At 39.6% G+C, this 72,089-nt stretch overlaps 2 protein-coding genes and 1 long non-coding RNA gene across 5 annotated transcripts; all 3 read left to right on the top strand.

The window, feature by feature from the left end:
- Window positions 1-21,276: 21,276 nt before the first annotated feature.
- fgf17 (fibroblast growth factor 17) lies at window positions 21,277-26,181 on the top strand. Of its 2 annotated transcripts, none has more exons than XM_075469073.1 (5): window positions 21,277-21,682; window positions 21,775-21,811; window positions 22,075-22,219; window positions 23,318-23,424; window positions 25,566-26,181. In XM_075469073.1, exons 1-5 carry the CDS (start codon window positions 21,651-21,653, stop codon window positions 25,854-25,856), a joined length of 612 nt encoding a protein of 203 aa, XP_075325188.1. In that variant the 5' UTR covers window positions 21,277-21,650; the 3' UTR covers window positions 25,857-26,181. The 2 variants fall into 2 exon arrangements, with proteins under 2 accessions (XP_075325188.1, XP_075325187.1); XM_075469072.1 differs by having other exon boundaries at window positions 22,042-22,219.
- A 184-nt stretch (window positions 26,182-26,365) lies between these two features.
- Window positions 26,366-62,381, top strand: fkbp15b (FKBP prolyl isomerase family member 15b). Of its 2 annotated transcripts, XM_075468196.1 has the most exons (30): window positions 26,366-26,530; window positions 28,645-28,748; window positions 28,839-28,917; window positions 29,056-29,125; window positions 29,213-29,287; window positions 29,442-29,540; window positions 30,372-30,521; window positions 30,634-30,702; window positions 31,500-31,643; window positions 31,808-31,950; window positions 32,042-32,090; window positions 32,192-32,308; window positions 36,595-36,676; window positions 36,757-36,863; window positions 36,962-37,031; window positions 37,267-37,376; window positions 37,464-37,562; window positions 44,697-44,791; window positions 47,006-47,108; window positions 51,203-51,235; window positions 51,929-52,100; window positions 54,911-55,047; window positions 55,254-55,409; window positions 56,594-56,746; window positions 56,862-56,954; window positions 57,095-57,208; window positions 57,997-58,104; window positions 59,769-60,418; window positions 61,316-61,424; window positions 61,632-62,381. In XM_075468196.1, the coding sequence occupies exons 1-30, from the start codon at window positions 26,481-26,483 to the stop codon at window positions 61,707-61,709; spliced, it is 3,618 nt and encodes a 1,205-aa protein (XP_075324311.1). In that variant the 5' UTR covers window positions 26,366-26,480; the 3' UTR covers window positions 61,710-62,381. The 2 variants fall into 2 exon arrangements, with proteins under 2 accessions (XP_075324311.1, XP_075324312.1); XM_075468197.1 differs by lacking the exon at window positions 51,203-51,235.
- A 597-nt stretch (window positions 62,382-62,978) lies between these two features.
- Window positions 62,979-65,528, top strand: LOC142382946 (uncharacterized). The gene is made up of 3 exons (XR_012769974.1): window positions 62,979-63,036; window positions 63,933-64,141; window positions 65,083-65,528. It is a non-coding gene; the product is annotated as an uncharacterized LOC142382946 (long non-coding RNA).
- Window positions 65,529-72,089: the final 6,561 nt, after the last annotated feature.

Genomic DNA, 72,089 nt, shown 5'->3' with positions numbered 1-72,089 from the left:
TCTTTGGCCAGCTCATTGCGTTGTACATAGATGTAAAAAATCTGTTTAGAGGTCCTGCATCAGAACCTCTAAAGAGCCAGTGGACAGATTTAGTTTTTTCTGGGAAAGTGACGACAGAACCGAAGAGATTTGTGTATGTGTGCGCCAAACATTTCACCGACGAATGTTTCCAGAACTTGGGCCAATACCGAGCCCAAGGGAGAGCCCAGACACCCTGCGGAGGAAACTCATTTGGCCACTTGTATTCGCGATCTCATTCTTTCGGTCACTACTCACAGCTCGTGACCATAGGTGAGGGTAGGAACATAGACTGACCGGTAAATCGAGAGCTTCGCCTTCTGGCTCAGCTCCTTTTTCACCACGACGGGCCGGTGCAGAGCCCGCATCACTGCAGACGCCGCACCGCTCTGCCTGTCAATGTCCTGCTCCATTCATCTCTCACTTGGGGAAGGATCTCATTCCCGAGAGTAAGTAATTTAACGCTCTATAATTGTGTTGCTTTCCTGTATGTACAGTATAGTTACATAGCTTGTTACCTAAACAAAGGGTTTGTATCGTTAGCTATGCACCTAATAGCATCTGCAAGCTCTTATCTCTGCCAACTGGACTGTTGGAGGTGTTTGCATGCCCATGAGATGGTTAGCTCGCTCATTTTAGACCAAAACCCCCTACTTCAAGCGTCCTGAAGAAGAATGAATCCGCAAATTCAGTGCATTTCATCAGGATAATGCAGCATCATGGTTGCAGCGTTAGCACTACGTGCATCTTTGCAAACCAGAGCAATCAGATGAGAATGTCAAAATCCTCACTCCTGCTTTCCCCTTCACGCACGCCTTTTTTGCTGTGTCTTGTGTAGCACTTGCTTGATGTTTGACTGTGTTAGGAGAGTTGTTCAGTAACTAGTTTGTCATATTGTCAAAGTAAGCTCATTTCAACAGGTTTCGCTAGTTTTACGGCATAGGGCTGCTGTGCCATCTACGTGCCATAGCGATTCACAAAACATTTGCGTATGGTACCACGGGCGTAAGTAAGGTCACACCCCCACCCTCCACTTTGGATTTAAAGCTGCAGTTCCTAAACAGCTCATTCTGAGGATCCTAAGGTAAGCTCGTTTTTGGGACTGGCTGTAATTCTGCACCAAGGCAGAATTTTGGGGAAAAAAACTCAGATACAGTATTAGGGGACCACTAAAGCCTATAAAAATATATAAAAGCCTCCATTTATTTTCATGCCATAGGACCTTTAAAGTAAATAATGTATATATAAGTCCCAAACCAGTTTCCTACTTTATATGACACTGGGCTTAGCTTTACCAGTCAACATTAGCTAATGCTTATCTTATATATTATCTCTAACAATATGCGACTTAGCATAAAACTGTGGGATGAAGACAGAGACTAATGTAACATACAAATATTTATTTGAACACTGTACATGCACAGCTATACGCATGAATTTATCGCAATGCTTTAGTGGCTGATAAAAACAAAAATAAGACAAAAAACACCTCCACAAGCTACCAAATATGTAGAGACAAGGCAGGGTAATCAAAGTGTATCTGTTAAACAATTAGCTTTTTCTGAAATACATTTTTTAAAGACTTCAATGTGATGTGTGAGTGAAATCAATGCATGTGAAACCCAATGGGCTTCGCATATGCTGTATTACAGTGCCCCATATTGCAAGATAGCAGGGAACATGTTTAAAGGCTACAAACTTGACAACTTGAGAAACTGGTGAAATTTGCCAAAACTGACCAAACATTTTACATGAGAAGATCTTATTTCAGTATTCAGTCTGAAACACAGCTGAGATGGCTTAGTCAGGCTTCATCTGTGATGATAACGACAAAGTTCTAACTTATGTTTCAATTTCTGATTAATCACGTAACATAGATGAGCATGCTGCTGTTGTGATGTTGTGTATTTCCAATTAGTCATGGTATTAAGTAAATATCTGAAGCATACAAATATGTCTTATTTGTTTTATTATAGGAATCAACCAAGGCTGCAGTACCTTCTGATTTACAGCCGACACATAACAGAGAAAGAAATGATCATTATCAAATTCTTTTCAGGAATTTAAATCTGCATGTTGGCAACTTTACTGATAGGGCCAAGCAAAGCAAATGTGACAGAACAAGAGAGCTAATCAGTTATTAATTATCAATAGCAACTAAATAGTTAACTCTGATCTTTCTTTTTTCTTTTGTTTTGTATATTTTTTTTGTAACTTCTTTTCACAAGGCGAAAGTGTGTTTTTATTTAGTAGCTGGTATGTTATGTGGTACCGTAAAGCAGAACGGTGTTAACCAAACGGTGAAAACCAAACGAAGTGCGGGGTTTAAGCCTCTGGTTGCTCCAGGGCAGTTTCAGGCTAAGGGAATGTACATAACAAAGGTTGGTGTGCTTCAAAACGAATCAAAAGCACATAGTTTTAAGGTTCAAAACTTCTCTGGTACTGCTTTAACTTTCTGCTGGCTCAACAGCAGGCCATTCACTGAGTTCACAAGTGTTCTGAATAAATAGGTGACCATTTGACATACCGCAGAAAAGCTAAAATACTTGCGATTCTGTAGATCCAAAGCATTATTCAATACAGTGACCACAACGGGCACAATTGACACCTACACAATGGTAAAAAAAATTACATAATAGATGCAACTAACATAGAAAGCTACCTGATGATTAACTGATCAATATTTTTTTGACCATTTTTTTTACCTTTTTTCTGAAGCTGTAAATTTGTTTCTTTAGAACTGACTTATCAAATAGATATTCTATTGCATATGAAACTTTAAATGTCCAGCAAAAAAAGCTGTGCATAAAGGAGCAACTCAATGCACAGTGTGTGTTCATGTGAAACAATAGCAAAATGTGTATGCATAGCTTTTAAGTCTTTCTGGGGCTATAACCTGCCAAAATAGACAGAAAAACTCAATCTACACTTGAAGATGCAATGGAGATGTGCAGTCATCATGACAGTTAAGAGTCTGGTGTGGAAATATTAGACAAAGAGTGAGATTTCCATGTGTGGACTCTGTGGAGCCATTTTTGGATAGTGCCTGAACTTTAAAATAAAAATAAAAATCTTGTGCTCTTTTTGCTAAATTTAGGACAGGACCGACCATCAGGTTGTGGTCTGATTCTGTTTTCCTGCTAACACCTCACAGCTGTCATCTACAAACATATATTTACAACAAACAGAAGTCTGCCCATTTAAGAATGATATACTGTATTTTTCTGTACCTGGACAACATGAACAAAGAAAAATGTGGTTGATGATAATCCATTGGAATTTATGGTGTGTCTATTAAAACAAAACAAACTGACTTATGTATGCCTAAGGCAAGGAAGAAAGCATGAGGAGCTGGAAAATGTTTTGGTGCAGCAGGTCTTGCATGACTCCATCTACTAGGAGATTCCAGGCTGTCTTTCACTTCCTCCACTCAGTTCAGCATAACATGGCTTGGAATTCAAAGATTGCTTTGAAAGGTTTTGCAATGTTCTGATAATTTCACATGCGTAAACTCCAAAAAAATCTTTACAAATGGAAAATGACTTTCTCCTCCCACCACTTAATCCAGCAACCACAACCATGTCAAGGTCAAAATTACGCAATTTTATTTCTGGTAGCATGTGATGCAGAAATTACCCTGTGGAAAATGTTTTCTTTACAACATGTTGAGAATAGCTGATATCTGGCTCCTTATTCAATTCAATTTTTTTTAAATTCATTTTTATTTATATAGCGCCAAATACAACAAATGTCATCTCAAGGCACTTAGATAGTAAGTCCAATTCAAGCCAATTGGAATTCAATTAATTAATAATAATCATAATTCATAAAATAATCCAATTCGTTCATATAGAGCCAATTCAAAAACAATTTCCTAGCTAAGAAAACCAACAGATTGCACTGAAAACTTTTTGTTTTTCGGTCCAATCTCCCGGCCTGAGCGTGCCTGAGGCGACTGTGGAGAGAAACGACTCCCTTTTAACAGGAAGAAACCTCTGGCAGAACCAGACTCAGGAAGGGTGGCCATCCGCCTCGACCAGCTGGGGTTTGAGAAGACAGAAAGGGGGGGAGGGGGGAGGGGGGAGGGCGGCGGCGGCGGCGGCGGCGGCGGCGGCGGCGGCGGCACTGTAACACCATTCAAAGGATATCTGTTGGAACAGGGAAACGCGAGTTAATGACCACAATAATATCACATATACATAAAGAGAGTAAAGTGAGGAAAGGTGTGACAGATGAGACCCCCCAGCAGTCTAGGCCTATAGCAGCTTAACTATGGGATGTTTCAGGATTACCTGAGCCATCCCTATTCAAGGTAAACACAAGAAACTTGTGCTAACGAAAAAATAAATAATAAAATAAAGGACCAGACTCAGTGAGTAATTCCCTATACTCCCTATATAGATCTGCTCCTCACAACGCAACAACCATCTTTTTACAGCCACAAGCTACCTCAGCCTCTCACCAACTGCACACCAGTCACAGCGGGGTGGGGATGCAAACCCTGGTTCGGGTAGGGGGAGAAATAAAAGAGGTAAGATAAGCGGGAATGGGATTCAAACCCTGGTTCGGGTAGGGGGTAATGAAAGTATAGAGGGTGCCAGAGGTGGAGGCAGGACAAGACACACTAGCAGACACACTATCAGATTCAACAGACCTAACTATAAGCTTTATAAAAAAGGAAAGTTTTAAGCCTGGTCTTAAAAGTGGAAAGGGTGTCTGCTTCCCGGACATTTACTGGCAGCTTATTCCACAATAGAGGGGCCTGATAACTGAAGGCTCTGCCTCCCATTCTACTCTGGGAACCTCAAGTAAACCTGCAGTTTGGGAACGAAGTGCTCTGTTAGGAAAATATCTTACAATGAGATCTTTAAGATATGATGGAGCTCGGTCATTAAGAGCTTTATATGTAAGGAGAAGAATCTTAAATTCTATTCTGAATTTAACAGGGAGCCAATGAAGAGAAGCTAAAACTGGAGAAATATGATCTCTCCTGTTAGTTCTCATCAAAACTCTGGCTGCAGCATTTTGGATCAACTGAAGGCTTTTCAGAGAATATGTGGGACAGCCCAATAATAAAGAATTACAGTAGTCCAATCTTGAAGTAACAAATGCATGAATTAGTTTTTCTGCATCACTCTGAGACAAGATGTTCCTGATTTTAACAATATTACGAAGGTGAAAGAAGGCAGTCCGAGAAACCTGTTTTATATGCGAGTCAAATGATAAGTTCTGGTCAAAAATAACTCCAAGGTTCCTCACTGTAGAACTAGAAGCCAAGGAAATACCATCTAGAGTAACTATATAGCTAGACAATTTCTCCCTGAAACGCTCAGGTTCAAAGATAACGACTTCAGTTTTGTCTGAATTTAGAAGCAGACAGTTCTGAGTCATCCAGGTCTTTATGTCTTTAAGACATGCTTGTAGTCTGACCAACCTATTGGGTTCATCTGGTTTTATAGATAAGTACAGCTGAGTATCATCAGCAAAGCAATGGAAATTTATGCCATGCTGTCTAATAATGTTACCTAATGGAAGCATGTATAAAGTGAAAAGAATCGGTCCAAGCACAGAACCCTGGGGAACTCCATGACTTACTCTGGTGTGTGAGGAAGATTCTTCATTTACAAGAACAAACTGAAATCTATCAGATAAATATGACTTAAACCACCCTAATGCAGTTCCTTTAATCCCAATAACATGTTCAAGTCTCTGTAATAAGATACTGTGATTGACCGTATCAAATGCAGCACTGAGATCCAACAGGACAAGCACAGACACAAGTCCGCTATCAGAGGCTAAGAGGAGATCATTGGTAACTTTCAGCAGTGCAGTTTCTGTGCTATGATGCACTCTGAATCCTGACTGAAACTCTTCAAACAGATTATTTCTGTGTAAGTGATCACAAAGCTGAGCTGCAACTATTTTTTCAAGAACTTTAGACATAAAAGGGAGATTGGATATAGGTCTATAATGAGCCAACACTTCTGAATCAAGAGTAGGTTTTTTAAGTAAAGGTTTAATTACAGCAACCTTAAAAGTCTGAGGTACATATCCTGTCAACAAAGACAGATTGATCAAATCCAATATGGAAGTGTCAATTAATGGGAAAACCTCCTTGAACAGTCTGGTTGGGATTGGGTCTAAAACACAAGTTGATGGTTTAGAAGAGACTATTGCTGTTGTTAGTTCAGAGAGATCAACTGGGCAGAAGCCGTCTAAATATAAATCAGATTCTAAAGATACTTCTAAAGCTGCTGTACTTGATGATACATCACTGATAATAGTGGGAAGGACTCCATCAATCTTCTCTCTGATAGAAACAATTTTATTAATTGTGTTCATATAAGTTCTGCATGTATCCATATATATCCACAATAGCCAGGAGAGAGCAGAAAGCAGCATACAGAACAGCAGAAATGACAAACTCTCACCAGTGCACACATGCGCCCATCACCCTCTGCACAACACCTTCATCATGCAGAGGAGTGTGTTCAGTGGCAGACTGCTGTCTCAATCCTGCTCCACCAACAGACTCAAAAACTCTTTTGTTCCTCTGGCCATCAGGCTGTACAACAGCTCTAAGTGATGGCACTTCTGTATTTTCACTGGTCACTTTATATTTTTAAACTGTTTTTTCAAATTGTTTTTTAATTTTTTTGATTGTTTTTAAATTGTTTATAATTGTATAAACATTTTTATTGCTTTATTATGTCTTGCGACTGGATGCTTGAATTTCCTTCGGGATCAATAAAGTATCTATCTATCTATCCATCTATCTATCTATCTATTTATGCACAGTGCCAGCAAATGCTCAAGAATAATTGCTGGCATGTTCATACATCATTTCATACGTTAATGTTCTGGAGATTTTATTAACAGGCTAAGTAGAAGTATGTGCTAGTAGTCTGGAGTAAATATTGTTGGTATTTGTTCACCTCTGCTCTGGGACATGTCCAGAACTTTTCAGGACTCAAGTGCATGTGTGAAAGCGGTTTTCATGTAAGAAATCTGCTAAAGTGAGTAACAAATTCTCCAGGTCAGAGTTTCTTGTTATCTGTTTTCCTCCCTTAATGCATGTCAAATATTTCTTTTAGAGAAGCAAAAATTACCAAGTGTGAATTTGTGTTGTTTTAAGTACCAGAATCTTTTGTTGTGCAACTCCATAATGTCCATCAAAGAACACTGATGAAAACGCAACTTTTGTGTATGGGTGTGTTACATCATAGCTTGAGTCACCCACTATACTGAGAAGTACTTCAAACGTGGCTTAGAGTACTTTTGCTTATATTACAGTAGAACTTGACCATGTTATCTGACAGTATGTAGGTATCAGTATGTACATCGATTGATTAGGATTATGGTTTGGTGTATTCTCATGCAGCAAAATAAACAAAAACCAAAGAAAAAAAGCATGTATATTTTATCAATCCTGAATATTGTAAACATTCACTGAAAGTGTTTCATTGTTTGTAATTTCCCCTTGGGGATTAATAAAGTATAATTGAATTGAATTGAATTGAATATTGTTTGTGTTGAAAAAAAAGATGCTAACAGTTTTACATATAGTCATTACTGTAAAATCACATCAAAAAATTATAATGCAAGGATCCAAAGTCTGACCCCACTTATAGAGCTTTCCCATTTTTGCATTTGTTTTCAACTGGATTATTCTAGTTAGTAAGTCAGGTTAACCATTTTTTTTTTTGAGAAAAGTTGAATCTCAGAAAAATTTAATGATGTCTCAGTTTTTGGCTACAGTATTTGTCACAAAGATCCAAGTTGAGGGTTGGGTATTGGGAAAATAGCTACAAATTACAAAGAGGATTTTAAACTCAGGAGACTTTGAATTTGTTGAAAATGAGAAGAGCATTCACGCAATTTGTTTATATGGATACAGCAGTAGAATACTTGATACTTCATCAAATGACATACTGAAATAAATCAAATTCATTTAAAAACAAGAACAAAAATTGCAAAATTACCAATGTCACGATGAGTTGACTATTGAATTTAAACTAGATATCTGAAACTCCAGTCCCAAAGTTAACAGAGGCCAAGAGGTAGAGTAAAAATAGTGCTAATAAAAGAAAGTGTCTACATTTGTCATTCTTTACACTTTTATGTTTCACTCTATATAATACAAACAGGATTATCATTCATGTTTGGTTGTTGATTGCTTCTGCTAGGGAAAGAAAAAGCCCTGCCTGGTTTCAGACATTACACTTCTCTTAATTTGAAGTCATTCCCCTGAAGAAAACCTCAGTGGTCGGAGATCTGTTTTTACTGTGAGGCCCATTACATCAGGGACATATGTCTGTAGTCTTACCATTAAGTGATGACAGAATAAATCTTAAAAATGGCTATCAAAAGTCCTTGAAATCCCAAACCAGTCAAATATAATAGTTTAATGTGTCCTCTGGGAGGCAAAGGTCACATATTTTTCCATCCATAACTAATTTCTAATAAATGGCCACTTTTCTAATGCTGGTGTTCAGAGGTCAAATTACTTGCATGTTTTCCCCCCTCTTGCCTTCTCTTTGTTATGTTTTGTTTAATTTTATTGAGGTTATTTAACCCCTTTAGAAAGGGGCTTTCTTTTAAAACGTTCATCTGAAAAACATCCATAAGTTCCATCTTTTCCATCTTAACCAAAGACACAGGCAGACCCAGTATGGAGTCCTACAGGGTGGAACAGACAAAGTTAATTTTTAAGAGAGCTCTTTTAAGAGAGTCCTGTCACGCTCTCAGCTGCCCTATCTGCTCCTCGATTCATTGAAGATGACTTAATAATAGCTTTACCATTGATATTATTATTGTTTTGAGTTCCAAAAAAAGTGAAATCTCATTTTAGGGTTGTTGATCAAGATTAATTCACAAACCTTGATTATGACTTAATCATTAAGTAGTTATCAGTTGACTATCAGTTCCTCAATCATTCCGCATTTGTTTCCTGGTAACCAAGTAACATTTTGTGTACTTTATGGTTAAATGTTACCATCACAATATACATATATGCCTACAATGTCACAAGAACCATATTTTGTATTGAGCATTTTACCTTTTAAAACATAAAGTACTTTTTTTTCATTGTACAAATGTTTATTTGCGTGAGCCTCAGTAGCTGTGCACAATTGCAAATATATTTCTTTAATGTGTCACTATACTTGGGAAGTAGATGTGGATTTCTCTTTATGTGATATTACACGTTCATTGCAACAAGAGAGAAGTACTAGTATCAGAATAGTCATCTGTGTCTCTGAGTAATATGATTGGTCAACTTTGTACATCACAAATTGGCTTTGGCATCATGTGTTCAAATCTAATTACTGTACCTTCAAACAACACAACTGTTAGTTCATACTTTAACCAAAAATTGTACAATATAAGTATCCATCCATCCATTTTCTATATCTGCTTAATCCAACTCAGGGTTGCTGTCATTGGGCGAGAGGCGGGGTACACCCTGGACAGGTCGCCAGTCGATCACAGGGCCACACAGAGACAAACGAGACAAACAACCATCCACGCTCAGGCTCACTTTAAGGGACAATTTAAAGACACCGAGTAACCTAACATGCGTGTTTTTCAGCGGTGGGAGGAAGCTGGAGTACCCACACATACATGGAGAGAATATGCAAACTCCATACGGAAAGGCCCCAGCTGAGTCTCAAACTCGGAACACCTCTTGCAGTGAGGTGATGGCACTAACCACCACACCACCGTGCAGCCCCCAAATAGTTATATAAAATAATGATAAAAGTTAATCAAATTTACATTTACTTTACACCAGCTGTTTTCCTTACAAACAGCTGGTGTAAAGGATTTTACGTTATGTTGGAAAACTTTTGAAATTGTGCTCCTTGTTGCTCGAACTGTATCACATGATTTAACCAGATTTTAGAGCTACACTTTCCTATTCATATACAAAATATGCTGTTGTTAAATGAATGTTTAATTTAAAATGTTTCCAAAAAATGTGGCACAGGTGCAGTTAACCGGAAATCCCTTTAATTTAGTTATTTTGTAACAAATTGTAGTACAAAGCAAATCCATCCATCCATTTTCTATACCACTGAATCCGTCGGTCGGGTCGCAGGGGGGCTGGAGTCTATCCCAGCGGTCAATGGGCGAGAGGTGGGGTACACCCTGGACAGGCCGCCAGTCCATCTCAGGGCCACACAGAGACAAACAAAAACAGACATGCTCACACTCACTCCTAAGGACAAGTTTTTAGAGACACCAATTAACCTAACATGCATGTTTTTGGACAGTGGGAGGAAGCTGGAGTACCCGGAGAGAACCCACGCATACACAGGGAGAACATGCAAACTCCACACAGAAAGGCCCCAGCTGAGAGTTGAACCTGGAACCTTCTTGCTGTGAGGTGACAGTGCTAACCACCACACCACCGTGGAGCCACCAAAGCAAATCCGTGTTAGAAAAAAAACAGAAGCATTAATATAAATTGTAAGCTGACTAACATATTTCAGTAAAATTGATTATTAGTTAGAAATAAATGTCTTTGGAGTTTTGACCAAAACTCCAAAGTGGTAGCTTGTTAATCACCATTTACAACAGTCTCTGTCTTCAGAGAGCAAGCTGACTGCTGCGTCACCTTCCAACTAACCCTGTTAGATATGCACCTTGAGCGTGTTCATTGCTCACTGACATTTTGCTCCTAACCATGTAGCCTTGGTGTACGTGGACAGTGACCAGCTATTTTCATCACCAATCCCCTGCCCCTCACCATCCTCCCATCTCCCATCTCTGACATAAATCACCCAAACACATCAATGTCTGTTGCTATGAGAATCAAAGTTGTGTGTGTCACTTGATAAGTTTTGAAGTCCGACATGTTCTCAGCTTCTTGACCTGCAGACAAAGTGGTTAAGTTAATCATGGATGTTAATCATGTATTAATTAATGTTAATCATGGATTAGCAGCTTGAGTTTCACCTGTCGGAACACACAGTGCTAAGGGTATTAGGGGGATTGACACAGTCTGGTCACCCTGACAATGTTGTCTACCACACATTAGCTCTTAATCTGTGGATATTATATCTTAAACTTAATTACACATTCAATACCTTACACATTTTTCTTGTCCACCATGAAACATATTTATGGTATGATTATCACATTAGGATTGCTGGTACGTGATCATGATTGTGTGTTGGTGTGTGTGTGTTAAAAAGCTTGTCAGGACAGTACTCAATATGGATAAAGGGGGTGGGGAAACTAGTTCAAATTTATTGCCTGCGTCAGCTGTGTCAAATTTGGCAAGCTCAAATGGTCAGCTTGCAAATGGCATCGCAATACCTAAGGGTCATCAGCCTTTGTAAGAGTTGTTCATTGCAATTAAAAATATCCAGAGTCCAGCAACATGGTATGTAAATGTATGTGCACACTTTAAGTTTGACATTCTCCAGTTGCTGAAAACAAGGAGCAGTGAAGATGGACCTGGTTGTGGGCTTGGATGTCTTGAAGGTCAGAAGGAGCCCTTCTCCTGCTGCTGAAGAGATGAGTTCTTGTTCAAGTCAATCATTCACTTTCATTCACCTTTATAAAGCCTATTCTTTCAATCATTCATAAAGGAGACCACCCAGTTTCTGAACCTTTGCCTTTATTTTTGCAGGGTCAGAGTGAGTGACCAGTTGCTCTTTATGGCAGAGATTTTTACGATGTGGTTAAAGCTGTTTGGAGACCACCAGTTCTCCTTTCACTTCTAACAGGGGCTACAGTAGCCCCAAGGAGAGCTGTGTAGGAAGCAAATTATATTGCTTAAAGCCATCCCAAAAGTCTGTAAAGCCCAATTGTGTTAGAATTTGTTCATTTGTAAAAAAAAAAAATAATAAAATAAAATAACATTTACTACATTTACTATTGTAAATGTGCATGTTTACAATTGCTTGTTGTCATATTGAGCCTATAGGCAATTCTTGCCCACTGTCTTTCTTTGAAATCATTCTGTTATAAATACCTATATGACAGGACCCAGATGAAAAAAAGATTCTGATGACAATTTTTAATTAAAAAAATGTTTTTACCAAAACGGAATTGTGCTGAATAATGTCCCAAAAGGTAAGCAAACAAGGTCCAAACTATTGCTGGGAAGGGAGAGTACAGTCTGCAGAGAGGAGAACAGGTGAGTTTCCAAATGGTAATAATATCCAAAAAGTGGTAGAGGGTGATTTACTGACTGGGTTGGGTTTACTTTGCAGGCTTAGAACAGTTATGCTCCTGAGACTGACATGGTGGCGGTACAGAGTGGCTTTCAAACAAGTAAGTGGCTTGTTAACGCTCAAGGCACCTCATGCAAATTCTGGGTGCTGACTTCCAGTCTGTCCGGACACAAAACTCAAAAGAAGGTAATTCCAAAATTTCTCTTTTCTGAAAACAAGGGAAAATCAGATTACTTGAAGTTTTCATAGACCACTAGACAAAGTTTGGCCAAGCATTACAAACCAGCACTGACTGGAGTGCAGACCCAGACTTATAAGTAGGAAGCTATCAGGCAGTCACAGGTGCGTTGAATCCCCAATCAGCCACACTGAGCATAGCCTGAAGAAAAAACAGGAGCAGCCACCAAAAACACAGAAAACCCACAGATTCCAACACATTTGATTGCATTTATCTAGTCCAAATGACATGCCAATGTCATTACTGTATATCCTAGTGAGGTGTGTCAGTGAGTTGAAGTCTCATGTCACAGTCCTGGCATACAGCTTGATGTTGTCAATATAGAGGCTCGTCGAAAAACTTCTTGGAAAAACTGAACTATCTTGCTTCACTCTAACTAGAAGTAAACTAGGACAGAACGTATGTGATATCACAGTGCAGTCTAACGGCAAAACTTGGAATAGTCACATAAATTTAATCTATTCTTTAATCTATCCGTGTCCACAGACACAATTTCAGCTGTTTTTTCATACTGATGAACAGAAAAAAAACTTCCTAGAGTAACACAGTGTTACAGCTTTTAGTTAGATATTCACATTTTGACTGCTGTGTAAAATCATTCAGCGACAAGGCCTGCATTTGGAGGTTGGAGGGAATGGATGATGCTGCTACACAACCAACTCCCGAGTGGAAGACTGGAGATCGCATTCTGTCCTGACCACTAGTGTTTTCAAGTAACTTTACTGTTTAATGTTGTTTTTTAATTCAGTTGCTACTTCCCTGTGACTTCAATTGCTTTTTCATCACTGCTTTACACGGAACAAACTACTTGGTTAAGATTTGGTATGAAAATCGATATGGTTAAGGTGACACGCACTCTAACAAACCTTGTAATAATCAAAATATCCTTTTCTGGTTTACTGGCTGCTGCTTCCCACACCCTCAGCTGAACACACAAAACATGCTGTACACACAAATGAGGCTTCTTATTACCATGAAAGTAATGCTGGATTGCACGATAAACAATAGAAATTGTGTCTTTATCGGCCCGATTACATAGTTACTAATATATGACTATATCAATGCTTTTTCCATAAGATTGAACTTGTTATCATGGCTACACATAATATGATTACTTAAAGTCATGTCAAATTCAGGCATATTCATTGATCTAAAGTGATTGGTTTGGGAAAAAAAACCTTAGAGTATGGTGATGCCAAATTCAAGCTAGAAATTACAATGAGCTGAGAGAACTGGGCCTATGCTCAGCTCATTATCTCTGTGTAGCATGAATAGCCTAGCAGGCATGACAATCACAGATCCAATTGATTTTGATTGTCTCTATATTCAGTGGTGATGCTCGACTCAGTGGGGACCCGGCCAAATAAGTTCACTGAGGTTATAAATCTGTCTGAAGCATTTGATCAGAATGTTCCATGGATAACTTAATTTGGAGTTATTCCTGGTATCGTATAATGTAAAAAAGACCTTGAAGAGAACTAACAAACACTGAGGTCTTAAAAAGTGTACTTTATCTCGTGTGGCACATCTAGTCAACCTTGTTAAAGGCCCAATTATCTTATCCTCATTAATTTACAGTTGTCCATGTAGTTTCACATTTTTTCAGGTGCCGGTGTCCATGACGACTGTCCACTTAGCAAGAATGCCAACATGTACCACAAGAGTATTTGCCGAATTTTACAGGGTTTGCACTGTACCCACATCCTTGTCCCTGTTCTTTCTCATCATTGTCTTCATTAAGATTAAGCATGTACAAAGTACTGAACAATTGATCATTTCCCTTCAATTACTGTCAGGGACCAAGCAAGCAAGACCCAGAGCACTCAGTTTGAAATGAAAACGTATAATTTCACGTACCAGTAAATAAGAATTTATCTACCAAATATGATTATTGATATTTCCGAAGCACCAATCTGAGTTCACGAAATTACATAATATATTGCTTGGCCAAACCAACACATATACGTGGAACAAAATACACTAACTTTTTTAACAATTCATAATTGGTTCGTAGCTTAATATTACCAGTGGAGGAACAATATTAGTTAACCTTTTAAACTTTAGAATATAATAAGTAAAAAACATGTTATTAATGCATGTATTTTGTTTTGGTACAGTAGGAGACGGGTGAAAGTTTTTACCACTGTTCCTGGCAATCTGATCATTTTCAGAATTCAAAAGAAGAGATTGTGCTTCAACCACAATCTCTTCAGTGAAGTGTTATACCCAAAATCCAACTAATTGTCCAGATAGAGTAAAAAAAGATGTAACACATGTCAACATCTAATTTACTCACATTTCAGTTTATTTATATTCATTCAGCTCACATTACAATAAAAATAGATTTATGTGTTTTGGCACAAAGAGAACACTGACATTTTTTGTAATATCTGATCATTTTGTTTATCATACTAAATCAGTTGTTGGTGTTATCCCCTCTGTTGGGTCAGTTCTCCAAAATATATTTGATCAAAATCAAAGATCAAGTGGTTAATTGATAGACATAAACTGCATAAGTTTTTCATGAAACACCAATATAAAAGGTATTTATGTGTGGGAAGTTGCTGATATTAGACAGCTAGGTGCTTCATTTCATAACCCCCCAAATCCTCTTTTTCTTCTTTCTGTATCATGTTACCTAAGCATCCTGGTGACAACACAGCATAGCTAGAGATCAGTAAGTTCCACAGTGATGACAGCGGGTTATGCAAAAGTTCTCCCACAGTAAACCACACCATCGAGTTAAAAGAATCCTGCAACTGCTTCATTGCCATGCTTCTATAGTCAGCCGAATGTGAAGTATTCAGTAAATCACATAGTTTTAGGATACTTTGTATTGTATTGTCTCTTGTTTAAAGCGAAACATCACTTTGTTCCAGCAATCAGAATCTTTGTTTAGATGCATTTATAATGTTTGAACCAATCTGGTAAGAAATCAAATACTACTTATTCTGGTAGAATGTGGCCAAGCTCATATAAGTTGACAATAATCTTTGAATAAATTGTATAAAAGATAATTTGCTTCAGAAGAAAGACTTTCTGTCTTGTATGCGCTGATGTACAATGCCAAAATGGAAAGCAGTGAAAAGACCACAGAAAATGAAGGTGAACGTATGAGAGCTAGCACATCTGCATCTAAATAAGTTACTGCGAACCCCTTCAAACGTTGACTTATTATTGTTTATCTGATAGCAGTTACAGTTTTTCTCTATTGGTTTGGCTCATTTCTTGAAACAGAAATTACATTCTCAAAACTCTAAGATCATTTGGCATAACACTCTTATAGTTCAGCACAACACCATAGCTAACCTGCAAAAGCACATATCTCTCCCAAAACTGTTCACCCATGCTTCAGACCTGATTTATTTCCCATGTAAAGAGTCAGTGCCACCCAAATTGCAAAGATCTTTCTCAATTGGCACTCATTTCTTGAAACAGACCGGACGTTTTCAACACTCTTTGGTACTTTTTGCAAAACTAAACTGAATGGTTCAGCAAAACACCATGATTCACCAGCAAAAGCTCATATCTCCCCCTAAACAGTTCACCCATGTGTCAAAATGAAGTTTCTTTCTCATTCAAATAGTCAGTGCCCCCAAAATGCATTGTCCTTTTGGCATTGTGTGAGCACTACAAGTCAAAATGTTTAGATGTTTTGTCACTATGGCATAGGACTACCTAACTGTATACAATAGTATATAAAACTGAAGGAAAAAAGTTTCACAGTAAGAGTAGCCTCAAAGCACACACAATACACTCATACCAACCATTTTTATTCACACAAATACTGTGAAGTACGTAACTTCCATTCAGTATAGTTTTGTAGAAGAAGAAAAATATACATAGCACAAATATACTGTAATATAAACACAAACAAAAACCAAGCAAAATTATGTGGCCTACAGTACTGTAAATAAATCTGCATCTTACAGAAAACACTATAGCAACACTTTACTGGTCGCTGTCATCCCCCTCCCGCTCACCCTCACCCTCACCCTCCTCCGCCCCTCCCTCATGACCATTGTCCTCCCCCTCCTGGCCGTCCAGACGTTGCTGTCTGTCTGGCCACAGATTCTCATCAACATCGCAACGTATATTTTCCCTTGCAATGCAACGCGGGAAGAAACGCCATGCATGCCGCAACCATCCCCTACACTGATCTCCTGTAATGTCTAAACATGCAGCGTCCATTGCATTGGAGCAGGGATCTTTGGTCTTGAGCATGATGCTCACACACTCTCCACCTCCAAGCAGAGCAAAACTCCTCAATAGGATTAAGGAAAGGGGAATAAGGTGGGAGCAACTCCATCATCATTCTTGGATGCATAGTGAACCAAGCCCTGATGAGTGGACCATGATGGAAGTTGACATTGTCCCACACAATCACGTAGCGTGGTAGGTGAGACTCAAGAAGACCTCGCTCATATTCAGGGACCAAATTAGTATAAAGGTGGTCCAAGAAGAAGAGGAGCTTCTGTGTGTCGTATGGGCCAAGAGTGGGGATGTGAGTGGCCACACCATTCTCAGAAATGGCAGCACACATAGTTATATTGCCCCCTCGCTGGCCTGGAACATCCACCGTGGCCCGGTGGCCAATAATGTTGCGGCCACGTCTTCGCCCCTTGGCTAGGTTGAAGCCGGCTTCATCTACAAACGCGAGGATGTGAGGGGTCTCATTTGCTTCCAATCCCATTATTCTCTGCAATAGTTAGAGTAAAAAAATTACATGTACCCATCATGTGCTTTTTAGCTGTTTTCACACACTGTTTTTATTTACTTCTTTTACTCTGTAAAGCACACTGAACTGCTTCTAAGCATGAAATGTGCTATATACTGTAAATAAATTTTGCCTTGCCTTGACTATCCTATATGTATCTAGGGATAGACCTACACAGAGGTACTGCAGGGGGTATTTGAAAGAAAGGAGAGGGAAATACTGAAGATTTACTGTACTGAAATGTTGTATGTATTACAGTAGGCTACTGTACTTGGGAGACATTACAGTAATTGCAGCTCCTTGACCCCTTTCAATATAAGGATTATAATGATAATTGTATCATACAGTAAACTGTAGTTTTCTGCTGCAGTTTTTAGCCAAAATGTTGATGTCAGATACAGTAAAGCAAATACTTGGAAATCTGAAATCAGGTAAAGGGGGAACAGAAGCCCAAAAAGTTTAGGAACCACTACTTACTGTTAAGGTTATGATGATAGAAAAGCACTAACTGACTTACTTCTACATACTGGTACCGTAGCTCTTTCACTCTATCAGAGTTCCTCTCAAAGGGTACCCTGTAAATTTGTTTCATGGTCATGTGATGCTTCTTCAATGTCCGGTCTATTGTGGAGATGCTTATGGAGTTGATATTGTGGAATATGGCATTGTCTTCAATAATGGCAGTGCGGATCCGTCTCAATGTGATGGCATTATTTGCCAACACCATGTTGCAGATCTCTTGTTCTTGTTGATCACTGAGAAGTTTTCCTCTGCCACCCATGCGAGGTTGTCATGCAATCCTAGATATAGAATCCAAAGGACAACTCTGTATTACTGTACTGTACAGTACAATTCGTATTTGTATGCCTTGTGTTTTTCTTGCAGAATGAGTTACCAATGTAATTGTATTGTTGTTTTACATGTACTGTAGTGCTTACAGTAACCACAACTATAATGCATCACTGCACAGTGACTGGAATATTACTCTAAACAGTGTGCTGTACATCATACAATTCCGTAATTGAGCAAGTACATACCTGTTCCTGCGAAAGGTTTGTATGATGGAGGAGACTGTAGAGCGAGGCACATTAGGCTGCACTCTGCGACCTGCCTCCGCCATTGTGAGGCGATGGTTGATGACATGATCTATAATTGTGGCCCGAATTTCATCTGGGACACCACGGTGTCTTCGTGCTACTCGGCCTCTTCCCCCTATTCCACCACCACGCATCCTCACTCCTCCTCTTCTTCTTCTTCTTCTTCAGGAACTTGCCCTTGTTCATTTGCTTGGCCTGGTGCCTCCATGTTCAGAAATTGGTCCTGGTCAAGCTCTTTATATAGGCCTACATGTTTGGCAGCACTCACAATCATGGACAGCATCTGTCAGGTAACTAATTATGCCTACCATTTGATTGGTCACCTGAGGTGCTTGAAACTCCTTCTTCGTTAGTAAAGTTCTAGTTTCACCTGATTGTCAATTACTGTCATGAATTTATCAAATGTTACATGAGATTCTATATTGATGGTATCATGTTCTTGGCCCATTTTGACAATTGAACAGATTATTGTGCATGTGATGACTTATACAATGAAATCATGCTGACATATTTTGGATAGAAGAACCATTAGACCAAGAATCAACTAATCAGTTCAGATCACCAAAATCTATTCACTTGGAAAATGTGCTAAATGTAGGCAAACTGTGCAAACTGTAGGCTACTTGTACTCAATCTTTTGCAGAGATGCACTGAAACAATTGACACATGTATTAAGACAATTGCAATTTGATGAAAGCAATGAGAAATGCCATTCTGTTGTGAACAATTGCGAGGTGGTTTGGAGATTTGTCCATGTTATTTTGATAATGTAATTTCTGTTTCAAGAAATGAGCCAAACCAATAGAGGAAAACTGTAACATATTGGCAACATGTCTGAACCAAAGACTGTATACACATGTCACATTAATGTTAATACTCATATTCCTTCGTAGTTCACTTTTCAAAACTCAAGCTCAAGTGTATTCCACCACAGGGCAACAAGGGCCAGGATCACATGATAAATAAGAAGTTATATTGATTGATTATTAAAATCGTTAAAGGCATCAGCCAGCCTGGTGACCTCAGGTAAGACAGTTCCAGTCTTTAGGATCTCTGACAAACACAGGTCTCCAGAACAGATTACAGACCTAACCTGCTCTGAAACTTCTCTCAGACTCAAATGGTACAGTATGATCAGTAGGGTAATCAGGAGGTCTTGAAAACCCCTAATGATAACCAATATTATCTTGAAATCTTTTGTTAAACATAGGAGTCAGGGTAAAGCAGCTAGAATGGGGCTGATGTGGTCATGCCCCTCTTGATTGTGATGGAAAACCTGGCAGCTTTTATAGCAAATATTACAGGAACAGGAGAGATACGTGAGACAGTTATTGATATGGTGCAGACAAAAATATACATTCAGGATAAGAGGCGTGTGAAAGTAACATGTAAAATAAGATTTTATTCTCAATTTTTTTTTCAATGTTTATCACACATACAAACCTTTTTAACCAGAATTTAACCAGAGCTGCATTAGTTCAAATAAGGTTACCTCACAGTATGATATGTATGTCTGCCTGCATGAAAACAGTAAGTTGGTATGTTTAGTATGTATGCAAACCCTTAAACACTACACTTAAAAGCCTAACTCTAACACCTACACAAACCTAAATATAACCGTACCCTTAACTTGAAATAGTTAACTTAACTGAACTTAAAAAGGACATTGTGGTGCCTCCATGAAATCATTTCGACATAAAATTCAATTTACCTCTCAGGACAACTTGTCTTGGTGCTTGGCAGCCAAGTTGTTCAAGTTCACAGTTCTTTTGCGGGTTTAGTTTGACCCATTTTGTTCTCTCTCTGTATGTAATCTTTGATGTTGAGATCTGTGCTCATTGGGTTAATGCTATTTGTTTCTGGACTCCATCTTGTTTCATATTGTATCTGGCTCCATCCATTGCCATAGTATGAATTTGAGACCAATCAAACGCCTCATTAATGGAATTGGTTCCTAATGTTTCTATTCGTACATTTGTGTAGTTTTTATTTACTTGCCTGGTAGTCAATGCAAGTTTTCTAAATGTAAATGGCATCATATATTGTCATAGTCTTTTGATAACCAGCTGTATATCTATTGCAAACAAACACACTTGATGGTCCCTGTATCTTAGTGTAAAATAAACACACAAATAACTGTCTCTTTAGGGTTCTAATTAAAACAGTACTGATTGTTGTGACTCAAGAGGAATACTGATTGATGGACTGACAGTGACTAACTGTAAGAGATGACATCAACAAGTTGAATTAGTAGCTGCTGGCTCCTGCTAGGCAGTTGAAAGCAGATCAACATGTCAGAGCTGCCTAACTACTACAATCAACAATTTTATTGCACTTGACAGGGGTGACAGCAGTGGTAAGGTCAAGAGAACGTGAGAAGGGCAAGATGGAAGCACTTGAAGCTTCATGTTACGCTGTTTTCACAAACTATGCCTCATCTGAACCCAGCAGCTATGTAAATACACACCCATTATTGATACATCAGCCTCTTCTCTTCTCTTCCCTTCTCTTTTCTTCTCCTGTGTAAACTTATTCCTCTCAAAAGCATAGGAAAGACAATGTCCAGCTCATCATGGGAAGTTGACTGCATATTAAATTAAGTTAAGACACAAAACTTTTGTCTTTTTAATGTATCTTGGGCTCATTTAACATGAGTTGGAAGTGGGACCTTACAAAAGATAAAAGAAGTGTGGAGGGGGTTGCAACAGTTTCTTTAACACCTAATTGCCACACCCATGAGGTGCTATTAGGCTACTCACTTTTAATACAATGCTACAATAATGATCCACATCAAATCAATCAGATTGATGAGTTATATAGGTTTCTGCTCGGAGGTTAGGAGATTTTGCTTTTTATATTTGTAATCCTAGAAAATTCGGGTATTTTTTTTCTTTCTGCGTGTGTGTTGCACGTGTGTGTCTCCCTATTAAATCATCATTAGGGGTTCTGTGCTATGCCCACCCTCGACAAAAAAGATTTCAGGGAGGGACTTTTGCCTTTTAACATTAAGCCAGTGAGCAACCCTGGATCCCAGTGAGACAGAGGGCTTTTTAAAAACCTGGAATTAACCCAAGCAGACGTGCACCGAGCTGGAATCTCCCACCTTTTCAACGCCAGTGATGTAAATACAAACTTAACAGGCTTTCTGTTATGGATGTATTTGATTTCCATGCGCTGCGCGGATCTGTTAAAGAGCTCCTCAGTACCCATTCGGCTGGATCAGGTTTTTGATATATGTGAGAGGAGTTAACTCCTCCGGGAGAAATCACAGGCTTTTTTGGTTTGGATGGACAGACCAAAAGTGCAACAATTTGAACTGTTGGATTTATTTATAGCATCCTCGTGGCATTTGTCTGCCTCAAGAATCCATCTTTTTATCGAATGAAATAACGAGGAGAATGTATGGAATAAACCAGCGCTGTATTTACTTGTAAGTCGACTGACAGGGCTCAACACTGCTTGTATCATTGCCACTAAATGGTTTCTTTATAATAACTCATTTATTTATTCTTGCTTTTGCAGATCTTTTAATTTTTTTGTCCTGTGGTGTCACACTCAGGTAAGAAAACGTATTCAACCTTGTAAATCATACAACGCAAGTAAAGATCGTTGAAGAAACAGAGGAAGTTGTAATAAGATAGCTATATCAGATATTAGTGTGATGTGCCGAGTTAAAAGATTTGTAAGCTTTAACCTGTTTTTGGTGGTTGTAACAGTAGCAGTACGTTTATTTATCCCAGACTAGAGAGACAAAATTATGTATTTTATTTTTCCCTTTGCATAAAAAAGGGGGAGAATCACCCGTCTCCTAATTTTAACCAGTATGTGAGGACGCAGGGCGCAGTGACGGACCAGCTCAGTCGCCGGCAGGTCAGAGTTTACCAGCTCTACAGCCGCACCAGCGGGAAACATGTCCAGATTCAGGGCAAAAGAGTCACCGCCACTGCCGAGGATGGAAATCTGTACGGTAAGAGCTGACCTCAGGCTGCTGTTTTATGTCGCCCTCTTATCTGTTGCTACTGTGTTTAAAAAGTACATGATGTGATGATTGAAATAAACTTGCATCCTCCATAAGCTGCTCGTAAGGCCTGTCAAATGTAGCTTGCATTAAAGTAACTTGAGCCACTTCAGGTAGTTTAAAGGCATAAGTCTACTAAAAAAAAAGTGGTACATTGTTTATTTTGAAACAGGCTTATTAGTATTGACACATCAATATGTAACTTTAGTAGCATTAGCAGTAACTTGTTGAACTATTTCAGAATATTTGGAATGTTTTGTGTTCAGAGTAGCCTATTTCAGAGTACTTTGTTATACGTGGGCTGGCAATAAATGGTAGGTACAAATTGGGGCTTGTTTGGACTCATATTTACATTGTTTTGTTTCATTTAATGTTTATATTTAAGTTGGCCTTTCAGCATATATGACATAGCAATTAGATTTATTCAGAGCCAAATGGTATGGCTATCGGTACATTTTTAAACAAATGCTTTCACAACTTGGTAGAGTTTGGTAGATTGACCTACAATGAAGGACAAGGATAAGTAAAGAGTTTTCTCAGAGGAATTAAGTGAAAAGCTTCCATTTTGCAGTCACCGACAGCACAGCCACAAAATCCCTGCTGTGAACTGATGTCCTCAGGCACAACCAGCAGTTTCACCTCCAGCCTGCCTGTCCCTCCCTTTGTGAGCTGTTTTCAGGACTGTATGCTAATTTAGCCACCCTGCTGTATCCATGAAGCCATCGTCTGGCAAATTAGCGGCTGATTAGGACAAGCCCTTTGTCTTTATAGCCCCAATACACAAGGTTGTTTTAATGCCCAATGACCATAATCAACTGCTGGATAAAATCAATTAAGAGTGTATATTCTACTTCCAACACAGTACTTTAATGTTCAGAGAAATCAATTGTGTTAATCAGTTGGTGCTTTGACTTTAAGTCCAGACTTTTAACTCAAACGAGAGGATATCCACTTGATAAAATGAGGGACTAACTGGAGGAGTATAAAAGCAAATTCTTTGCAGCAAAGATTTTTCAGAGTTTTTCAGCTCTCTTGTCTTTATTGCAGCTCGCCTGTTTGTTGAGACAGACACCTTTGGCAGTCGAGTGAGAATAAGAGGTGCAGAAAGTGGGCGCTACCTCTGCATGAACCAGAAGGGGAAACTTGTTGGGAAGGTAAATACATTTCTGAATTTCCATTGTTGGGGTACACGGTGGATTTTGCATATATATATATATCTAAGTATTCAAACTTGACATTTGTTTTTAAAATGTTTAATAAAGTTTTGAATTAATGTTGTAACAACAAAGAGATAAAAAGAAAACTTGACTTACATTATGATAATGTCTGCCATTATCCAGCCATGTCTGTTGTAGCAAGCATAAACAAATATACTCTAAATAAAGGTGAACAGTATCTCAAAATTAGAACCCCAATTAAATGTTCTCTGAACACCCCTCAGTGCTGCCAGTGTTCCCAATGTGAGGTTTTTCACCTCAGAGGCTTTGTGAGTGAACAGAAAGTTCTGTAGTCATCACCTCAATAGAGAACAGTAAGCACAAATGAATCACTTTTGGAATACAATCTTCTTCAGTGAGCTTACTGTGCAGTCCACACCTCATCAAAATAAACCAAATATACAGTGTGACTCTGAGCTACAACTTTAAACTGTCATAAATCTGCAGTCACTGTGGTCATATAACTTTTTAGTTAATCCAGAACATGATGTTCTAGCTTTCTGGAAAAATAGAATCCTCACAGGGTTGAGTGATAGTAACTCAGTCTTATTGGCCAAGTCTGACAGCAATGAGGGGAAAGTACCCTCCCATTGTCCTCCGACTGTGTATGTTTTGACATAAGTCAACTGTCCACTTCCTTCATGGAAATGGAAAAGATGGGCTTTCATATCTGGCTGACATGACAAGTCATAAATCTATTTCATATCATTGGTTTAAAATGTTTAGACTGCTGCTTATATGATATCTGTTTAGAGATAAGAAATTGACAGACCAGATTCATAAGACAGCGTATTACTGTATTAAGTTAGTCTATCATGGAAAAGTCTTTTTATGTGTTTCCATATGATAAGTAAGGATGGACTTGAAACTACTTAGCTATGTAGCTCTTACACTCTTTCTGTGGCAGTTTGTTGATTAGGTGAGATTTGCTGCTGTTGTTTCTACACGTAAATCACAACCTGTAAAACACTAAACTATACTGTGTGTGTCATATGTTTATAAATCTATATTTCATTGCTTAATTGACAGTTTTACATTTTTTAAATACATTTTTTCACCAAGGGTCAGATGAGGAAACCAGTGCAACTCTTAATCATTGTGTACAACAGATATGAAGCCAGCTTAATTTAGTATAAATTGCTGAGAGGACATTTAACTAAGACAAGCCATTTAGATGCAATTATATAGCACTTCGATTTTAAATGTAATATAAGGGAGAAAACTGAACTAATTACAGCCAATATTATTCAGCCTAAACAGTCTGAATCCAAATCTTTATCAGCTAGCTGTCCACTTTTTGATGAGCTTTTCCAGTCTACAGTAGTCAGGAGTCCAAGCTCAGTGAACTGGAAACACTAAATGAATTGCCTGATCTTTGGGACATTTTTTACACTTTTTCTTACATGGGTTGATAGATACCACTCTTAAAACCTGTTCGCTTACTCTGAAACTCAGCTGGTAAATGGCTAGCTTTACTATCACAGTGTCTTAAAACAGTTAGTGTGTCTGTATTAGAAGTTAATAAAATGTGCTTAGGTTTAATGCATGAAAACATTGTACTGACAAAGAGACTTTGTTCTCAAATATTGTTACAAGCTCTAGAGGCACAACCGTGGAAGTTTGTTATGGCCTTAGACAAAACCGCAAGGGCAAGCCACAGCTTTATATCTAATGGAAAGATACAGTTTATGAAATATCAAAACCAATTAAAAAGGAGTTATTTGACATCTGCTTCATATGAAATAAAGTTATGGCAGATACATTTAAATTCAAAATTTATACTTGAGATCTGAATGGTTTCTTGTACAACTTTAGTGTCACAAACATGATGTTTGCAAATATTATTACTGAATGCAATAACTGAATGCATTAAGAAAACGATTTTTTTTTTTTAAAGATTTTTTTTTTGCATACAGAATAAATTATTCCTTTACCCTGAGTGCTATGATCTCATTTTAAGTAGATTATAAAAAGATCAAGTTATCCTGTTCTTTGGTGTGTATTTAAATAAATCAGAACACATTAAACCCATTTCTGTCCGGCTTTAACAGAAGAAACCTTTCTGTCTCCTCATGCAGCCCAACGGCCGGAGCAGGGACTGTATTTTCACAGAGATAGTTCTGGAGAACAATTATACAGCCCTGCAGAATGCTAGGTATGAGGGCTGGTATGTGGCTTTCACCAGGAAAGGGAGGCCCATCAAAGCCTCCAGGACGAGGGAGAACCAGAGAGAGGTCCATTTCATCAAGAGACTTCACACAGGCCCACCTCCCTTCCCCAACACGGACCAAAGCAAACACTTTGAGTTCATTCGATTTCCATCCGCACGTCGAGCAAAGCGGAACAGGAAATCACATACCTCTTCCTAACATGCAGCAAAAGCAATGGACATTTGTGTTGTTGGAAGAAGTAGATGCTATTTTATTTTTGTATATTTTTGATAAGTAAATGATAACTCAAATTTCATAAGAAATATAGTAATATTGCTGTAAAGTGATTACATGTAAATAGTGAAAAGAGTAAAGCAGATGGATTTTATGTAAACTGTTCTGTGTTGTATGCATTGGCTTGCGTCATTCTTTTTCTCATTTCCAAATATGCTGAATTCAGTCTTCATTGGTTTGTCAGAGAAATTGGAAAGTTTGAAAATGGCTTTGAATAAATTAATCTAAACAAGTGTTTTCAAAGCTAAAGAGACCCTTTTGTGCATATTTGCTGACTTTACTTTAAATGGCACATGAAATAAAAAGAAAGAGTTACTAAAGTCATATCTCATTTGAGCTTGAAGCAACAATGACCAGCAATGACCTAAAATCCTGTAGTAGTCTTTAGCGCCTCCAGTGGTTGATGTTGGTACATGTGTGGGGATCAGGTGGAAAGTCAGCTGATTCCACCTCAAACAGGAAAAGGAAGTCACAAACTGGTCATGTAAAACAGCTATCTCATTTAGTGTGTTTGTTTTATTTGATAAGAGAAAGTTGCAAACTTTAAAGATGTTCGGCGGGGATGATGAAGACGGGGACTTCTTGTCACCTACGGGAGGGTGAGTTTGTTTTTATCCACCAAGCTAATGCCCTTTATCCTGCGAGCTAACTAGCTTTCCAGTATTTAGCCCATGTTAGCTGCTCTCGTTTATGGTCCAAATTTAAATTGAACTAGAAAATGGAAGTAAAAATAAACCGTGTGCTTTAATTATTATTATTTTTTTTAAATTGCTTTAAATCAACGGTTATCCGTTTTAAATGTGCTAATTTTGTTTGGCTCTCGTCAAATATTAGAAAAGGTTTCGATTTATCTAGTTTTTAAAAATAATTTTACAATGATACCAAGTGAAGAACAGCAATTGTGAGATTTGAGTTGGTTGAAATTATGAGTGAATTAAAAAGTGACCCCCCCTTGATATTAATTTAAGTTTAACCTGCTATTAAGAGTTGGGCCTTAGATAAATAGTTGAGGAGTTCCTAATAACAAGTTGGAAAGCACAACACACAGATGTTCAGAAGTCGATGTAGTAACGGATCTGCAAACGTCAGCTGCCAAGAATCAGCGCATAATGTAATATGATAAATGGGTTGTTCACGGAGAATTGTCGGAGGTTATATTGGATACAATTCCTCTGCTTTCATATTAACTGCATCTCTGCTCTGGTCTGATCGGTTGTCACATGCCTCCACTGACTGTCATCTTCCAAGTAGTATTCATGAATGAGGCTTTTCAGCCTGTTTGGCCGGTTCAGGTCAGCATTAAATTAGATTTAACAGTCTTATTTAAACCACTTAGCTATTTTGTCTGTTATGCAGACAGCTCCTATATGTCGTAATTAACCGAAGTACTCTAAATACCTTATCGTGTGATGAAATTGTTTATTTTCTTTACATTTGAATAGTACATTTCCAATTTTTTTTCAGGTTTCAAATGATAAAATATCATGATCAATGATGTTTTGATGCTGACAACTAATTTAGGTGCTGCATAAAACAACTGTGACGTTTAGTTATGAGGCGGACTCCCTTGCTATAAATGTACTTTGCCACTTTGCTATGAGACACTCAGTTACAGCTTTGCCTTATTCATAGACAGGCAAGCTTGCTGTGCTTTCTGCATGACTATTGTGTGATAGCTTGTGGGACAATCAGCCAATGCAGGGCCTATTCTGGAGGGAGGAGTGTTTCTTGCAGCTAATTCCTCTCACATGCTGCGTGTTAGAGGAGTAACGGGAAAGCTTCAACCACAGCCCATCTCTGCTCAGCTGAGACCCAGCATGAAAGCTGGAGTGCGTCGCTTTTTCTTCTGCTATGCTGTGAAATCTACCACACAGGTGTGACAGCACTTGGGGATGAGAGATTAGGGTAGCCCTGCGCTGGAACGCACAGGAGAACGATTCTGGCTCACATATGCAAACAGACTGCTCCTCCTCATCTCAGTTCCTTACTGTTGGAGATGAGGGACTCAGGGCTTTCAACATGTCTGTTTTGGGAGATACTGGTGATTACCAGTGGAAGGAGTTTCAAGGGTTTGTACTGAGTGCTATGTCGGGTCATGACTAACTGATTTATTGGTTAGTAATAAATGAAAAAAATATTTGTTACTAGTTTGATAACCAGATCGGTAATTGCTTTAAACAAATCTTTAAAAAAAAAAAAATTATAAAAAAGAATCATCAGAAGATAGAAAGCTCTTGTTGAGGTTTTGGTTTAAAAGATGTTGGAGTGCTTTTGCAGTGTTTTATGATGTAGAAATAGTTGTTTTGTTCAGCACAACTATGGCTGTTGATCAGTTAGCATTTAATGTTTCACTGAGTCTTGTGGCTTGACGATGTTGTGTAAGTTGATCTACTGGTTTGTTTTCAATACCAGGAAAAATATGGTTCTATAGCACTTTTCAGGACTTAAATTCGATGTTCAGCTGTTAAGTTTTTTATGGATTTTTGTCTATGGTTTTGTGCAGATAGAATACTTAAAATTTAGCTCCTGAAGATGAAAGGCTTGCATGAACAGGGTTCAATCTATGAGAAGGAAAGATATGGCCATGTTTGATGTCTGAGGCTGGGATTTCATTTTATGAACATATGCACACCCTATACAGTACGTCGTATATTTATGGGCAAACATAAATGTGTTTGATTGTCTTTTTAGTTGTCTTTTTTTTTCTTTGCAGAGCCAAGTTGGCTTCCCTTTTTGGACTAGACCAGGAAGGAAGTCAGGGGAACGAGTCGTTCCAGTACACAGCACCCAAACAGCCCAGGAAGAGCTCCAGTCCAGGTAAGACTCTAAGATTTGAGATGTCAGGGACTTCATATCCAGCTGTGATGTGGAGGTTGTGCTGAACAATGTCTTTAAACATGGTTACAGCACCAGTCAATCAGAAACCTGCCCTACCGCCTGGTGCTCCTGCTGTGTTATTTGTCTCAGCAGTTCAAGCCTTCAGATAGTGAGTTTAAAACCATCTTAAAGTATTGCTTAAATTCTTGCAAATCTTACAAAATTAGAGGATGTAATGAATTCTCTCATTAAAGTCACAGTTTCCCAAATACTCTTTCAGTGAGTCTGTTGCATTTGTCTCATGCAGTATTAATGGACAATATGTGAAGCAAGGAAAGCTGGGGGCAGCTGTGCTGGGCAGCCACACAACAAAAGAGGTTGGACCTCTATGACTTGGTCACTTGTTTGAGATTACTGTTGTGACTTTTGTTTTGAATGTAATGTACTTTCTACTTTTTCTGCAGTACAAGCTTCTTCTCTACTTGAGCCAACAGAAACAAGTGACCACTGCCAAGATTCATGTGGGCTTCATTTTCATGGTTAGTTGAGTCATCAACGATATAAAAGCAGATGATCTGACAAACTGAATGACTCTCATGCTTTCCTCCGCGAGGGCTGACGTCATATGTTTTAAAGTGTTTTGTAAAAATAATGGGCAAATTTTATATTGCAATGTTTATCGTTGTCCCGTAGGTTCAGCTGAACAATTATTGCACGTTTTACGATGACCAGAGACAGAACTGGTCCTTGATGTTTGAATCAGAAAAAACTGCATCAGACTTCTGCAAAGAGGTGAGCAATACATGAGGAGACTCACAGCTTACACTGACATTATTGTCATTATGTCTGATGGCTCAGCTCAACTCGGCTCTCAGGCCTTCTGTAAGGCTATTCCATAGACTTGGACCATAATAAGAAAAAGATGCATTTACCATAGATTTTAGGTCTTACCTTTGGTATGATTAAAAACATCTCTTCCAGAAGCACTGAGGGTTCTTGAGGATGCAATTGTAAAGACAGATCTATTAAATGGGCAGGAGCAAGGCTGTTAGGAATTTCAAAAGACAAAAACAGAACAGAATGAAGCTGACGGGTTGCCAACGCAGATCAGAGTAATATGAGCTCTATTTCTGGTCTTGGTCAACATTTGTGCTGCTGAGTTTTTTTCCTCTCTCTCTTTTTTTGGGAGACCAGAAAGCAGAGGTTACAGTAATCCATCTCGGTGGTAATAAAAGAGTGCAGTGCAGTCTGCATTGGCTTGAGAGAGAAATGGTCGGACTCTAAAAATATACTTCAGTTGATAAAACGCGTTCTTTGTCAAAAAGGACTCCACGGTTTTCAACTTGCTCTGATCAATTTAATCTTGGAGTTTCTCTTAGCCTCAGTGCCTTTTACAAATACTTCAGTTTTGTCCCAATTGCATTATGGAACATTTACAGCCATCCATGACTTGGTATTTAAAACACAGTTGAAAAGGACAGGATAGCTGTGGAAACTGATACATTTACTTTATAAACTGAACTCCAGAACCAGTCTGGTCTGAATTAGAAAGTTTTTTCCAAATTAACTTTAAATATTAATTATGTACTTTTAAATGCGGGTCTGTTTCCTTTTTATCATCAGGTATGTTTGGCTAAAGCAAACAGCCCATCCTCTTTAGATTCTGTGGTGGTTCAGGATCTGAGTCTCGGTGAGGGCCAGGCAGTGGAGAATGGAGACTCTTTGGAAGTGGTCTACACAGGCTGGCTCCTGCAGGATCACACAGTTGGACAGGTCTCACACTTTTAACTTTGTCTTAATGAATTTCAGCATATTGACATACATTTTTGTAGATTGTTTTGACATTGTGGCACACAATGAATTCCATTTCAACTATTTTTTTCAGATGTTTGACTCCAACCAGAACAAAGACAAGTTGCTAAGGCTTAAAATTGGAGCTGGGAAAGTGATCAAAGTGAGTTAAAATGTACTGTAATGAATAAGAATTCACTCAGAAAAGTTCTGTCCCTATGAAAACATCTTGTAGTATAATTAATATAACTTAAAACATTTTTTTTATTTGTTTGTTATTTTGTCATGCTAGTTTTTACTAGCATGACATTTATGGTATTTTTTTTAGTGTTTCGGGAAGTATTTTAATGATTTTTGCTTTACCAAATTATCAGGCATTCATCATTCATTAGCTCTTAGTAATGATGAAATGTAACATCATTATATTTCTTCTTTCAAAAGTCTATGATCTGTAGATGGATAGAATAACTACAGAATACATTAACAGGATAATACCTACAGTGTTATTAAAGAATGTGACTCCTTTTGTCCTGAAAGGTTGCGGAAAGTCTTCAATGACCTCAGTGTTCTAAAAGCAGTCGATCGATCGATCGATATATAGCTGAGGTCTGGTCATGAGGTGGATGCCAATAAGTAGTTTCCCCAATGCTGGATCTGTAAAAAGACAGAGAATCCCCCAAGACCAACAACCATGTAATAATGATAACACAAAAGAAAATATACGATAAAACAGAAGGTAACTTTTGCTGATTACAGTACTTTAATGTGGTGTCATGGTTTTCAGAGTCTTGCATTTCCAAATTCCTTTGAAATTGAAGGCAAAGTAACTCTGGCTTTAATACGCTTTCCTATTAAATCACAAACTACAGTAAAAGGATGACACTGTCCAGCCTGAAACCTGCATCAAGTTCTCCATTTTATTATTATGGCATCACCTTCCTGTCTTTTGCGTGTTTACAGGGATGGGAGGAAGGGATGCTTGGGATGAAGAAGGCAGGCCGTCGGCTCATTATCATCCCTCCCAGTCTGGCTTACGGATCCAAGGGAGTACCTAATAGAGTACCGGCTAACAGCACCCTTATCTTTGAAGCAGAGCTTCGACGGGTAATGTCCACTGATGTGTAATTTTCTACACCTTTCTGGATCTGCTTTTTTATTTCTGCCTTTATTATAATAGAACATTTTTAAAGGCGCTGCCACATCTGACACAACCTCTCTCCTCCGAGTTACTTGTTTTGTTGGTGTAATGTGAAGAGCTTGTTTTTTAGGTGAAGTTTTCTAAAGACAGTGGTTCTGATCGGGCAAGTGCCAGCTCCAGAGACTCTGCTGCTCCTTCTCCAGCTCCCAGTGTGGAAAATTTAATCTCAGATACCCCAGTACCAGCAACTACTTCTGGTCCAGGCAGACCAGGGTGAGATCAAAGCTTGAGCAAATGCTCACTTGTATTTCCCTGAACTCTACTTTCATTTACTTGAAACTGAAGTGTCTTTTTTTTCCCTCAGGGAGCCACCAGTCCGTGCAAAGTCAAACTCTCTGAGTGAACAGTTTACCGTAAGCACCTGAACTGCATTTCTTTTATTTGTTTTGATGTCTTTGTGTACCATGGACCTTGGTTGATAATAACTGCTCTTTTTTTTTGTTTTTGACTTCAGAATCCAGACGCCACAAAAGCAAAGCTGATTTCTCGCATGGCAAAGATGGGCCAGCCCATGCTGCCCTTTCTCACAGGAGCTGCCAGCCATCCTGAATCTAGTGACTCAGAGCACGAGGTCAGCATTTAAGTTCTGTTTTTGTATTCAAAGTCCAATATACTTTGTATATCTGTGTGTGTAGATATATATATATATATATATCTCAGACATGTTCACAAGTAATAGTCAAGTCTAAAGTCTTTGTGTTCGAGTCCAAGTCAAGTCTCAAGTCTCAAATGACTTAAAGGGGAACTCCGGGGCATTTGAAGCGCAATCCCATTTTAGAGGTTGTCAAATACTGACAGTAGGACACAGACTGGTGCAAATCGGCGCTCCCTGTGCGGCGATTGCGCTGTTTGCGCAGCCTGTCATGCTAGCCAAATACGTGGTGGCCAAGGGGCAAATAATAAACCTTCCACGTAAAACAACAACTTGCACACTGCAGAAACGTCACACCACTTTATAAACCATCCGACAATAAAGTCACAAGCCTTACCATCAAAACCATATGCATGGTTCTCACATTACTGGCATGGGGACGTTACAAAACAACTTTATAAACAGCATGTCACTTACCTCTTGTCGGTATGCGCGCGCATGTGAAAGCCCAAAAGAGTCAATGGACGATACTCCCATATCCAAAGCAATTATCTTCTCTAGAAAAACTGCGTTCAAGTATTTAAAACATTACAACAATACATGCCCAGTAATATTGTCAATTAATTAAAATTAGATTAATTTATCAATTAATCTAGTAACTGTTAACCTAGGCTACTAAGTCCTTCCCAAATTTCACAAACTGCTGCAGATAAATCACCAACGCCGTGTCGTGAACAATGAAGCTATAATCTTCATATAGTTTACAACATTGTTTACTTTGATTAGTTTGCTAGCGGTACCTGTCGATATGTGCTAAGTTTCCCTCTCACATTACAAAGAGACTGACCTATCCTTGTGCGTTTATAGGTGCCTGATGAAGTTGGACGTAGTTGAGCCTGCATCATTTATCCTGATAATACACACTTTGCAAGTGGCTTGGTTGCTGTCTGCGTGAACGCTTTATAACCAAATGTAACAACATATGGCACAGTTCCAAATGAGCTTGACGCTGCCATGGTTACAGTAGTTTTGATATCAGTGGCTGCACGCATGCGTGAGGCTATGTTGCGCTCAGCCTGCCATCGGCCTTGTCATACATCGGAATTAATGAAATAAAGATCAGAAACAATAATTTCATGAAATGAAGATCGTTTACGAGTCCCAAGTCCAAGTCAAGTCTCAAGTCTTTTGAGGGCAAGTCTGACGTCAAGTCTCGAGTCTTTGATTGTCCGACTTAAGTGCGACTCGAGTCCCCATCTCTGATATATATTAAATTGTATTCAATGTAATATTTCAAAAAACGTAACCCAGAGTTTTATTGCAGTTCAATCTTTTTAAAAGAAGGTTGGTTTATGGTGTTTCATGGCTTTTAACTGAAGAAAGTTTCTAAAAACCTAAAAACGTATAAACCTATAGTATCTGGATGCAAATATGGAACAATGGGCCTCATGCCATTCATACAACAACCATTCGTACGAACAGATCTGGTTTTTTTTTCGTATTTTAAATTTTCTTTGAGGTACGAACAGAATTTACGAGTGGTCCAGTTTCGTAAAATAGTTCGCTGTTATTCGAATCAAGTTTGCTTGACTAATGGATTGTATTAGGGATGTCCCGATCCGATCACGTGATCGGAAATCGGGGCCGATCACGTGGTTTCAGACTTGATCGAAATCTGACGTTAAATCCCTATCAGGGATCGGATATGTAGCCTTTTTATATATGTATATTTATTCTCATTATTTTTTTTTATCAGAACTATAATATTTCAAAACAAATGGGAAAAAATAACAGCTTAGTATTTACTGTTATGTGGTGGTACCGTCTGACCGTCTCAACCATAGACATAATATATGTAGACGCCTCATAGACTGACGCTGCCTATTGGAGTTGACGTATCAGCACGGCCGCCATCTTGGATGGGTCTCCAATGCCCCCACATTACATTTTTTTTGACTGAGGAAGGTGTATATCCCCAACTACAATAATCATAACGCCCCGAATTTTTATGTCTATGGTCTCAACTACACACAGAAACAACACATGTGGCATGACGTCACTTTGCTGCGTGCCATAAAACTAAGCAGAACACGGCAGCAACTTGAGGCTGGGGCGCGAATGTCTGCGGTGTGGAGGTATTTTAAAGTGGATGACAAAAACATTGCGATTGCAAACTGACATATGCAAACTTCGGATTTCCAGAGGTGGCAAGGACATCGCTAACATCCTTGATGAGAACAGGAACGGGCTCAAATCTGACATGGTAGAGATGTTGGTTTTCATCAAGAAAAACGTACATTTCCTTCTGTGAAGCCAGAGGAGGAGAGTGAGAATTAGGAGTGCAGTTCTGAAAAGCACATTACTGGCCTTACTTTATAACACAGTGGCACTTTTATTTGCTTATTTGTTTACATGCCTGCCAGGTATTTCAAGTTGAGCTGCTGCTCGTTTTTATGTTAGACATTGTTGCACTAAACTACAATGTGAAGAATTTGTTTATTACTTGATTACTTTTTTTGTTCAAGCTACCTCACAGAAGTGCTCTGTTTATAAGTGTTATATGATAAAATAAGGTGAATAAAATAAAAAATCAGGGACATCCTGGATCTGTTTCTTCACCGTTCTTCATTTTTTTAAATTGTACTGTAGAAGTATCGGATTGGGACTCTGTATCGGCAGATACTCAAAATCAAATGACTCGTAGTCGGGGGCAAAAAACCTGATTTGGACATCCCTAGATTGTATATTTAATTACTTTGAAGCAATCATAAATAAATACATTATACCCCATAATTATGCTGACATGATTCTGTTTGACTTAAATTATGCACTAATTGAAGGTTAATTTGACTCTGTATATATCAAGGTCAATGGGAAGTGTAACCAGCGGCTGACTTGCTACTTTTGGATGCCTTAGCGCGTCAGGCTCTTGGAGAGCTTGTGTTCCGAGACCGTGTAGATATCTTTGCGGAGACAGACTAATGGCTGACATCGCGATTTAGATTGCTAAGGACTGTGTGCTGCTGCAAATATGCAGCTTGCTAGAGCCACAACTCCAGAGAGAAGCACGCCGATTAAACCCAATTCCACCACACGTCCAGGTCCTCACCACCCTTTTTGGCCACGGAAACCTTTCAGAGCGAGATTGGAAACAGATCGTGTGTGTCCCAGTCCTCTGTTAGTCGTGCGCTCCCCTTGGTCATCAAAACTCTCATCAGTTTATCACCCATGGTACATCAAATTTCCATACACTGCTGTTGAACAAGTACACATTAAGAGGGACTTTCATGCCATGGACTGCCAAACATAATCGGAGCAACAGACTGCACACATATACGCATCAAAGCACCCGTGCCGTTGTGGAGCGCACTAGTGAGCTGAAGGCCAGGTGTATGTGTCTTGATGCAGCGGGTGGCAAACTTCTCTATAGCCCAGAGAAGGCATGCCTGATTATTCTGGCATGCTGCGTTTTGCGCAATATTGCCATGAACGAGGGTCTCCCACTACCTGATCCAGCCAGCAGACAACATGCCAGAAGACCCCCCTCATGGACCCCCTCATCAAAGTGCCATCATGATGAGGCAACAACTGATTGCACAGCTTTAGTTGCAGTTATCGAGCGCCTGGCCATGGCATTTCTTCTTTATTTTGGTGACATCACAAACTACAGGTGACACGGAATTAAAAGCACTCGTAATTACTTCCCATTTCTTCGCTTTAGCAGGTCCCATATTCCACTGCTAACACTGCTAAAAATGACAGATTTTCCTTTTTGGATCTCTGAAAAGATCTCATGAAAGTCTCAACACTCAACACTTCCTAGCACAGGAGAGAGGAAGCATAGCCTTGCATGGTATTATTTTGGGTGTGGAGTATATGCAAATTTACTGTCCTCCTGCACGTGCACTTAAATACGCATGGGTGGCATTCATCATTTACGCAGGTCGTTAAAACACTTTTCCGAAGCTGTTGAATCTGACATGGCGTGTTGGTACGAGACCTTCGTACGAAAAAAGTGAGAGAAATTTAGAATAAAAATACAGAAATGTTCTTGCATGAGGCCCATTGTGTTTATATACATGAAATTTTCTTAAGGGCTATTAACTGATTTTAAATGGCAAGTTAATTCACAAGTCAGTAGTGGCTCTGTTTACTCCAGTCAAAGCTTTAGGCATTGAAATGCAATGACCCTAACCCTCTGTGCCAATTCTCAAATGATTTCTGGTGTTGTTACTGAGCCATCGCTGCTTTGCGTCTTTTTTCAGGATACCAGTGGCAGCAGAGCAATGAATTGTCCGGCAGCTTCATCTCCTGTGCACATCACAACAACTGCTCCAGCTTCTCATGGTGAACTTTGTCCCACCACTCATGTTTTAGTCTTCCTGTCATTCAGGATTATTTGTTTAATTGCATTGCTTCCCCTGCAGTACATCCTCATCCCCACACTGCTCCAACCTCAGCCTTACTTCCTGTTCTGACCTCTGTTTGCTCTCAGTCTGGGCTGCCAGGCACCACCCATGCCTTTCAAGTACAAGTGAGTTTGTTCACATTTCAAGTTTTTTTCTTATGGCCTTAGTCAGCACATGGTGGAAATACATCAAATCTGTTTAATAATGCTACTCCTGCACACAGACCCATGCTGCTCCATCTCAGATGCAGCCTGTCACCCAGGTCTACCCGGCACAAACTGTCCCTTACTTGGGTAAGGTTGTTCAGTTCAATTTCAAAGAAACTCTCATCTTCACTTCTAAGAGTTTTCGCTTTGTAAAGTTTTGTATCAAGGGCTAAAAAGTTTAGGGCAACTTGTTCTTTGAAGTTTAGGTACATTGAACGTTCGGTTCAGGTTAGCATTTCATGATGGAGTCTTGCAGATAAAGGAACCACCTCAGATTATATTGAAGTAATGACGTACCCTCTGACTGGTTTGTTTTCTCCAGGTTCTGGTGATGTGACCTCCTTCTTGATGACTGAGGCACGGCAACACAATACAGAGATTCGGTTAGCTGTGGGAAAAGTAACAGATAAAGTGGATCAACTGGCCTCGAAGGTATAAACTCATTTTATAAAGATAGGTTTATTAAATGTCTTCAAAAACATCTGAAACATTTGATTCTTGTCCTTTTCTCTATAACAGATCGATGATCTTCAAAGGCAGGGGAGTAATTCTTTGAGTGTGTCTAGTATGTCAATGGAAACCTCGATGATTATGCACAGTATTCAAAGAATTGTCCAGGTACGACACAAAACGTTCAGTCCCTTGGGAGGCTTGATTACTTCTCATTTCATGATATAGGAGATATACAGTGGCTTGCAAAGGTATTCACCCCCTTTTTCCTATTTTCTTGTGTATGGCCGAAATGTATTTCTTTTGTGTGGCGGGGGTATATAAACCAAAAGATCTCCAAGAAATAATCCAAATTCCTAAAGTATAGTTACAAAAAATATTCAATAAAAAAAGAAAGGGGTGCTGGTATATATATTGTTTATATAGAGACACCTTTTGCAGTGATTACAGCTTCAAGTCTTAGGTTATGTCTTTATGACTTCACCCCATCCAGCTACAGGTATTTTTGCCTGTTATTCAAAGCAAAACTGCTGCAGCTTCTTCAAGTTGAATGAGTTCTGCTGGTGTACAATAATCTTTTATTATTAGAGCTTCCAAGTAGGTTGTAGGTGGAAAGAGATGTCAGATGGCATGCGCCTTACACCAATTAGGGCCTACATGGATGATATGATGTTGGTGACTACAACAGTGCCATGTATGAAGAGAAAACTTGAGAGAAAATCAAACCTACTAAGTTTAGAAGTATCTCAATAAGTAGAGGGAAATTAAGTGATAGAAAGTTTATAATAGATGAAGAAAAAATTCCAATAATTAGGGAAAAGGCAGTAAAGAGTTTAGGTAGGTGGTACCAGGCAGAAATGAATGATAGGGTGAGAAGCTCGGTCAGATGAGGTGGCTCGGGCATCTGGTGAGAATGCCTCCTGGACGCCTCCCCGGTGAGGTGTTCCGGGCCCGTCCCACTGGGAAGAGGCCTCGGGGAAGACCCAGGACACGTTGGAGAGACTGGCCCTCATTTATCAAGCCGTCGTAGAAAGCATCGTTGATATGAGCGGAGAACTCGTCGTACGCAGAGGCTCAAGTGAGATTTACAGAACATGCGTACCACACCAATCCCATCGTAAAACCGAGCGGCTGTTGATAAATCCGGTGGCTGAAATCCATCGTAATGATCCTAACCACGCCTTCTACAAAAGGGGGCTGAGAGGCCGCACCTCTAGAATTTGCGACATGGATAGACGAAAGGCGGCAAAGAAACGCTGTCAACGGCGTTGACAGCTGGGAGGGCTGTCAACAGCGTTGGCGATGTAAATCGCAGACTGGACGAGTTATGTATTTTCCCCTACTGTGATGGTCAATAAAATGTGATAAACTCCAGATTAAATTAAATCTAAAATTGAGCGATGTTTTACTGTTTCTCCAGTAAGATCAGGAAGAAGTTGTCCGATATGAAAAAGAAGGTCGCAGCTCTCCTACGCGCAGCATGTCACAAACAGGGGGGGGGGGGGGGGGGGGGGGAGGAGGGAGGAGGAGGAGGAGAGGGTGGCTGGCGTGATCGGAGCGACGTCCTCATCGGTGTGCCAGGGAAACTTGACACTGATGCGCCCATGCTAGAGCTCGAGAATGGTAAGAATGACTGCACACCCAAGACGTTTAAATAAAACAGTTGTATACGCGGCCCGTCAACATCCGAAGCGTCTGCCTCTGCCTCTGCCCCCCGGTCTGCAGCGTCACACCGGCCAGCCATGTTAACCACAGAGGTCCTAGAAAGACAAACAGAGATCGTGAAGTGGATGATGGCTTTAACACACACCATGCAATCTATCGACAGTACATTGAAAGACATAAATGAAACACTGAAGTCACAGAATAAATGCTGAAAGAAATCGTTGTTCTCCTTTCTTTTTTCCTTGAATAACAGAATGCTTACCAAAAGTCAGAATCGCTGAATACGTTCCTCTCTCCTCCTGAGCGCTCTTGGCTGTGCAGGCTGGTGGAAGGGATCTCTGGGTACGGGGTCCTCTGGATGTACATCTGGAAATGGCACTCCATTTTTTTGGGCAATGTTATGGAGATCCCCGCATGCAATAATAATATTGCATACCTTTTCGGGCGTATAGGGTTCCCCCCGCAGCCGAGAGACAGATCCAGCTTTAGGAGTCCTATACACCTCTCCACAGTGGCACGCGTGCGCGAATGCGCAGTGTTAAAGCGCCTCTCCTGTTCGGTGTGAGGGTGCACGGTTGAATAATGAGCCATCACTCTTCCAATTACGGAGTTGTACTTGTTTAATTTATTTAATTTGCGTTTATGTTTATATTTATGTTGAAGTCAAATAAAACATGGGCCTTCTTCAAAGTGATAAGTCTGTAATTTTAACCAAGGGATTTGTTGCGACTCCTGAGCACGCACTAGTGACGCTGCTGTATTGCAGTCACCGCAAGTCAAAATGGAAAAGTGCGTACACGGCCTCAGACCTGTCGTGGCGATTTCATCTTTCCTGCGCTCACGATGGATTTGATAAATGCCAACCTTTGCGCAGAAAAGAACGTACACACGACCTACGCACGTTTTTCGTCTTACGCAAGTTTGATAAATGAGGGCCACTATGTTTCTCGGCTGGCCTGGGAATGCCTCGGGGTCCCCCCAGAAGAGCTGGAGGAAGTGGCCGGGTACAGGGACGTCTGGGTCTCTTTGCTCAAGCTGCTGCCCCTGCGATCCGATCCCCGGAGCAGCGGAAGATAATGGATGGATGGAGATCAGGCAGTGCAGTTTCGGAAAGATGTTGCTGAGGGACTGGATAGAATAGATAAATCGGGGCTTCCAGGAAAGTAGAAGCTGTGGTGTCTGCAGTTTGGATTGTTTCCTTGGTTGATATGGCCAATGTCTGTGTATGAGATTCCATTATCTGTTGCAGAAAAAATGGAAAGATTAGTTAGCTTTTACATTAGGAAGTGGCTAGGTGTTCCTAGATGCTTAAGTACTGTGGCACTGTATGGGAAAGGCATACTCCAGCTCCCAGTATATAGTCTAGTAGAGTTCAAATGTACTAAAGTTAGGACAGAGCTCCTGTTAGCTGGAAATAAAGATGTGGAAGTTAGTAAGGTGGTTCCAAACCCAACCAAGGGGAGGAAATGGAATCCAAGAATGGCAGCTCAGGAGGCAGAAGCAACTCTTAGACATACAGAGATTGTGGGTAATGTTCAAATAGGCCAGGTAGGCTTGGGGCTTGGCCCAGGCAAACCGGTGTGGAGTAGAGCAGTATGGAGGAAAGGAGTATTAGATTTTTGATATGGGCAACATATGATGTATTGCCAACGCCCCAGAACCTAAAATCTGGATAAATGGAGACCCGTTGTGTTCTTTATGTTCAGGTACTGCAACTCTAAGGCATATTTTGTCAGGTTGTAAGGTTAGTCTATCACAAGGCTGGTATACCTGGCGACATAACCAAGTATTAAGAAGCTTAGCTGCAGGTATTGAAGATAAACGAGGGCAGGTAAATGTAGGTGGGTCTAAGGTGAAGAGAGTGGCAATTCAGTTTTTCCAATAGGGGGAGAAAGTTAATAAGACAATAAGGAGGCAAGACAGCTTAGAGGATGCTTGTGATTGGGAGATGCAGGTAGATTTAGGAGGTAAGCTTGTTGTTCCCCAGGAAATAGCCTCTACAAATCTAAGGCCTGATATAATCTTGTGGTCTAGGAGTAGAATGAGAGTCTGTTTCATAGAGCTGACTGTTCCTTGGGAGGAATTAGTAGCAGAAGCATATGAAAGGAAAAAGCTTAGGTATGTGGAGTTGGGGGCAGAAGCAGGGCAGTGAGGATGGAAAGTTAGGATATGTCCAGCGGAAGTAGGATGTAGAGGATTTGTTGCAAAGTCTGTTGTCTCATTGTAGGGGAGAGAGGGAGTTGGGTGTAAGTGGACAGAGTGTGAGGAAAATATTGAAGGAAGTGTCAGATGAGGCAGTAAACTCCAGTCAGTGGATTTCGATTAGAAGAAGCAATAGTAGCTGGGGGCCCAGCTGGGGGAGCACTCAGGGTAAACAGACTCTTGGAAGAAGCAAGGAAGAAATCCAGGATATATTTAAGTGGAGGGTGTGGCCCATGTGAGCCTTTTGAAACCAGACGGCCATTTTAGGTGAGTTGGCCTGTATGGCCTTGTTTTTGCTGGCATTCTTAGTGATTGTAGGACTGTTTAGGTGAGTTTGTCTGCTGAATCTGCTAGTGTGTCTAGTAATGCCTCCTCCTCTGGCACCCTCTATACTTTAATTAACCCCTACCCGAACCAGGGTTTATATCCCCACCCTGCTATGACTGGTGTGCAGTTGGTGAGAGGCTGGGGTAGTTTCTGGTTGTGGAAAAAAAAGATGGTTGTTGTGGTGTGAGGAGCAGTGATGGCTGGCATTAGGGGAGTGACTCTGGGACGCCAGTAATCACTGTCTAGCCTCCTGGAGGTGTCATGGGCCCAACTAGACGAAACACTGATGAAAGGAGGTTCCCACCTTATGACCCCAATGACATGTTGGTCAGCACTGCTCACTGGTCTATATAGGGATTAAAGGGAATTATTCACTGGTCCATTTTTTCTTTAGCACAAGTTTCTTGTGTTTACCTTGAATTTAAGGCATGCCACCGATTCTCAATTGGAAATGGACATCTGGACTTGTTTATCCAGACAAACTGATTTATTAATATTTATAAATTTGAGAGCGTTATGTACTTCTGAAACCCTGACAGGACTAAAACTAAAATGAGGAACTCACAAGAAACATCTGAGCAAGGAGGAGTCCTCTTGAGGACAAGGAACCAGATTCAATAAAATGCTCATTAAAACATCTGAACTGTATCAGAGATTTTTTTGTGAGTCCATGACAATATATGGCAGCAGTGCCACATCATTATTTTGTTCAGCAAAGAATTGAATGGTTTTCCAAAATTTAAAAGGATAATTAAGATATCTTTAAGAAGATAATCAGTTTTGGCATTTCTAAAAGCAGCTGTGCATTTATTGCATAGTTGAAGCCAACCAGTCAGAATTCTAATTAGTTTTCCTTGCTTTTGGCAATGCTAAATTTTGCTCATGAAGTATACTGGATATATGAGGAGTGAACCAGGGATTATCTCTGCCCTTAACTCTGCACTTTGTTTCAAAGTTTGTCAATAATTTTATGAAACCATCATAAAAGTATTTATTTTTATATCAGCAATAAGATAAATCTTTTCCTAGTCAAAGTGAAAAAGGTCATGAACAAAACTTTGTTTTGAAAAGTGTGTCATGTATTGCTTAAAAATAAGACAAGGCTTAGTTTTAGGGATTTTTGTTTTTCTTAGTGTTACAATGACACAGTGGTCGCTGATATCATCAGCAAAAACAGACGCATTTGTGTATTCATGAGGAGTATTAGTTAGGATTAAATCAATCAGTGATGCCTTTTCTGGGCACTTCAAATTTGGCCGAGTAGGACTGTCAGCATCTGACATAAAAAGTTACAGTAAGCTTTAAACTCGTCGGATACTGGTTGTAACCAGTTACAATTAGGTCTCAAATAAGAACCATTTCTTTCAAATTCAGTTAAGGTAAAAGCTTCATTAGAGATGGTAGAGCATTTCTGGTAGCCGACAGCGGTGATACGGAGGGTTTTGAACACCTCCAGATCAAGAGCTTGAAGTTCAAATTGCTTATTCACTGATGTAGCTGAAACCACATTAACATGATAAATAAATGGCAACGCCTCCCTACATTTTGGTATGGTCAGCCCTGTAAATATTATAGCATTTGATACCAATGTCTTTGTTGGAAAGAAATTTGTTCAACCATGTGATTCTGATCAGTTTTCTGGGCCCCACAGCATGATGCTACAACCACCATGGTTCACTGGGGTGATGGTGTTCTTGAGGTGATGAGAGGTGTTGGGTTTTTGCCAGTTAAAGTTAAATTTAACAGAGAAGCTCCTTCCACATTTTTTATTCAAGCAATGGGTTTTTTTCTGGCTACACATACAGCTTTGGTGGTCCTATGGACAGATACATCTGGAGCCTCTGTAGAGCTTTCCAGCTCCTTTAAGGTTACCTTTAATATCTTTGTATCCTTTCTGATAATTCCTGTTTTTTCCTGGTTTGTGAGTTTTTGTGGACGGTCCTCTCTGAGCAGGTTTGCTGTGCTGCCATAACCTTGTATTTAATGTTGCTCCATGGGATTATCAAAGTTTTTTACATCCCAATCCTGATTTGGACTTCTCCTTGACCTGTTTGGACAGGTCGTTGGTTCCTCGGTGTAGGTATATCATATTTAGCTATATTTGTGACTTGTGCAGTATCATCTGCAGTTGATGGCACCCGATCTTAGGGGCACTTTACACGGAAACGAAAACGGGTTAAAAACGCAAAACCTTTTTGCGGATGCACTATACCGTTTGGATGGTAACGGCGTTTTGGGGGCATGAAAACGCAAAAAAGTGAAACCGCCCTCCAGAGTGGAATTCTTGAAAACGCTCCACTGTCGCGCCACCGTGTAAAGGATGAAAAACGCAAAACTGCGTTTCTCGTCACATAGAAATGACGTGACAAGCATAATAAAGCGCCAGAAAACCGTGGGAAACACATCAGTAGGCTATCAACATGTCCGTCCCTGCGGACTTTCAACTCGCCTTAGGCGCGGTAATTGACGTTCAAGAGGCATTTCATCAGATAACAGCAATGATATGCGAGAGTAGTAAAGAACAGACCAAAAATATGAACTACGTTCTCGAAATTCTTGAAGTTCATAGAGAGAGCAGGCGACCTAGACAGCTGTGGGTGAGACCTGGGAGGACTTCTCAGTGGTGGGATAACTTCATGAATAGAGTGGTAGACAACAAGCGTGTTTACTGCATCGATAAATATGAAATGTCACACACTTTTGCGTTTCCGTATGCACGCAGATTTTCATCCTAAAACGCTCGTCTGAATGCAGATTTAAAAGTGAAAACGAAATGCCACTTTTGCGTTTTGGTTTCAGATCGTTTCCGTGTAAAGGTAGCCTTATTTAGGAGCTTCATAGCAAAGCAGTTGCACCACTTTTTTATTTTATTTTTTAGAGCTTTTTGAAATACATTTTGTTTTTATTTTTCCTTCTTCTTCCATTTCACTTCACCAAATTGGACTTGTTTTTGTAGATTTTAAAATTTTTTTTTTATTTACAATAAATCCCCCCAAACCATTTGCATTACAAACACACAAACAGGAAAAAGAGGCTGAGTAATTCTGCAAGCCACTGTATCTTGTTGGGACTTGTTCTGAAACTTGAAAACTCCCATTTTATTTGTAGGAAAATGAGTGTTTGAAGAAAGAAGTCTTTGAGAAAAACTCTCGCATTGAAGAGCAAAACCGTAAGATCGGGGATCTCATTAACCAAAACCAGAGGTGAGTCACAACGTGTCAGACGGGCTCAAGTATGGTAGTTTTTAACCCTATCAAATATTGTTCCCTTAGATTAGACCAGAGGTCTTCAACAGGGGGTCCGCGGAGGTACTGCAGGGGGGTCGCGAAATCTTTGGTTGATTAGACGATTTTTTTTTTTCAAACAGTTTTTTCTCACAAATTTTGTGCAAACGTGTGCCATCCACAGATGCTTTGAGGATTCATTGTCCCATCTACATGCATGTTTAAAGTTAAAATCTGTGGATTATTTCGAATAGCTCAGTGTTGTATGCAAGATGTTTGTTTATAAATGGCAGTGGCACGGCAACCCTGTGCCTTGCACATGTTTAAAATAAAAACATGAATATATTAACCTGTGTATTATTTGAATAGCTTAGTATTGAATGTACAATAACAGAGTAGCTATATTTATAAACGGCACTAGGCCCCGTTAAATATAAAACACAATTGTATGCCATATTAATAGTAGGGGGGTCCCTGCTCCAACTCTCCATCAGTTTGGGGGTCCCTGGCCTGAAAAACGTTGAAGACCCCTGGATTAGACATTGTTTCATACTATTTCCTTTGAAAAATATTTTGTGTCCACAAAAACCGTATGAGATGTCATGGATATTAATCCCAGCAAGTAACCATCAGCCACCTCCTCTACATGGATGACATCAAGCTGTATGCAAGGTCTGAGCAAAACCTCGACTCGTTGATACACCTCACAAGGATATACAACAAGGACATTGGGATGTCATTCGGACTAGATAAATGTGGCCGAATGATATCAGAGGCAAGGGGATCACGACTGAAGGGGTTGAACTACCAGAGGGCACCATAGCAGACATTGAGGACAGCTACAAATATCTTGGGATCCCACTGGCAAATGGCAACCAAGAAGAGTCAGCTGAATGGAAAGAACAAAGTCAGAGTCATCAACGCATATGCATTGCCAGTCATCAGATACCCCACTGGTATAATAATCTGGCCAAAGGAGGAGATAGAAGCCACTGATATCAAGACAAGAAAGCTCCTCACAATGCAAGGAGGGAGGCCGGGACTAGTGAGCATTAGAGTCACTGTCCAGGATAGAACAACAAAGCTCCAGGAGTGTCTCAGGCAGCTGAATCCAAGGGGAGGGAAGGAGGAAGAGGAGGAACCATCATGGAAGGATAAGCCTCTGCATGGCATGTACCAACAACAGATTGAAAAAGTGGTTGATATATACTCATTCCATCAGTGGCTAGAAAAGGCTGGTCTGAAAGACGGTATTGAGGTGCTAATCGTGGCTGCTCAAGAACAGGCCCTGAGCACAAGAGCAATAGAGGCCAGGGTCTACCACATCAGACAGCACCCCAGGTGTAGGTTGGGCAAACAGGCTTCTGAGATAGTCCAGCAGATTATAGTGGGGTGTAAGATGCAGGTAGGTACCACATACATGGAATGCCATAACCGAGTGGTGGAAATGGTTTACAGGAACATTTGTGCTGACTATAGATTGGAAATCCCAAAAATGGTGGAGAATGACAGAGCTAAGATCCTGTGGGACTTCCAGATCCAGACTGATAAACTAGTGCTGGCTAACCAACCGGACATTGTGGTGGTCAACAAACTACAGAAGAAGGTAGCAGTGATAGGTGTAGTGATTCCAAGTGACATCAACATCAAGGGGAAGGAACACAAGTAGCTTGAAAAATACTAAGGGTTGAAGGAGGAAGTTGAAAAGATGTGGGAATTGAAGGCCGCAGTGGTACCAGTGGTAATTGGAGCACTCAGAGTTGTGACCCCCAAACTGGGAGAGTGGCTCCAACAGATCCCAGAAGCAGCTAAAATACTGTGGAGAAACCTCAAGCTCCCAGGCCTCTGGTAGAGTTTGTGTGTATATATGTATATATATATATGTATATATCACACATCTGTATACAGGGTAATTGTCTTTCTTTATTTTGGTCTGTCATTTTGCATCGGTTAAACAAATTGCATGTTTTTTCAGTGTAGCAATATGATATACAGAAGGTAAAAACCTTGATACATGTGTGACAATGATAATGCTCAACCTCTTCAGCGAAATGCTTCCAAGGCATTGTTTTCCACATAAATACATTTGGGGGGAAAAAAAGAAGAATTTTTTTTAACCTTTACTGAAGACTTGCTGAAAGTTTTCAGTCTAAGTTTATTAAATGTAATCTGTTAGTTCTGTGATTTTTCAAGGTATATGGAGCAGAGTAACCTGCTGCTGGAACAGAGGAATGATTCCCTGAAGTCATCCAGTGAACAGAACCAGGGGAGACTGCTGCAGGCTGAGCAGGACAAGGTGAGAGATTGTTTTTCTGCTTGTTCTTGAAAGGGAACATCTGAGGCTTTGGATTTTGCTTGGCATTGTAATAAGCAAGATAGTCCTTTCCTGCATGTTGATGTACTGCAGAGTTAGTTTGTGTTGACCCCCCCATTTACTCGTACACTAAGATCCTGGGATTTATAAAGTTTGCCTTATTGTGCCTTTGTGGTAGCCTGGCTGACGCGTCCACATCTCGATGAGATGGTGGTCTGGGAACTAGGTGTGCATTTTCTCGTATTTGAGGCGTGGTTTACGAATGCCTAGAGCCGTTTATTGGGCGCTACGAATGTCTATCAAATGACGTCAGGTTCTTCCCATGCTGCTTTGCGCGCGATTCATAGCCAATTGTATCACTTATACCAGAAGACGACAGAAATTCGACGAGGAAGAAAAAAATGGAAAATAAAAGTAAACTTGCGCTCTAAGCTACTTAAATTGACAACAAAGTAGGCCTATATGCTATATTCTACATGAATTTTTATGTTGTAGAGTTGTGAATTTATTTTAATAATGGAGAAATTGAGCAGCCTTGCTTTGTTGTCTACAGTAGTAGATCAACCCTCATCTTACTTTGAAGCTCCCAGCTCCCAGAAGTGACGTCGACGCAGCTTTAGCAGCAGAAAAGCTATCAGGCTTGTGTTGATGATAATAATAAACTACTGGACTATGTACAAACTTCCAAATGCATCGTTTTGAGAGTACAGACCATATTTGTACTACTCTAGAAGTTTGGTGTCATGGCATGTGATTTTAGTGTGGTAATTTTGGAGATACTGCCAGGGTCCGTTAGCGCTTGTACTAAGCTATTCGGGATAACTCAGTAACTCAGCTGATGTTCAGCCAATATCGGAAAAACTTAGGGTGGGCTACTTGGCTGGATGTCACGGTTCAAATGACCCTAGGGTGAATCTACTCCGAAACACTTTCTAAGGCTGCATCGAACGGTAACGTTGTGTCCGCTGTCATGTTGGATTAACACTCTACAAGCTTCGGTGTAGCGCATAGACGTCGTCATCGTCTTGCTGCCCCCCCGTTCTGTGATTGGTTCCCAAACTCTGGCAAAAATAAGGGCGGTGGTTTCCAGGCTGACTTTGCAGTGAGAATGAAATCGAGCGCAAAGCAGCATGGGAATTCCCAGGCTACCTTTGTGGCTGCAGTAGATTGAAATGTGAGTCTTATAATTAAGACCTAATTTTTTTTTATCATTATTTTGTAATTATCACTCAGACCTCAAAGTTAATGAATTTGAGTATTCAGTTGTTTTTGATTTTCGTTTTTGTAAAAGGAACTATAGCTATTCACAGTTTGGCCTATAATTCACAAAACTTTAGAAATGTTAAGTTGTCAAGTGCCGAAAATGAAACTTTATCTTCCAAAAAAGATGCTAATATTGTAGTTTACCATACTATTAGATAATATTGTATATCTAATAATGTAATTCTATTATATAATAATGTTATTATTTGTCTTATTTTTTGTGCCACTTATGACTCTTTTTGGTGGTGGTGGCAATAAAAATCATAAAAATATGGGCCATAAGAGACACATGCAACTGAAGTGTAGAGATCTGGGAATCAAAGAGTGGGAGTTGTCTATGTGCAGTTCATCTTATTTGGTTTATGGTGCAGCAATTTTTACTATACATGTTTTTATGACAAGACAAAGCAAATTTATTTACATGGCTCAATTCAACAACAAAAATAAGTAAAATCAGTAGAAGGTGCCATGAATTGAACGTTATTGATAGAAGTCCATCCATTTGCTATATTTTTTCTTAATCCAATGCATGGTTATTAGAAGGGGGGAGAGAGAGGGATTGGACAGCAATCGCAGCTGTCATTGGGCGAGAGGCAGCGTACACCGTGGACAGGTCGCCAGTCCATCACAGGGCCACACGGAGACCAACAGGACACACAACCATGCACACTCACACTCACTCCAACGGTCAATTTAGAGTCACCAATTAAGCTGACATGCATGTTTTTGGGTGGTGGGAGGAATTAATCAAAGTAAGTAGTTTAATTCACACAATCAAATGGTAAAAGGACTGCATTTATGTAGCACTTTTCCATTCTATTTGACTACTCAAAGCCCTTTTACACACGGCAAGCCTCATTCACCTATTCATACACTCAGACCTGGACTTGAAAGAGGACTCAGATGCAGAGTATCCAATTAGGCACATTTTATTATATATATCCAACCACCAACACAAAGTAATGAAAATAAAAAGCTATGAAAATGTTATTCTATATATTCTATAAAACTTAATAAATAAGGAGGAAAAAACAACAGAAACTTACTCTGCTAAGAGGCAATTAACTATGAACTATTAAACCAAAAATCACTCCCTAAGGCGGAAAAGCAACTTTGTACTAGAAACAAAACAACTAAATACACTCCTAAAAACCGGAGGCTCTACAAAATCTTAGAAACATTATCTATAACAAAAAATAAAAAATGGCTATGAAAACCTGAAACTACATTATGTAATTTACAAACAAAAAATCACTCGCAAGGAGGCAAAGAATTGTGGCTTAGTATTCGAACTAGCAAGGCAAGGATTACTATGACTGTGGCAGGCTTGGGTGAACGACAAAACGAAACACTCAGGCACAAGACAAAGGTAGACGCAGACTATAAGACACATGAGGGCAATGGGAAACAGGTGGACACATTCAGGAATCAGGGAAGACACTCCAATGGGTGACACATGAGGAAGGGCAAGTGACCTGAAACAAGAGGAAAATTACTCTTCAAAATAAAACAGGAAATGACAAGACATGGAGACAGGACAAAAACCCAACTTGACCTCACCGTGTGACATACACTCTCTCGTGCAACACTTCTTAGTCTATGCAGTGCTACAAGCTGTGCAGTGCTTTATTTTAATCCATCCCACACACATTCACACACTAATGAACAAATTGATGGCAATGTGCCTTGGACACTTCGACATGTGGTCTGGGAATACCAGGAATCAAAACACGACATTCCGATTGGCAGATGACTGCTCTTCCTCCTGACCTACAAATGCCAAACAGGAAAGTCTTAAGATTGGATTTAAAAGAAGCCAGAGTTGCAGCAGACCAGCAATTTGCTGGGAATTTGCTCCACATATGTGATGCATAAAAACTGCTTTTAATTCTGAGGACAAAAAGCAGGCCTCTCCCTGATTCGCCAAGATGTCTGAAAGGTTCATTACATGGCCGAAGAACTGAAGTGTAAACTGTTTAAAGCTTTACAAACCTACAGCAGTATTTTAAAATGAGAGAAACCATTTTAGAGACCTGCTCTGTTTTGTTACTTCCGTGTGAAAGCCATAAATTTAAGCCATGATTATTGTGATAATGAATCTTACAAAGTGTATGTAGAAAAATGAAAAGGATCAAATGGTTTTCAAGTGGTTTATAAAGATATCAAAAATCAGTAGACCTACTGGTGTTTACTTTGTACATAGATAGAATCTTTATTTTCATTTTAATATCTTTATTTTCAAGTAAAGTTTGCCAAACTAATATTTTTGTATACGCCTTTTTTAATTGATGCAGCTGTGAGTGTGGAATGGATGTTTAGAGTGGAGGATTTTTGTATTAGTAAGCTTTTGTTTGTAGCTCGCTATTAAAAAAAGGTCTTGACTTCAATGTAAACGACTAAGTTAATGAAGCCGAGCCTCTTAACTTTGTCACAATGTTAAAGACTTTCCTTAGTTTTTAAAAGCTGATGTTTAGAGTTGAATGGTTTTTAAAGGACGATAACGTCTACGTTAATCTAAATTAACATAAATCCACCTTGTTCTTGTTTTAGACCGTATTGGTTTTATAATTAGACACAGCATACCTTATTATCATATATCATTTTCATCTGTTCTACTCTGGCTGAATCCTTCTTTAAGGTTTTCCCTGAATTGCACTTTGGTTGCCACAGTTTATGGGGATTATGTTGGCATTTATTTGATAATTTACTGTCTATTTGCTGATGCCACTCTTTTCCAACTGCTCTCTGCCTGGTTATGTTTGCAACTGTGCTGCTCTCAGGAAAATCTAGCATTTACTGCTCTCTTTTCTCAGCATGCACTGCCGCTGGACCTAGGCTATGGCCAGGTGAGCCTGTTTCCTCTGTGTTCTGCCACCAGATTGGGATCACGTAGTACATCTGCAAAATAAGGAGAAGCTAAAAAATTAAGAACAATAAATAAATTAACAAGATACTTCAATAACAGTTTATAACCCCTTAAGATTCCATGTGTGCAGATTCACTCAATTGTATGCCGTTTGATGCTGAAAGTAAAAGCTACTCTTTATGCCTGAAAGAATTTCATCATGATGTTGAGTTAGAAAGAGTTCCACAGATAATTTCCTTAGATATTTAACCATCCCTTGGGCCAAATAAATCAATGGACACCTCTTGTTACTGTCACTTAAGTTTTCAATCAGTATAAATGGTTTCAAATTAACTTTTGGGATTGACAAATTGGGTTGCACCAGAATCATGAGGAATTACTATGTGATCCCAATTTCACTGCTGCTACTGGATCATCATTGAGATCATTCTTCATTGATATTTTAACAAAATTTTTTTTTCTTCTGGCTTATTTTCTGTTAGTTGGCACTCACCATTTTTCTTCCACAGGGACATGCTGCTCACATCACTAGCACCAGTAGCCAACTCATCCAGCCTTGTCACTTTGTTGTTCTGCTGTTTCACTGATGTCTGGGCTTTTACCTTTAATATCGACAGCCATCGGTGCGTCTCCTCCTCTTACCATTCTCACTGTCCCCTTGCATCTTAATTAGGTCTGTCTGACTGAGGAACTGGCTTCATCCACTGCACGGGTGTCTCAGCTGCAGCTTGAGGCTTCAGGTCACCAGCAAAAGGCCGTGGAGCTGCAGAGTAAACTTAACTGTGCCCTGCAAGACAGTGAGAGCCACTGCAAACGCATTGCTGCCTTGGATACACAGCTACAAGGTTTGAGTTGATGAAATTTTCTGTTGATTAGGAAAATATCAGGTGAAATTTTTTTCGGGACAAGATATTGAGCCTAATGCAATAACATTTTCGGATTTTTATTCCAAATTTGTATTACTTTTTTCGTACGAAAGTCTCGTACGAACATGCCACGTCAGATTCAACAAACGCTCTTAACTTCGGAAAAAGTGTGTAAATGACCTATGTAAATGATGAATGCCACCCGTGCGTATTTAAGTGCACGTGCACGAGGATAGTAGATTTGCATACTCCACGCCCAAAATTATACCATATAAGGCTGTGCTTCCTCTCTCCTGTGCCAGGAAGTGTTGAGTGTTGAGTCATGAGAATGACATCAAGGCGCAAAAAGAACAACTTTACAGGCTCTGAGATTGAAGTTCTGCTTTCAGAGATCCAGAAAAGGAAATCTGTCATTCCAGCACTGGAATTACGGGACCTGCTAAAGCGAAGAAATGGGAAGTTATTACGAGTGCTGTTAATTCTGTGTCACCTGTAGTTCGTAAAGTCACCGAAATAAAAAAGAAATGGTTTAATATGAAAATGGATTAAAAAAAAAATAAAAAATGTCTCGCCATGGCCAGGCGCTCAATGACTGCAACTAAAGCTGTGCAATCAAGTTTTGCCTCATCATGATGGCACTTTGATGGGGTGGTCCATGAGGGGGGTCTTCTGGCACTACACCTTCTGGTCTGTATGGGCTGGTTCAAGTGGAGCCTCGTTCATGGCAATATTGTGTAAATCTGGCATGCCTTCTCTGGGCTATAGAGAAGTTTGCCCCCCGCTGTATTGAGACACAACCACCTGGCCTTCAGCTCAGTGCGCTCCACAACGGCATGGGCCCTTTGATGTGTATATGTGTGCAGTCTATTGCTCCGATTATGATTGGCAGTCCAGCCACGGCATGAAAGTCCCTCTTAATTTGTACTTGTTGGGCAGCGGTGGATGGGGAATTTGATGTACCATGGGTGATAAACTGATGAGATATGACCAAGGGGCGCGCACGACTCACAGAGGACTGGGACGCACCCGATCTCCAATGAAAGGTTCCAGTGGCCAAAAATCCAAGAGTGGTGAGGACCTGGACGTGTGGTGGAATTGGGTTTGATCGCCGTGTTTCCATCTGGAGTTGTGGCTCTAGCAAGCTGCATATTTGCAGCAGCACAGTCCTTGGCAATCTAAATCGCAATCTCAGCCATTCTTCTGTCTCCGCAGGATATCTACACGGTCTCTTCCAAGAGCCTGACGCGCTAAAGCATCCAAAAGTAGAAAGTCAGCTGCTGGTTACGCTTCCCATTGACCTTGTTATATTCAAATTAACCTTCAATTAGAGCATAATTTAAGTCAAACTTAAGAATAATGTCAGCATAATTATGGGGTATAATGTATATATTTATTTATGTTTGCTTCAAAGTAATTAAATATACAATCCATTAGTCAAGCAAACTTGATTCGAATAAAGGCTCTAGCATGGTTGCCGGGGCTGCTAGCGCGAGCGGTGTTGATGACGTCACGATTTTGTGCCGGCTATATATAGTGGCGCAAGTCGACGCACCAGTAGTTGCAATCTTCTCTGTCACAGAGGTGTCGCTGCTACGTGAAGGTTACCGCTATTCTACAACCACGAAAGTGGAGAAGAAAACAATGCCCCTGTCAAGAGCAGGAATACTGTCATCAATGATACTGCTGCAGTATCTGGATAATTTTAATTTTTTAATTCAGTCAAAAGAGGTGAAGATCTGAAGCCCCCGGCATCACCACTTAGAGTCTCTGCCCTCTTCTTTGCCTTCCTGTATCTGTCCCGTAGCTTCTTCCACACATTCTTACAGAACTCTCCCTCTTTCCCCAAAGTTCTGCCAATCTCTGTTCACGAGTTTTGGGAGTTTACGTGGTCCCTGTGCTGTTTCACTGCAGTTTCGTACAGCTGCCTGTACAAACGCACCTACTGACTGAGCCTGGTCTCAAATTGGTCCATCCTGTTTGTCGTTCTCGGCGCAGCCAAGTTACAAAAATCGACTGGTGCACGACCAGTCCTGGCGCCGTCTTTTCAAGGCAAGCGCCAGGACTGAAACGTCATTTTGACGTCACGGGCCACCACCGCCGTGAGCGATGCATCAACTGTAAATCCGCCTTAACAGCGGACTATTTTACAAAACTCCTACGACAGGTCTGGATCACTCGTAAATTCTGTTTGTACCTGAAAGAAAATATAAAATACGAAAAGATTGGTGAATGCGCAATTTCTCTTAAATCACTCGTACACACAACTTAAGAACAAATCTGTGCGTACGAACGGTTATTGCAAGAGGCCCATTGTGTGTGACTTTGTCCGAACACGCTACGGCACAGCTACGATGTTTGGATTCATATTGATTATTGGACATGTTGCCTAGTGCAGCATAATGCTGCAACAAAATTCAAATGTTGCTGAGGATAACAATATAGTACAACAGGCTTGGAATGGGGTGAGCAATTAATTTGAAGTAACACATCCATGATAATTCCTTATATGAGTGGTCCATCAACATTTTTATTTTGGCGTGTTGAAAGAAACTAACTATATAATCTGGTAATGATTTCAAGTCCAGTGGATTTGTCAAAATGATTGTATGTATACAACAGCATGATTCAGATGCAGATATTACCAATCCTACATTATAACAAGTTTTGACTTGAGAATGTGTTTGTTCAATAGCAACTCCACAAAAACCATCCACGTGTCAGATCATCAGAAGTATGGATTTTATATACATTTTCCATGTGAAATGACTCTGATTGTTTTTGGCTTTCAGAGGTGCAGGAGGCAGCAGAGCGAGCCCAGACTCAGTACCGCTCAGAGAGGCAAAGACGCAAAGAGATGGAGCTGAAAATCAACAGCCTGGAAGAGGAGCTGCAGGACCTTAAAACTGATAATGAAAGTCTAGAGCGGGTCAGTACTGCGTTTATTTTTCTGTCAGGGAAAGTGGGCAGGAATTTAATTGTCTATTGTAAGTATGCACGACATATCATGGTGCAAATAGAATATCAAAAAAGATGAGATGGTTTAAAATGTAAGTAAGTGAGGAAGTAATTGGGCAGAAGCTTTAGAAATGTCCTGCATATTCTTATAAACAGTTGGTTCCCGTCTTTTTTCAGACGCTTTCAGAGAGGAAGAAGAAATGGCAGGCAGAGCGTCAGCACCGGGACGAGGACATGGAGGAGCTCCGGAAGAACAATCAGCAGGAGCTAGACAACCTTCGAGCTCAGCTTCGCAAGGCCAGAACCAGCAATGGCAATGCTGCATCTGAACAGGTTGCATCCCGTAAATAGACTGTTTGACGTAAAGAGTTATTCATTATGGAGCCTTGGACTAGCGGCTAGCCACAGAGAGGAAATGGATATTAAGTATCTATACGTGTATCCACAGTTTGGCTGCTACTGTTTATCAAGGCTACGATGACTATTGAGTGCAGCGAATGGTTTTGGGTGTGAAAAGAAACAGCTCAGCCTTCGCAGCAGATTAGCCTTTCTATCTTAGGTGCTGTTTACACATACCCGGGTATTTTGATAAACGCATATTTTCGAACCTTCGTTTGCAAAAAAAACTAGGTGCACACAGCCCCGTTTTTAAAAAAAAAAACACGTCTACATTGATCCGCATAAATACGCTATCAAGAGCTGTTAAATTACGCCAAACCTGACGGTGGCAGTGTTAGAACAATGAGAATTCCACACAAGCCAATCAGAAGCCTAATAGAGAACCGCTGACAGGAAGAACTTCCGGATCCTTTTCAAGAAGAAAATATGGCGCCAGGCTCATGTGTGTGGACTGATAGCGAGACTGAGCTTTTACACGTTGCGCTGGACTATAAAACTGCTAAAGCCGTGAAAAATGTCTTTGTTGTTCAATACATTGTATGACTGTAATTTTCAAAATCACACAGCAAGTATAGCTCTCAACAACAGAAATGCTGCTAGTACCTCCATGCTTGCCAGATAAACAATGGACGGAGAGAATGGCATTTTCACGCTAGCATCCTGCCAACATGGCGGATAGGGGCGGGGCTCTGTACTATGACGACAACTCCTCATTCCATTCCCAAAACTCCGTTTTTGTCTCTTTCAACCAGTTTACACACAAACGCTAAACGGAGTTTTTAAAAAATCTCCACTTTTGCCGGAGTTTTTTTTTAGCTTCGTTTTTGGAGGAAAAAACTCCGTTTGTGTATAAATGAAAGGCACAAACGAAGGGAAAGGTCTTCGTTTATCAAAATACCCGGGTATGTGTAAACAGCACCTTAACCATATTAGTAACTTCCCAGATCCCACCATTTGTTTTTCTTCTATTTTTTATTTTTTTTAGCAGTTGGAAAAGAAATGGTTTGATTTGTTTTTCTTTCTTTCCACTAAAATAAGCTTAGGTCCGAATAAGTTCAACACGTTTGTATTTACAAGTCATTTTATGGTTAATAGCACGTCTCTATTATTTGTTGTAGTTGTATCAGCTACAGGTGGAACTGGAGGAGGAGTGGAAGGGGAAGTGGGAGCAAATGTTGGCTTTGGCTAAAGAGCAGCATAGTCGAGAGCTGAGTGAATTAACAGAACAGAGAGACACTCTGCAGGACAAGTTAACTCAACTACAGGAAAAGGTAGTTTTAACTTTCACAAAACACAAATGCATTCCGTTTAGAAATACTGGTTTTGAAGTGTTATGACCAATGTCTGATTTAATCTTAATTAAGATTAAATCTCTTATGTCCACAGTTTATGGTTTTGAAGCAGTCGAGTAATTCAGAAGAACAGAGTTTGCTACAACACAGCAAGCAAAGTGAAGATGTGGAAGCTCTTCAGGAAAAAGTAAGCTGAAATACCATATGTCAGATAACTTGTGAGTCGAATTAGATCTTACCATATTGTTTATATGCAACTGATATTCATTCCTCTGAAAAAAATTCACCTGGATATCTGTCTTAACGTGGACTGTTATCCTCCTTAAGTACACAGCCTTGGAGCAGCAGGGATCGGCTCTAAGGGAGAAACTGGAAAAACGAGTGGCTGAACTGGAGACGAAAGTGGAAGAGCAGGAGAGTTCAGGGGACACTGCAGCAGAGGTGAGGTGTCTTACATGACCAAGCACATGGAATAAGGGTTTAACATGAGGGTCATTGGTAAGAAATGGTCAGCCTCTAGATATCAGTGTGGGATGACTGAGCCTTCTGTCGTAAGGGCCATCTACAACATTACTATAAAGATGCAATAATAATACTGATGTGAGCAGCCACAGGGATGAATAACATTCGATAAATTGTGACACCTAATACAGTACAATTCAATACGAGCTGTATCCAGGCCCCAAAATGGATTTTCATGAGATGCTGACTCCTGCCTGTGTAGTGCAGAAAAGGGTGTGGGTTCACAAAAGACGAGGCAGGCAAAAGAGGCAGTTTTAAAAGCTTTTGCCTTTTAAGGACATAAGTTATTTAACATAGTGCAGCTTATTTCTTTTATTGAATACTTGTTTTCCCAAGCAGCCATACTTTCACCTAAGAATAATTGTGCATACTCCGCCCATGTTAAAGTCATCCAGCCAAATGTTCAGAGATCATTTTGGCCTTTTGAGAGCTCTTATTAAAAACCTCTTAATCTACCGTAAATAAATAGAACCAATATCATCTCAAATTACCTCTACACATTTATGATACAATCTGAATGATACATGTTCATGGCATCAGAGATCCCATAATGAATTTTGTTGCACATTGTAGCCAGCAGCTGCCTAATTTTGACTGTTTCTTTGTAGAAGTATGCCTTGTTGACAGCATTCTAAGGCTAATGCATGTATATGACATAAGTCATTATTTTGAACAATCAATCTGAGGCCAGTTGTGTACTGTTGCAGGTGAAGCGTGTAATGAATGGAGTATATCATTCTCTGCGAGCAGAATTTGACCTCAATGAATCGTACAGCGGCCAGGCTGTGCTGGCAGCAATTGTCACTAACATCAAAGTAAGTGTTTCTTTCTTTTTTTTTTTTTTTTTTTTTAATTCCACAGAGATGCCAAGTTAGCCTTTCTGTGAAAGTGTGGAATACCAGGAAGAAAAAAAAAAAGATATGAGATTCATGATAATCATTCATGGCCCTTGTTTATACAGTGCCTTTCTAACCTTGTTTGTGTTCATTCACCCATTCATTCAAACTCTCAGCTTTGTTATTATATATTTGCGCCTGATATTCAATTCAATTCAGTTTATTTGTATAGCGCCACATCACAACAAATGTCCTCTTGAAACACTTCAATGATACCGTCCAATTCAAACCACTTGGAGTCCAATTCATTGTAATCATAATCAAATACAATTAATTAAATTCCAAATTAGTCCAATTCATACATACAGAGCCAATTAAAAAACAATTTCCTAGCTAAGGAAACCAACAGATTGCCGAAACTTCTTTTCGGTCCAATCTCCCATCCTGAGCGTGCCTGAGGCGACTGTGGAGAGAAACGACTCCCTTTTAACAGGAAGAAACCTCTAGCAGAACCAGACTCAGGAAGGGTGGCCATCTGCCTCGACCAGCTGGGGTTTGAGAAGACAGAAAAGAGGGGACAACAAACACTGTAACACCATTAAAAGGATACCTGTTGAGAAAGAGAAACACAAGTTAATGACAACGATAATGCCAAATGTACATAATGTCATATGAGGAAATAAAAGGGGGAAATAGATAGCAAAGTGAGGAAAGGTGTGACAGATGAGGCCCCCCAGCAGTCTAGGTCTATAGCAGCTTAACTATGGGATGTTTCAGGATCACCTGAACAATCCCTAACTATAACCTTTATCAAAAAGGAAAATTTTAAGCCTAATCTTAAAAGTGGAAAGGGTGTCTGCTTCCCTGACATACTGGCAGCTTATTCCACAACAGAGGGGCCTGATAACTGAAGGCTCTGCCTCCCATTCTACTCGGTCATTAAGAGCTTTATATGTGAGGAGAAGAATCTTAAATTCTATTCTGAATTTAACAAGGAGCCAATAAAGAGAAGCTGGAGAAAACTGATCTCTCCTGTTAGTTCTCATCAGAACTCTGGCTGCAGCATTTTGGATCAGCTGGAGGCTTTTCAGAGAATATGTGGGACAGCCCAATAAAGAATTACTCCAATAATAACTCCAAAGTTCCTCACCGTAGTACGAAACGCTGAGTAAATGTCATCTAGAGCAAGTATACAGCAAGACAGTTTTCCATGAAGCGTCCAAAGACTACAACTTCAGTTTTGTGTGAATTTTATATATAGAGGGGTTTTTCTCTACTATCACACACTGATAAGAAAATGAGAATTCTCTTCCAAAAGTTGAGTGTCTTGCTTAATTACTATTTAAAAGATGAAGGGACTGGAGATTGTAAGCCAACCTTCTGGTTGGAAGATGACCACTCTACCTCCTGATATGCAGCCTCTCCACCATCAAAGAACATTTAACAGACAAAGTTAGGCAAAGTTATCTAGTTCACTTTTATCCAGTGATAAATGTTACATTATATATAGGAAAATCTCCCTATTTAAATATTGTGATACTAACTAAATTCTTAAAGTATCACTACAATCGCCTCATTTATTACCACTTCTAACGGACATAAAGTAATTTTGATGACAGTTTTTCTCTTTTTTTCTATTTCAGAATGTAACTCTGCAGCTGCTCAGTGGGACAGATAAATCCTCACTGAGACCACATAACAAGGAAGAAGAGATAGAGGAAGACAGTAAGGATGTGAAACAAGGGGAGGAGAAATCTAATCAGACCAAACATGTAAATGGAGAGAGTGAATTAACTGAAAAAGAAAAGGAGGAAGAGAAACATGTGGCTGATTCTGAGTCCTGCCAAAGCGATGATGCTCAGATGATTCAGGAAGGCTCAACAGAGGAGGTGACAGTAACTGAATCAAAGACACTAACCCAGGCAGAGGATTCAGAGGCTCCTAATCTCCACAAGGTTTCAAGCAGTGAACTTGTACCACCAGAGTCTGAGACAGTAGCAGCAGAGTCTGTGGTACAGCCAGAGCAAGGACAGCAGCCTGCTCCTGACTCTTCTACTGAAGAAAAAGACTTGAACAAGTCTGTGGATCCAGAAGAGGGCCCTGAGGAGAGTTCAATGCCTGAGGATGATCAGGAAAGAAATTCTGCAGTGAACAGTGTGGGAGATGTAGGGTGTGTGGAGGATAGGGAGAACATAGGAGAAATAAGTGCCGCTTCTCAGAAAGCCTTTGGACCCCCAGCCAACCCACCTCCACCACCGGATGCTCTTCAGAACATCTCTGGAGAGGACACTAAGTGAGTCCTGGTGTGAATGTTCTTGGACCACAGTTCTCCATTTGAATTTTTATATCCATGTGACTGCTGTTTTTCACATTGGTTGGGTGTTTAAAAGTCAGAAGAGTGAAAACCAGCAAACTAATTGGCATGCCAAAACGCTCATTTGTCAGATAATTGACTTGCAGGGTTAGCCTAATGTAAACATCTGCTTGTTTTACCCTGACTGCTTAGAAGTGGCTCTCAGACACACGTACTGTTGATACTGGGCTTATATATCAACAGCGCCGAAAACCCTGAACACTGCCTCAAAACTACAAAATGTATTTAAAAGAGTAAATGAAGTTTACATAAAGTAACACGATAAATATCTGACTGGTTGTGAACATCCTACAGAAAAATCTATCAGGAACACCATAATTTAGTATCAGAAAGTACCTTGACTAGGGTATACTTAAAGCTATTTCTTATTACTTTGTAGCAGAGACGGCATAAAAACCTTTATCTAATTTAAGAACACTGGGAATGGCCAAATTATTTTTTCTTAGCAAATATACACACATACTCTCTCACACACACACACACGCGCATATATATATATTTAATGCTTAATAATATTCGGTTTGCGTGCATCTGCAGTAACAAAGAACAAAGAGAAATGTTTGACTGGGATCAGGAAGACATTTCTTTGACTGACTGAGCTAGTGAAGCATGAACCAACCGTAAAGCCACATAGATTCCTTTGAACTTTACTAAAATCGTAACATTTTTGTGCCTCCATCTCTACTAATGTGTACGTGTCTTATAAACTAACTGCCTGTCTTTATGAGTTTGTGTTGGCTTTGTCCCCAATTCCTTCCTTTCCTCCTTCTTTCCTCTTGTATGACCCATTCCACTCTTTTTCTGCTATACTCTCAGTCCGACTGGGGGAATTGGTGAGGAAAATGGAGAGGAGCCATTTTTCCAGATTACAACTCCTACCAAAGCCCCCTCTGTACCCACTGAGGAGGAAGAGGAGGATGAGATGGTGAGGAAGGATCTGTAGGCTTTAGACTAAGCTCTCAGATTTAATAGCCTCTTGGCCCCTCTGACCTTATATTTCCCCCTATGTTTGTCTCATTGTTAAATAAGCGATATTGTGGCACTAATGCATACAACATTAAAAAGATTCAGTTCCATCAGTACAACATTGTTTGATGGCATTGCAGTTTTCATATATCTCTTTTGTGTCCAGAGTTTGAAGGGCCGTCCACCACCTACCCCTCTTTTTGGTGATGAGGAGGATGATGAGGATCTGGACTGGCTAAACTGACATGGAACCAGCACAATGAAAGTCTGCATCTTTATTTTCTACACCACAAACGGGCAGCAGTCTGTTTACCAGCTGTTTCTTCGTGGTGGAATGGTGAAGCTGCTGGTCTGAACAGTGAAGTGTGGCAACCTGTCTCTTCAGCGATGTCGTCCCACTGATTTGCAGTTGCTGCCGCAACATCCAGGACCCCAAAGTTACCATTTCAGATGCAGATGTGGGTCGAACTCGACAGAAAAATTGTATACTTTTAAATGGCTTCAACGGTTGATAATGAATCTCAGATTTTTTACATGAAACTGTAGCAAATCAGTTTGCTGGATCTGCAGGAATAATTTCCATGATTTTAGACCGTGGCATGAAAAGGTTTTTAAGAATAGAACTTTTACTCTGTTATGCTAACCTGAAATTCATTCCACAAAATAAATTACATGGAAATTATGGCTTTTGTTTCTGTTAAACCAATTTTACAATAGCACCTCCTGATTTTTATTTGTTAGTTGTCTCATATTGGATATCTCAGAAAGTGATTTACTTAACTGATTTTCAGCCTATTGATTACCAAGCAAGTATCTGTCTTGCAATAGTAATTAAATGATTTTTAAAAATATAAAGTATATTTCTTGTGTGTTTGCTTTGGCTGTAAGATAGGTGATTAAAGTGAATCTGCTAATATTGTACAATATTCTTTGTATCACATGAACACTCTTAACCTGGTTATGGTCACATTTTTTGGAGTATCCAGGTCAGGCCTATTTGTCAATCATTCACATATTTTTTTCTTATTCAGAAACCTATATAGTTTAATGTTTTATTTTTTAATTATAGTATTTAATATATCAATTGCTGCATTCACATGTTCAATGGAAATTTCCTATCTTTGATATCAAAAGGAAACCAGGAGTGAAAACCAGGAAATTATTGTGCTTATAAAGGCATGAAGCTTCAAATAGCCACCCTGATCTCTTCCAACTCCCAAGTCCCCCAGGCTACATCTTGAAGTACCACTGGGCAAGATATTGTACCCCACATTCACCTCTAGATATGGCTGCTCTCTGAGTCACTTTGAATTAAAGTATTTGTTAATGTTGTGTCTTGTTTTTACCAGATTTTAGCCCAATACTAAATTTACTGAGTTATTTTATCCATTAAAAGTTTAGACCTGCTAAGCTGGAGACACTCGTAGATAGAAAAGCTTATAAACAGAAATTATGCTGCCAATGACCAGCAGGAGGAGCTCGAGAGCCAAATATAGCTATGGTGTTGCCAAGCAACAGAAGCACCAACAATAAACTCGAGGCCTACAGTCAGACGCTAATAAACCTTAAAGGTAAGTTAGTTTTTGTGACCTGTAACCCAAAAACCTTTTCTTGAGATGAGACATTTTGAAAATTGTCCACGGGAAATCGCTGAATAAACGTAATTTAAGATTGTATTAGCATAGCTCCTAATGAGATCGATTAGGGTAAGTACAATGTTATTCTTCATTTCACAGGCAGTATGTTTTTTTTGGGCATGCTGTTTGAAGGCTTGCAAGTGTTCACCCATTTCGAAGTGCGCGGAATCTTAATGGCCGGGTTTGTCTTCGAAAGTAGAGACGCGAAAGTATTTGTACGGGCCAGAAAAACAAAACAAAACGGTGTATTCGGCCTAACAGTGGACACGATATTTGCAATTTAATCTAAGCCTTCAAGAGAGCCTTTGTTTTGTTACAAGGGTTACTTTGAAAATAACTGGTCAGAGGTGTAGATTTTGTTATACAGCTCCTCTTAGCTTCTTAGTCTGTGGGGTCTTTTAAAAACTGACCCTGAGCAGTAGCATGGTAAAGTCGCTTGTAATTCATATAATTTATAATTCATATAAAAACAGGCTGGGCAGCATTTATTTCTTTATTTTTATTTTTTAGAATTGCATTTGGTTCTCTGCTGTTAAAACATGTGCATGTGTATCTGCACATGTGCATCTGATGATCATATGGGTCTACCAGTTCCATTGTTCCATTGTATGGTATATTTGGTCTTGATAGAGTAAAAGTGGTGGAAAAATCTGTCACAATGAAGAAGAAAACAATTGTATTTCATAAACAGTGATAATCTATAAGCTAGGTGGAGAATCAGATGTAGTTTGCCAAGTAATGTTCATACATGTTACATTTTGGTAAATGTAGAAAATTATCACTCTCACCCATTCATTACTCAAATACATTTTGTCAACATCACCCTACAGGTTACCGTTATTCATCCAGTATCTGATGTTGGCTGGACAAAAACTCAGTGATGGAAGCTTTTCAAGTTCTATCCTGGATGAAGTTCATTGTCTGAGGCCTCTGTGCTCCCATAGCTGCTGCTGGGAGGCAGAGCAGCGTATACGTATGGGTAAACCTCGAATTATGAAGGCTCTTCCCTGTAGCAGGACCTCAGCAACAGCCTCTGAAGGTGGGCACACCTGTAATCCTCCCGTATCACAACATTTAGTTTAAAATCTAAACTGGTATTATTTTTGTACCAACTCGCAACATAATTTGAACTTCAACCCCGAATTGAGAAAAGTTTGGACTACATGGAAAATGAAGACAGAAAGAGGGGGAGAATAAAGCAGTAATTCTGAGACATGTTTTGACTTTGTTTTGGTTGTAGAAATGATTAGCCTGAGATGTTTCATGTTGTCTCCTCAACTTAACTCTTTTACTATATATATGATTTTGCATTTTCAACATATTCCAAAAACAGATGAACATAAAACTTTTAACACTTTGTGATGTTCCACTATTTCTTTGAGGAACCATGTTTTCAAACAGTTCTTTAATCTCACAGATCCTCTGCCCTCTTTGCTCCTAAAAGACTCATGAGTCTTTCATGAGTTCTGCTTTTGTACCAAATCAGTATCCTAGCCCCAAATTGCCCCAGATATGCAAAAATAGATGTACATTAACAAATTAAATGAAGTTAACAATTCAAAACGTGACATATTTTGGTTTATACTGTCTGCAAAACATTAAAGTCAAAGTAAATCAGAATCAGTCTGTTTTATTATTTTTCTTGGGTGCATTTTCCATCCCATCCCAACCTTTCCTGATTTGGGTTGTAATTTAAACAGCAGATTTTATATTACTTATTTTATTAATTTCCTTGTATCAATTTTTTATGTTAGAGGACTGCTTTCCAGTCATCACTGCAGTAAATGCATCAGAGTGGCCTGATTCTCGCTTACTTATTGAGAGTGGAGATGATTTCCCAGAGGCTGCAACCAGACAGGTTGCCTTACTGGGAAGAACAAGGAGACTGTATGTTGTTGTTTTATTCTGCTAGATTTGAAGTGAAATATATGGGAAAGTTCAGATGAAGTAAAAGATTGTTGCAAACTATTTGTTTCACAGCAAGCAAGATGTCCAAATTCTCAATTACAGCTCATCCAGGCCCGCTCATCAAGAGGGACACAGACAAAACATGATTGCCAAGGTTTGTTGCGCCATTACTAAGGCGTGCATGGGAAAACAGGAAGAAAACATATTGCTGTCTTCTTTCATTCATCACCTATCTGTACCATTTTTGTCTTTTTCTATGGTGCCCTGATTTCTTTATATATTCCCAATCTCAATTTATGTACCTAAATGTTGCTGTGTGAATGAGTATGTCATTAAATAAGAAAATGGTTTTGCTAAATTCCAAGAAGATATCTGGAAATTCATCTGAAACAATGATTACAGTATATTGGATACCTTGTTTAACTATGACGGTATCATTCATTTTTTAAGTTTTTTGGAGTAATCAATACAGATATCCAGGCGACATCTTTGTCCCTGCAGTCTGCCTGCTGTACACATCTGTCATCCATCGAAATAATTTGCATTGTGGAATTAAAAAAAATATGACAAAGAGGGCCTCGATCTTTTGAGAAGCTGTAATCAAACATCAAGCCAGAATGAGAAAACATTTTGCTTTAAAAAATATGTATCAGTTGAAATTTGCCCTCAAAAAACTTACCAAGATTTATGTACCACCAGGTACATAAATTTCAAGTTTCAGGAAGTTTAAAGAAGCTTTAACTGTTGAAGACTATTGAATTGCTGCCCGGTAATAATTGTACGTCCTGTTCCATGGTGATGTGGGTTCCTGGATCTTGTTCCATTCCACCCTATGACTCTAAAAACAGGTGAGCTCACAGTATATTAATTGAGTAGTGATAAACACAATATTCCAACATTACATAAATGACATATGACAAAGACATAAAGGGTGCACGTTGCGGAGGACCGAAACGCAGACTTACTAACGAAAACAACTACAACATCGAAAACTGATGATGATCTGGCAATGAACAGAGGAAGACATAACAAGGGAAACTTGTTGATATATTTACTGAGGGATATAATGACTATACGTTCATTTACAGTATAGTGCTACAGTGCTATGTTAAGGCTACAGTCAGTCATGATACAGTCCTACATCTTTACTGGATACAGAAACTTTAGTCTCCCACTCTCATTCCCACTCTGAGTAACATAAGCACCATATGAATTTAATCCAGATTACACTCCTTCAACATCCTATCTCTGATTCTGTAAACTGCAAGCTCTAGAGTTCACAAATGCAAATTTCAAGCTGAGACATATAAACTACAGCAATGTTTGGCGGAGGAAGCTGAATGCTCACAAGTTATTATCTTGAAGCCACAGGGCCAATCCCAAATCATCTTTTATGTACACTACCGCTCCCTTTTATAGAGGTAAATTGCCCCTTCATCTTTTAGAGACGATGGTAGTCAACGCGCCATAAAAATGACCACTGCTCTCTGATCCTTTAGATAAAAAGTGCATCTTTGAAAAATGGAAGGGCAAAGTGGTAGCACCAAGGGGAGAAATAGAAACTGGACCACGCACACAGACACCCACATATTCCCTGTTTCTGTTAAAACAAAGATGGTATCTTCTTGCCTCGTCTTGTTATGAAAATCTGTTTTTGATCCTCAAAACCATTTTTAGTTGTTTACAGTTCCACCACAGTGCTAACTCTCCTCGACTGACCAGGAAGGAACTGATTTTCCTCCCTTCTGTTGAGATGAAAGAGTCTGTTGACAACAAGGTGAAAAATTCTTACAGATTTTGCACACCTGTGAGGGAAATAAAGGCACATTCACTAATTGTGGTCATGTATGAACATACTATGCATTCTTTGAAAGTACAACATTAAAGAACTCTCCAAAAAAAGTGAAAAAAACTACCTCAGTTATTATTATAAAACTCAAAAGCTTTACAGTTGTTTTGTTATGTTGCAAATTTACAGTTTCTTCCCACTACCAATTCATGCCATAATTCATGATCACTATGCAAATGTCCTTCTATGTCCACAAAAGTGGACTTTATAGATGGGATATTGCAGAATTATAGTTGGCTCCTGAATGACCTTATTAGGAATGATTATTTCAAGTTTTGGTTTTAAACATCCCCAAATTCTGGACAAACAGTAAATGTGTATTCCTTTAAGGAGCACAGAGATTCATGCCATTAACCAGCCAGTCACAATGTGACTGTGAAAGACATTACAACAAATTCAATGTTTGTTTTCATATTTCTACAAGATAGACCAAACTGAGATTAGATTTGTGCTCTTATACTGGTAATGTTTTCAATAAAACAAAGCAATTTCTCAAATCTGCTAAAGAGTCTTTATTAAAAGCAGGTAATAAAGAGAATTACAAATTTTGAGCAGTAGCTTGTTGTGATGATTGCAGTAATGAGATTGGTAAATTATTTAATCCTTACTTGTTTTGTCTAACTACGTTAAAAGCTAATTCATGTCACTAAATTGCACATAATTTGTCTGATGTCAAATGCCTTGCTGCTACATCCTTCATCCTCGTTCTATAAGTGAGTTATTGTGAAATTTACCATTTTTTCCTCTTTTGATTGTAGCCAGGTAGGACACAAACATGTATAATGCTACCAGATGGTGCCTCTCGTGTTAGTGCTGAACAGCTGTACTTAACTGCAGAGCCACGACAATTATTTATTTATTTTATTTCTGATTAAATGTGAAACGTTACTGTGAACCAGAGAGTATTAACCCAGTTATCATAAGATCATAAGTTTGAAACTCACATTGAATACTTTTTTTTATATTAAGTTTTATATGATTTAATTTGTCTGGTGAGCAGTAGACTATATAGTTCAGAATAAAGGGTAGGAGGCAAGCCACCCACCCCGATGGAGCGGCAAGTGCCCGGCCACCAGGGAACTCCACCCACCCCAGGCAGAGCGGACACCCCTCAGTGATGCAGTGAGCCCAGAACCAGATGACGGGGGTGTGGGAAGACCTCCGCCTCCTGCTCCCTGATGGTGTGTGTGTGTGTGTGTGTAAAATACCGTGGAATATGACTGTATGATAACTAAAGTACAGTTAAAATGGGGAGGAGGGGAAGAGCAGAGGGAGCAAAGCTATACCCAATGATTGTACCCTCCACAGCAACCCCCCTCCCCAGGATTGAATGTCTAATGGTATGTTGTTTAAATTCAGAGCACTGTCCCACCATCCTCGCCCACCATTATATCATATATAATATAATTATAATTGCATCCTGAAAGGTAACGATAATTCTCAAGTGTGTCCATTGAAGCATACTATTTCACAAACAAACAAAGAAAAGGTAACACAATACACTTAAAAGTCCTATAACAATATTCTAAGTACTATATCAGACTATAATGGTGATAACACCTATTGAAATTTCAACTTCTGCAGGCTCATCAGCTATTGTGTAAGTAATGGATGAGAATGCTCAGAAATTTGGAGGTGAGATGGGCATCATTATGCCTATTGAAATTTCAACATCTGGAGGCTCATCAGCTATTATGTAAGTAGAGGTGAGAATGCTGATCATTGATGACAGTACTACTCTTCCTGCTCTTGACAGGGGCATTGTTTTCTTCTCCACTTTCGTCGTTGGAAAGTAGTTAGCGGTAACCTTCATGTAACAGCAACACCTCTGTGATGGAGAAGATTGGAACTACTGGCGCATCGACTCGCGCCACTTTATATGGCCGTCACGACACCATGAGGTCATCAACTCCGCTCGTGCGAGCCATCGCAACAACCATTCTTTATAAATCATATATTCCATAACACAGGCTTGGATTACAACTGACACAAGAATGCTCTTGTAGAAATAATGTAAATATTGCTAGTATTACATTGACTAGCAAATTTTACACAGGTGACACAGGCTGTATTATTGATAGTGATGGGAATTGATAAGATTTTTACGATTCCAATCCCATTTTCGATTCTGCTTAACAATTCGGTTCTTTATCGGTTCCCTTATCGATTCTCATTTGGAGAAAAAGGACAACAAACCGGTCGATTAGCATCAACTTTGCTTAGTTTAGAAGTAACACAAGTCATGACCTTACAAACCCAACAACGTTGAGGTCCACATTTGTCTATCATGGCCTGGGTAATTTAACTCTTCCCTGCTCTGTTGAAAGGAGAAGCTGGAGGTAGACGTGAACTGGGGGTAGTACCACCAGCCAGTCAGGCTCTGTCTCTCATGATTTCATCTAAATGTAATGCATGAGAAGGCATTCATTTAACCTTAACCGTTACTAATAGCAGGTTTTACAATGAGGCAAATGGTACATGATAGACAGTGTTTGTTAGTTAGTTAGTGACCTGCAGTGTTAGCTGAGGACATGCTAACGTTGCTAACGTTGCTGGGTTCAGATTCACCGACGTTAATCATTCATTCATAGTTATTGCATGTTGGTAGTATTTCCTTCCTTTGGTGAAATATTCACTTTGCAAGTTGCCCTGTTGTAGTCTTTTTTAGGTATGTGTAATCAAACTTTTGAGCGTTTATACCGCTTGGGCGCCATGTTTACTGTTGACTGCTGGCTGCACTGGACTCGCCACGCAACGTTGCGTGGTGACGTCATTCGCGCCCACTGGAATCGATAAGGGAATCGTTTGCAAAATTGCCAAACGATTCCAAGGAATTGAAACACTGGGAACCGGTTCTCAACAAGAACCGGTTCTCGATTCCCATCCCTAATTATTGACATGTAATTCTTTCATCTTAACAAAAGTAAGATACCTCTCATGTCTCATACCCACCCCACTTACTTAAAAATACAGACAACAGAACATCTGACTGTAGATCAGTTTGCAAACAAGCCGCCAATTTCAGCAGCTTTAGTTTGTTATTGTAAGGCAGTTATGGACCTATGGGCATTATCTTGTGTTCTTTGTGGGTTTTCCGTGCCAAGTGTTAAGTCAGTGACTGTGTTCGAAACCGCATACTTCTCCTACTACTCCTACTACTCCTACTAACTTTTTGAGTTAGTATGCGAGTTTGAGTATGTGAGAAGTTCCCGGATGCATACCAGATTCGCTGAAATGTTGAGTATGCATCATGAGGTTACTACTCATACTCAAACGACCCAAGATGCAACATAACATGACGTCACCGATCGTCATTTCCTGTCAAAACGGCAGTTTCAAGCTAACTACAACGAGGGTAGGTTCACTTCCTGTTTTCAAAAGAAAAGCACTAATTGTATCGTAATGGCTTTCTCTATGATAAAAGGCAACAGGTATTTTATTTTTGTGAAAATAACCGGAAGTGCGTTGCTCACTACGGCTAACTTTAGCCTAGTGCCGAATTTGTCAGAACAAAATTGTAAATAGCCGGTATTTTGTCAGATTTTCAACACGTTGGGGATCTAAACGACTACTTTCTCGCCTGAAAATGTTTCAAATGTTGCTAAAGTTTACAGAGTTTAGAGCTTAAGCGAAATCAGCTTCAGGCCGTCTGATTTCGGCTCGGGCAGGAGCGAAATGCATTGTGGGTAAACGCTCTGCATACTGTCTGATCGATGAGTATGCAGTATGGAAGTATGGAAGTATGTGGTATGTAGTATGCGGTTTGGAACACAGCCAGTGAATGTGGCGTGACTACCTAAATAACGCCTGCAATCGCAAGACTTGGGTTCAGTTTTATGTTGTTGTACGGTACTTGTGGCTCACTGCATGGACACTGCTGAACACTTCATGTGCCAGAGCTAGAGGCCAAAACAACGCAGTGTTTATACAGACCAACTGCAGCTGTGATGTAACTCACCTGTTAACGGATACAAGTAAAGTCTGCAAAAGAAGGTCCCGTGTCGTGTGCTTCAATACTCCCACGCACTTCCATTCTGCCGGAAGGTAAAGCACGACATTATCAACAGATATGCGTCAAAATGGGAGTTTTGTTGACCCTATCCCGCTAAAGAAATTTGAAAGAAGAAAATAGGAAGAAGAAGGAAGAAAAAAGCTTGACCTCCTTTTTAAAAAAAATTTGTGTTGACTTTCTCGAATATCCCTTTTTTATTTTGAAGGTTTCCCAAAGACAAAGATATGAGGAAGAAGTGGGAAGTTGCTTTGAGGAGGGAAGGATTCACTTCAGCGAATCATAAGGCCACACCACACCAAACTCACCTCTCTTGACCGGCAGAAAGGGAGCACGAGAAAAAAGCTCTGCAAAACAATCCTCTTTCAGGGCTTTTAGCTCATTTAAACTTTCATGAGAAACTTTGTGTAAATATGATTTAGGGCGGGGTGGTGTCTTATTCTTGTGTTTAACTTGAAAATGTACCTTTTTTTTGGATTTCTATATCATCTATCTGTCTGTCTTCATTTTTTCTAATATACATAGATTTTCATTTATTTCTGAGAGAGATCTCTCAGAGAGAGAGAGAGTAATTAAATAAAAATTAATGTAAATAATTCAATGTAATTGTATTAAAATTGTATTGTATTTACAATGGTATCAACCATTGTTGCTTTTGGCAACAATGGTTGATACTATTCATGCCAATATAGCCAATCTGAATCAATCTTGATATAGATATAGATTTTAATTTTTTCCGAGATATATGTAGATATAGATTTTTATTTTTTTCTGATATATAACTTCTGTCTATTGTGTTTTATCTTATATATGGATGTATAATGTATTATTTCTTCATTTTTTTAACTTATTAAAATAGCTGAGTAGTACACAATCTGCTTCTGCTTCTCTGTCATATATTAGTGTTTTTATATATGTGTGTGTATTATATTATATATCGTGTGTCTTTTGCAAAATAGCTATCATCATAGCTATCTAACTATCATACATAATATATCACATACCAGAATATTCTATTACTGTTAAGCCTACTATGAATATTAAAATACACCGAATCATGTTTCTGGTATCATGCCTACATGTATGAAGTTTGCAGAAAAAAACCCTGTGAAAATCAGTTTTCCCAAGCTCTCTATCTTCTTATTTTATGTTGCCTAAAAACCCAGCTGTCAATCAAAAACATTTCACCTCTACCAGGTCAAAATCAACTAGCAGGAGACG

Source organism: Odontesthes bonariensis, chromosome 6, assembly GCF_027942865.1.
Source record: "Odontesthes bonariensis isolate fOdoBon6 chromosome 6, fOdoBon6.hap1, whole genome shotgun sequence".
Classification (NCBI taxonomy): Eukaryota; Metazoa; Chordata; class Actinopteri; order Atheriniformes; family Atherinopsidae; genus Odontesthes; species Odontesthes bonariensis.
The sequence above is the reverse complement of the archived record's forward strand: the minus strand, read 5'-3'. Positions and strand labels throughout refer to the sequence as shown.

Excerpts from the sequence above, each read along its gene's own strand:
- fgf17 (XM_075469072.1), top strand. The coding sequence starts at position 21,651 with ATGTATGGAATAAACCAGCGCTGTATTTACTT. Across the intron at positions 22,220-23,317 it reads CGAGGATGGAAATCTGTACG|CTCGCCTGTTTGTTGAGACA; the intron begins GTAAGAGCTGAC and ends TCTTTATTGCAG. Across the intron at positions 23,425-25,565 it reads AGGGGAAACTTGTTGGGAAG|CCCAACGGCCGGAGCAGGGA; the intron begins GTAAATACATTT and ends CTCCTCATGCAG.
- fkbp15b (XM_075468196.1), top strand. The coding sequence starts at position 26,481 with ATGTTCGGCGGGGATGATGAAGACGGGGACTTCTTGTCACCTACGGGA. Across the intron at positions 29,126-29,212 it reads GCAGCCACACAACAAAAGAG|TACAAGCTTCTTCTCTACTT; the intron begins GTTGGACCTCTA and ends CTTTTTCTGCAG. Across the intron at positions 37,563-44,696 it reads GTATTCAAAGAATTGTCCAG|GAAAATGAGTGTTTGAAGAA; the intron begins GTACGACACAAA and ends TTTTATTTGTAG.